Raw genomic sequence first — 60,948 nt, 5'->3', positions numbered from 1 at the left:
AACCTGGGTGGTAAAGGATTTTGTAGTCGTAGTCCTTCACTACATCTAACCATCAATGTTATCTCATGTTCAGGTTGGGCTAATCCATTAGGTATCTTAAGCTTTTATGGTCTGTGTTGATGGTGCACCATACTCTGTACAGGTAATGCCTCCAAATATTAAGGGTAAAGACTATTTCTCCTAAGTCTAAATCGTGTGTTGGGTAATTAGCCTCGTGAGGCTTCAACTGTGTTGATGCATATGCGATTACCTGACCTCGCTACATGAGGACGACTCCAAAACCCATGATGGATGCATTGCAGTAAACTACCATGTCATCAACACCTTATGGGAGGGCTAACACTAGAGCTCCTCATAACTTTTTCCTTAGTGTTTCGAATGCTAAAATTTTCTCAGGGCCCCAATGAAAAGCAACTTCTTTCTTTGTTAAACAGGTCATCGGTACCACAATCTTGGAGAAGTCTTCAATGAATTTTCTCTAATATCCTGCGAATCGTAGAAAGCATCAAATATTTAAAGGTGTAATAGGACAATCCATTATAGTAATACCTCTATCTTGGCTGGATCTACTAAAATACCATCATGGTTAACAAGATGCCCAAGGAACTGGACCCTCGTAACAAAAACTGGCATTTGGAGAACTTTGCATACAACTTGTCTTTCCTTAAAACCTCGAGTACCTCTATTAGGTTCTTTTTATGTTGTTCTTGAGTCTTTGAAAATACCAAGATATCATCGATAAACATGATTACTGATCAATCAAGCATATGTCTAAATAATCAGTTCATTAAGTCCATGAAAGTGACGGGTGTATTTGTGATCCCGAAAAGCATCATCTCGAACTCATAATGACCATACCAGGTTCTAAAGGAAGACTTTGGTATATCTTCTTCTCTTACATGCATCTGGTGGTATCTTGAATGCAAATCAATTTTGAAAACCATGACGCTCCTTAAAGTGGATTGGAGAGGTCGTATATCCTAGGTAATGGATAACGGTTCTTCACCGTGAGTTTGTTAAGCTCTCTATAGTCTATGCACATCCTGTGCAACCCATCATTTTTCTTAACAACACTTCATACTAATAATTCTATCAAATAAGGGTCCTAATGAATACCAATAGTAGTGGAATGCACTAGTTTTAATCCTAACAAACTCAAATGAAAACAAACACACTTAGGCAGTGTACCTATTGATAGCAGTTTAGTTCAAGCAAACAGGGTATCGAACACATGGAATGGTAATAGATAAAATTAATACTAATATTATCTACATAAAACAATTAATAAAAGAGGGGGGGGGGGGGTTCTCTAGTTGTGCAAGACTAGAAACTTAAACAATCAACTTAACACTCAAACAAAGATAATTAACAACTAAGAAGAACAAGAAAGAACAACTAGATTCAAAAATAAAAGAGAGTTATGTTCAGATTTGATTCAATTATTCCTATGGTTGATTTTGTGGCAAGTGCAATGGATCAATATGTCAATAGTTACCGATTCCTAATGTGATTAGATTCATGTTCACTATTACTAATCCTTTAGTAGATAGATTAATTTAAACAATGATCAAGTGATTAAACTAATAAGTTTCCTAGTGTTTAGTTCGTATCAAGTAAGACTTGTAATTAAAGCTAATCAAATTTGTTCAATTCAATCAACTCATATGTGGTTGTTCATCACACATGCTCACACATTGATTTACATATTTTCTAGTTAACCCTAGTTTCATGTTCACTATTCCTAAGCATACAATCTTGTGTTCACAAAACTATATGATTCAAGTAATCAAGAAGATGTTCATGCAACTCAATAACTTACTTATTAACAGAAAATATTTATCAATAATACATAAGGATCTTTAACAAGCTTAACAAGATGAATAACCAAATCAATATTAATCCAAACACTCAATCAAACCATTTTCATAAGATTATCTCATCCAAGCAGAATTATAAAGCTTTTAGCTCATATTTACTGCAAGTAATAACCTAAACTCAAAATCTAATGACTCAAACATGGTTCAAAACAAAGATTAAGAAAATAAGAATAATTAATTGCCTTTGATCTCTTCTAAATTGCCTATTAGGTTGAAATCTCGAAAACTGAAGCTTCAAGAACCCTTTTGATCTTCACTAATCGCAGATAGCCTCCAGAAAGTGTTAGGTTTCGGGCATATATGTTCTATATTTATAGTTACCAAAAACCAACCCAACTCGTCGAGTTTTTAAGACAAACTCAATGCATTTTTTCGATAATCCGTGTAGACAACGTGTACGGCAAGGCATCTCCGAATTGGAAATATTACCAACTCGACAAGTTGAGGGTCAACTCGTTGAGTTTCTTTGTAATTCAACCTTCTTTCTTTAGTCTTCAGTCTCCAAGCTTCCAATCACTCAGTCCTCTTCCCTTTTCACCCAAGCATGTCTTCTATTGCTAAAATTGAAATATTAAACTAATAAAGTACCTTTTTTTTTTCATAACACGGTGTAAAAACGACACAAAGTATTAAGATAATGCATAAAATTTATAACTAAATATGCCCATATCAAAATACCCTACACTTGACTTTTGCTTGCCCCCAAGCAAAACTGAATTTTATCACATCAACATCACATAAGACAATCCCAATGGAACCCAACCATTATGCCAAGACAGCAACACATGCATTTGTGTCTAATTTTTTTTCCTAAGGACCCCCCTAATCCTAAATACTTACAATCCTCATAAACACACGCTCACTTCTTTTGAGCAACGCTTATTTTATGCATCCCTCCGAATCCATCCCTAGAAAACTTTCTTCACCTCAAGTCATTTTTGGTTAAATCCCCAAGCACACATACGATAAAATAACCTAGAAACGAAAATTACAATAGAAATACTTGATACTTTGTATCTTCAATACTTTGTAGCTTTTCTTCTTGATATTTCTTCTTTGTCTTCATAGCTTTGTAGATTCTTTTAAACATTTCATCCTTTTTTTTTCAACAAACTAAAAACCTAGAAAAAACATATGCTTACACAAGGTAATTTAACTTCATCCTTTATTGGTTAAAGGCATTAGTCTTAGTGTGCAATGACTACTTAAGCTTTCCTGGATACATTTCTAGTACACGATGCTAAACATGTTGCGTCCATCAAACTAAGCGAGGTTGTGTTTTTGTCCCATGATTTCACTAGAATAAAGGGGGTCACAAATGCACTATAACATATGTTGGCTCAACCAAACATTTGGGTCTTCATGCAATCATCAAACATAACACTAGTATGGAATCCTAATTGCTTTACCAAAATTTTCTAAATTAAGCCCTAGCAATTTTTTTCAAAATAAGGATTCTAATTTTGACTAAATGTAATCAACCCCCTACCCCACACTTAAGTTATGCAATGTCCCCATTTCATGTTAAAATAATTAAAGAACATAAAATAAAGAGAGAATCGGAACAGACTCCCTTGGGATAGAAATTGTGAGGTTGATATTCTTCAAATTAAGCTCCATCTTCAGATAACGTTAAACATAGGAACAAATCATCCATGCCTTGGGTGTCATTCATCCCATGTGGTTATGCTCCAAATTATAGAGGAAAAAGGTATTGCAAAATGCTCAGAAAATAATCCTTAATAGTATAGCCAATTGCCCTCGCCAAATGCAGTCTAATCACTAACTTGAAGATAAGAGAAAGAGTAACTCGTCGAGTCCAGAGGGAACTCACCGAGTTGAGTCGTTAAAGCTGGCAACAGTCGAGTTTTTCCATAAGGACTCATCGAGTTTATAGAGGGAAATCGACGAGTTTTCTTTATCGAGTGAATAAAAATGGCCCCAACTTCAGACTCGTTTCTGAATTTTGAGGAGATTATTGCAACAATATCCCCCCTCATTTTTCTTCAATAAAAGCACATCCTTTCAGTTGTTTAATCACCGAACACGTAAATAGACTCAATTCTATCATTCTTTTCGTTTTAGACTCGATCTCACGTTTTATCCCTCACCCTAAATTCTGAAAAGAACAAAAACAAACATCAAGTAATAAAAAGGAAAGTAAAAATCCTAACTTACTAACCGTTCAAACATCAACCACACAAATAAAAAGAAAAACACTCCAAACAAATAAAAAGTGTTTAAAACAAGCCACACAAAATAAAAGATAAATGAAAGGATAGCTAATCTTCATCTTCTCTCTCTTCTCCTCCTAGCCTACTACCTCCAACTCCACCTTGTCTTGCATTCAATCTCTCGCTCCATCTTCTCACATATGGGTAGTCGGGCTCATCATCCATCTTTGGGATGTTCAAATGAATCATCATATGGGTAATATTTCTATGACTATAATTCATGCTTTGCCCCAATTCATCTTGGTATGCCCTTATTTCAACACTATAAGGGTCCATGGGAAGTTCATCATGTATTGGGATGACGGGAGGATCTTCATGCATGTATCATTTTCTTGGATGAACCCGCCTTCCCAGTTGTTTGGGTGTTACTGTTGTCACACCACGAAACCGATGGCGGAAACGTTCCGGGGTGGAGGACGTCATGTAGTATCGCAACCAATGTACATAGTAAGCATAGTGAACACGAAACATTACATTACATTACATAGAAATATTTACATCGTTTGAAAACAAAGTGTTACAAAAGCTATACATGTATATCATATGAACAAAAGTTAAGACGAGTCTTCTATACGCTCCGTCTTCTCCAAAAGATTGCGGGTACCTGTCTAATGCGGACCTGTCACACCCCAAAATCAAGAACGGCGGAAACGTTCTGGGGTGGAGGACGTCATGTAAGTATCACAACACAGTAAATGTAAATAAGCAAACAACATCATCCATTGCATTAAATATATAATTTTAATACAAGCGTGTTCTGTACATTATAGACATCAAAAATAACGTATATCAAAATAATAAGATGAGTCTTGAATGCGCTCCATCTTCTCAAAAGCTGGCCTCGGTACCTGTCTACTGATGACCTGAGAATACAAGTTATTTTGAAAGAGTTTATCAGCATTAAGCTGGTGAGTTCATAAGTATTTTAGTGTCGGTATTTGTCATCCAAAAATGTTTGGACATGTATAAAGTATAAGTTTGTAAAATGTATGTAAAGATTTGCAATTGTTTGTAAAAGTTTGAATCTCTCAGAAAAACCTATATTTTCTATTAAAGTAGCCTTCTACCAAGGCTTAACTGTTTTGTATGCTCGTTTGATGTAAAAGTGTGTAATTTCCCAAATGTAACTATCATTTAACAAAATATAGTTTGTACATAAACGTTTAAGTGAGGTTATCAGTAAAAATATGTAATGGGTAAATTATTGTAGTACTGTAGCCTTGTATTATAAGAACTACTGTTGTACTAACTACCACCGGATTTATATTAAGGCATTACGTGATAAATTGCACCATACTATCGACAAGTAACAACGACATAATGAATGGTCGTAATAACGGAATGACGTTTGGCACCCGCAGACCTGCAGGTCCGGCTGTAGCTAGCAGCAAGGTGTAGGATTGTCAATCCAGTATAGATCTATACGCAAACTCACGCTCTCCCTTCAAGAGAATTCTGGCTACAACTCGAGCCATGACAGTTAAGTCATGCTCCGATTTAAATCACAATAATAAAGTATTCATGTATATGTACTGTTTCTCGTTCTAGTATAGTTGTATATGTATTGTTTCTAGCATCATTGTATATGTATTGTTTCTAGCAGCATAGTATATGTATTGTTTCTAGTATATGTATATGTATTGTTTCTAGCAGCATTGTATATGTATTGTTTCTAGTATATGTATATGTATTGTGTTACCCCGATGGTAACTAACTATTGATGTACTGATAAATATGAATATGGAAGTACTTTTATGTCTATACATGTATATATGATATATAACTAATGTTGAAACGACCTTCGGATGGTCACCGAAATCCCACCAGACCACATCCAAATCGAGGAAAAGGAAATAGGACGAATGGCTTTCCTAAGCCCTTTAAACATTACTTATATATATATATATACATATATGGGCATGCAATTTATAAGAAGTAAAAACAAGGTTTAATATAAGCATTTGATAAGTAAAAAGAGTTTGTAAAACATTTGAAGTGAAACAGTTTGATAAACAGTTGAACAATGATAAAATCATTGGTTTTCTAGTTATTAATCACATGTGATTAATGCAATCACATGTGATTGATGTAATAACTATAAGTATTTGACTTGTATCCCCCCCATAAAGTATTTAAAACATTTAAAAGTGTTTCAAAGGTTGATTAAAGGGGTATAAACTCACTTGTGGTGAGTAGATTGAATTGATGTATCGGGTACCGTGCTAAGTGTCAAATGGAGACTTGTTCACACGTTCGAGCCTAGTTATCATATAATAAGCATATATATAACTAATTAGCCACATAATAACTTAACAAAGTAAGTTAACACAATTAGGAACATGTATACACTTTGTATAAGTGTTATAGGTCCTAATGGTTGCATCTAAGTTGATACGGGACAAGGCAAAAGGGTTTGAAACATCAAATGGCCTTGCATAAAAGTTCACCACCCAACAAACCCCACCCTTTGGAGTTTACGGCCGTAAACTCATGGGTTTATGGCTGTGAACTCCTCACATGGTGGTTTTGGGTGTTTTAAAGTGTTATCTTGATCCAAGAACACTTCTAGCTTTGTTGGAATAATACATGAAGTAGTTTAAGGCCCTAGAATGCTCCATAGGGGAGTTTACGGCCTATAGTCCATATACCCTAGAGTTTACGGCCGTAAACTCCTATGGGTGATGGCTTTTAATTCATTTGAGGTACTTGCACATAAAGGATGGCTTCCATGATTTTATCTAAGGCTAATGGGGACAACATGCACACATTTAGGTCATCACTTGGAGTTTACGGCCCAAGATATGTTCCTTGGCCATAAACTCCTTTTAAGGAGTGATTATGAAGTCCTTTGATCCCCATTCAAGTCCCATGTGCTCAAGGTAAATTGTCTTAAGGCCTTAGGGGTGTTTGTGGTGCATTTCACCATTAGAAAAGGGGTTTACGGCCCAAGATCCTTCCTTGGCCGTAAACTCCTATAATTCTATCAGTTTGAAGTGTTTTGAAGTTCAAAATAAGCACAAGTATTAGTGGTTAAAGTCCTTAGGCTCAAGGAGGCAAGTTAGGGCATTTATGTCCCTTAAAAAGGGGTTTACGGCCCAAGAAGTTCCTTGGCCGTAAACTCCTCTAACTTGTTCATTTTGGATGCTTTCTAGTCTCTAAAGATCATACACAAGGTCCTTTACACGTTGTTTATCGAGGGAACGGGACTAGGAAGCCTTAAAGTTCCATTTTGGAGTTTACTCCCCAAGAACGTTCTTGGGCGGTAAACTCACGGATCTTGTATTTTGGACATGTAATTGATGTTATAAAGCATATAACAAGTATTAAAACACGTTTAGGAAAGTAGACTCACAATCCGGGATGAAAACCCGAAAATCCATCAGAGAGAATTGGCTTTTCTCTAGTTGGAATTGTGAATAATGAATTAATTAAATTCAGAAATCTATTTATAGTCCTGGAATATTTTGACAGAAAATATTTTTATTCCGAAAGTCAGACTATAACATTGTGAAACTTAAAATGTTCAAGTTTCACAATTACATGAGCATCCACTCTCCTGATACGTCCAGAAACATAAACCCTAATGTACACAAACTTGTTCGGACAAGTCTGAAATTTACAGAAACTGGACTAGCTTCTATTGAATAGATAATGTTCGTACAATGGAAATTTCGGGTTGTCACATCATCCCCCCGTTAGAAGGAATTTCGTCCCGAAATTAGAATTTAAGCAAATAAGAAGTTACAAACAACTAAGCGAAAAGATAAGGATATTTCAGTTTCATCTGATCCTCGCGTTCCCAAGTGAATTCTGGTCCTCGCTTGGCGTTCCAGCGAACCTTCACGATAGGGATACGGCTTTGCTTCGTCTGCTTGACCTCATGGTCCATGATCTCTACAGGTTCTTCCACGAAGTTGAGGCTCTCGTTGATCTGGATCTCGTCAAGTGGGATTACGAGAGTCTCGTCGGACAGACACTTTTTCAAGTTAGATACGTGGAATGTAGAATGTACGTTACGAAGTGTGTCGGGTAAGTCAAGTTTGTAAGCTACGGGGCCGACTCTTGCGAGAATCTCGAAAGGCCGTATGTACCTAGGATTAAGCTTCCCACGCTTACTGAAGCGTATCAAGCCCTTCCAGGGTGAGACTTTGAGAAGGACTCGGTCTCCCACCTGAAATTCCAAAGGTTTTATGCGTTTATCAGCGTAGCTCTTTTGTCGGTCTCTAGAGGCTTTCAATCGTTCACGGATCTGAACGATCTTCTCTGTTGTTTCCCGAATGATTTCCGGACCAGTGAGAGTACTGTCGGAAGCTTGCTCTCTAGCTAATTGGGTATCACCCACCTCAGCCCAGCACAGAGGGGATCTGCACTTTCGGCCGTAGAGAGCTTCAAATGGTGCTACTTTTATGCTCGTGTGATAACTGTTGTTGTAGGAAAATTTGACGAGGGGTAAATGAGTATCCCACGCTTTTCCAAAGTCAATTACACAAGCACGTAACATATCTTCTAAATTCTGGATCGTCCTCTCACTCTGTCCGTCAGTCTGTGGATGGTAGGCTGTGCTCATGTCCAGCCTTGTTCCTAGGGAATGTTGCAGTGATTGCCGGAATCTTGAGGTGAACCTACTATCTCGATCGGAGATAATGGATATAGGCACACCATGTAGTCGTACGATTTCTCTAATGTATGTTCTCGTAAGTTTCTCCATCTTGTCGGTTTCTTTGATAGGCAGGAAGTGTGCAGACTTGGTCAATCTATCAACGATGACCCATATGGTATCAAGTCCACCCGTTGTATTGGGCAACTTGGTTATGAAATCCATAGTGATTCGCTCCCACTTCCATTCTGGAATCTCTGGTTGTTGCAGTAAACCAGAGGGCTTCTGGTACTCGACCTTTACCTTTGCGCAGGTAAGGCATTTACTCACAAAGGTAGCAATCCCTGCTTTCATATTAGGCCACCAGTATAGCTTTTTAAGATCCATATACATCTTATCTGAACCTGGGTGGACGGAATACCGAGTGTTGTGCGCCTTGGTCATGACTAAGTCTCGGAAACCACCATGTTTCGGTGTCCAGATCCAATCCATGAAGTATAAGGCTCCATCACCCTTGGCTTCTAAATTCTTGTCCATTCCTCTAAGGGATTCACTCATCACATTTTCAGGTTTCATGGATTCAAGTTGGGCCGCCTGAATTTGGTTAGACAAGTGTGAATGGATGGTTATTGATAATGACTTGACCTTGCGACCAGAATATTCTTTCCGACTCAGGGCGTCTACTACTACGTTGGCTTTACCCGGATGATAACGAATATCGCATTCGTAATCACTGAGTAGCTCGACCCACCGTCGTTGTCTCATGTTGAGCTCCTTCTGATCGAATATGTGTTGTAAACTCTTGTGGTCGGTAAAGATAGTGCTCTTCGTTCCATACAAGTAATGTCTCCAGATCTTCAGAGCAAACACCACTGCTCCCAGTTCAAGATCGTGTGTCGTATAGTTAACTTCGTGTGTCTTCAACTGTTGGGAGGCGTAGGCAATGACCTTACCTCATTGCATCAGAACACACCCGAGCCCTTGGTTCGATGCATCGCAATAGACTACGAAGTCTTCTATCCCTTCCGGGAGAGATAGTATTGGCGCAGTGCACAAGGCTCGTTTGAGCGTTTGGAATGCTCTCTCTTGTTTCTCTTCCCAGTCAAAGGCCACGCCTTTCTGGGTCAGGGTTGTAAGAGGTTTCGCTATTCGGGAGAAGTTCTGAATGAATCTGCGGTAGTAGCCAGCAAGACCTAGAAATTGACGAATTTCTGTCGGCGTCTTGGGTGCTGACCAGTTCTCAATGGCTTTAATTTTGGATGGGTCCACGTGGATTCCCTCTTCGCTTACCACGTGTCCTAAGAATTCGACTCTTCGGATCCAAAATTCACATTTCGAGAACTTCGCATAAAGTTTCTCCGTTCATAAAGTTCCTAAAACTAGTCGGAGGTGATCGCCATGCTCTTCCTTACTTCGGGAGTAGATCAGGATGTCGTCAATGAAAACGATGACGAACTGATCCAAGTAAGGTCGGCATACTCTGTTCATCAGGTCCATGAAGACTGCTGGCGCATTGGTCAATCCGAATGGCATCACCACGAACTCGTAGTGTCTGTAACGAGTTCGGAAGGCTGTCTTTGGAACATCCTCCTCTAGCACTCGTAACTGGTGATATCCGGATCTTAGATCAATTTTGGAGAAATAGTTCGCCCCTTGTAGTTGGTCAAATAGATCGTCTATGCGAGGTAGAGGGTAACGATTTTTGACCGTCAGTTTGTTGAGTTCTCTGTAGTCGATACACATATAGAATGATCCGTCTTTCTTCTTAACGAACAAGACCGGTGCTCCCCAAGGTGAGAAGCTTGGTCTTATGAAGCCCTTGCTGAGCAGTTCGTTAAGTTGACCAGATAATTCCTGCATCTCCGCTGGTGCTAATCGGTAGGGCGACTTGGCTACTGGGGTAGCTCCTGGGACTAAGTCGATACGGAACTTGACCTGTCGTTGCAGAGGTAATCCAGGTAGTTCTTCTGGGAAAATGTCGGGAAAGTCGCTCACTATTGGAATGTTCTTGAGTTCTTTCGTTTCGAGGTTCGTGTCGACGACGTGAGCAAGGAATGCGTGGTATTCTTTGCGCAGATATTTCTGTGCTTGAATACTTGATATAATGCGAAGACTCGCACCAGGTTTGTCGCCGTAGACTATAAGAGTTTCGTTAGATGGAAGGTTTAGTTGGACTGCTTTCTCGAAGCACATGATGTCGGCGCGATGAAGACTCAACCAATCCATGCCGATGATAACGTCGAAGCTTTTTATTGAGATCGACATGAGGTCGATTGGGAATGAATGGTTATCTAGGGTTAGGATACATCCTAAGTATATGCTACTGGTGTTTTCTGTTTTTCCGTTAGCCATTTCTACTGTGAATTGTTCTTTAAGTGCGTGTGGTTGTGGTTTAAGCATGCGAGCAAATTTGTGGTTTACGAAGCTTCGCTCCGCTCCACTATCGAACAGAATGCATGCATAGGAGTTATCGAGGAGGAACGTACCAGTCACCACTGTCGGGTCAGCGACTACTTCCCTGTAGCCTATAGCTAGTACCCTCCCTGCTCCTCCAACATTTCTCGCTTTGGGGCAGTCCGTCTTATAGTGGCCTGTTTCGCCACATCCATAGCAAGTTGGGCTCGCGCCAGATCCAGGGACTTGCGTGATCGGTTGCGCCGGGAATTTACAGAAACGGACGGTGTGTCCTTTCCTGTTGCAGTTAGAGCACTGCATTTCACGGTAGGGGCCGTTGTGGTGGAAGTTGCATTTGTTGCACTTCGGCAAACTTCCAGCATACTGCTTCGTCGGAGCAGTAGCAGCAGGGGTTACCGCGGCATGTACTGCCACAATTTGCTGTTTCTTGGCAGCTCGCTGCCTCTTCTTGTCATCCCAGAACTTCCGCTTGGTGTCAGCGGGTTTGGATGGTTCTGAGATGGCTAGGGTTGTTGTGGTTGCAGGGGTTTTGACACCATGGTCAATGAGTCGTTGTGCCAGTCGCTTGGCACTGTCGAAGGTAGCGGGGTTCGATGATAGGACATTCCCCTGATACGGAGGAACTAGCCCCCATATGTACCTTTCAATCTTCTTCCCTTCAGTGGGAACCATATTAGGGCAGAGGGCCACCAGTTCGCTAAATCTGGCGGTGTAAGCAATGATGTTGGTGCCCTTCATGGTCAGGCTCCAAAGCTCCTGTTCCAGTTTCTGGATCTCGCCCCTCGGGCAGTATTCCTCAATCATGAGGTCTTTCATCGTATCCTAGCCCATGTCGTTGGCCACGACGAGAGTTAGAGATTTAACGTGGCTGTTCCACCACGTCAGTGCCTTCCCTTCGAAGGTGCATGCGGCATATTTGACTTTGCTCGCAGCAGGGCAAGAACAAATCTCGAAGACTGATTCAGTCTTCTCGAACCATTGCGAGAGAGCAATGACTCCGCCAGTCCCATGGAAGGGTTTCGACTTGCAGTTGGTGAAATCCTTGTAAGAGCACTCTCTCGAGCGCACAGGAGTTTCAACCGGAATGGAGTTAACCGGGGTTCCACCTCTGCTGGCATCAGTAGAGTGATACTGTGCCATGGCAGTTGCCACTGCTGCAGCTACATCAGCATTTAGGGCTTCTGTATCGATGACCGGAGGTGGTGGAGGTGTCGGGTTATTCCGGGTAGATTTGCGAGGAGGCATCTTTCAACTATAAGTTTATAAAGATGAGAAAAGTGGTAAGAATCAATTTGTAAGTAATGTGCGAATGACACATGGACTAACTAACCATAGCCCAACAATTGAATGAGTGTTTGTGTTCAAAACCAGAAGGATGTGTAGGAAAACCCAAATGTAAAGATTCTTCCCACAGTGTAAGGAGTTGTCAATAATACTGGTATTACTGATGTAATGAGTTCAATGAAAATTGACCTAACAGTAGGTCTTACATCATACCATACAGAAAGTTTGACAGTTCTTAGATTCCTAATTAGAGTACTGAAAGTTAGGAATAATTTACAGATAAGTGCTACTTAGAGCACAGATGTTAAAGGCTAATCCTTAACCCAAAAGATAATGATGTACTAGACATCATATAACGGCGATGAGTATTCCTCGGGAGAACCCTGAGGTCTCTCATTTGACGTACCACCTCTTGAAGGTGTCGTTCATGAGCCCTTTGACGAGCTCGAAGTTCCATGACTTCTGCTTGAGAGGCAACCAGACGTTGCTGTAGGGTTTCATTGGTTCTCCGGGTCCGTTCCATATCTTCTTTGAGACGGCGAATGCGGACTGTGTTGACACCAGAGTTGGCATCAATCTCCACGACCCGGTCGATGGCTGCTCGACCTTGCTCGACATTACGAGCTATTCTACGGATAAGGACAGGTAGAGCTCGGTCAGCAGAGCCGCCATCGCTGACGTTGTAAAAGGTTCGGTCCCCAAAGTATGGTAAGGGTTGACCCTGTTCGTCACTCCAGCGATTCAAGTTACCTACCCACAAGGGAGTGGGACCTAGAAAAGCTGGTCGAGGGTTGTTGTTCGGGGCTTGACCTACTGGAGGTAGGTTGTTGACTTCAGGCTCAGAGTCTGATCCATCTGAGAAGCCTTCAGCTTGATGATCATCCAACGGGATTGGGTGTTCATCGTCAGACTCTGCTTCGAGCCATCCTGCGTTGCCTTCATTTTGAAAGTACGGGTCGCCGTGATGGAATCCAACCATTTAAATCTACGCGAGAAGAGAGGTATAAAGATATAGTATACAAGTAGTTGGTAGTACAAAATACACCTATAGTATTTTAAGTTTAGCTTCTATTGAATCTTCTTGTGGTATTGTTGGTAAGTTTTTAGACTTGTTAACACATCACAACCATTCTAGGGCATATGCTAATCACTCCTCGGACCAGCATAGTTGATCAGGCTATGCCATTCCCAGGACTGACCATATATCCCCGAGCTTACCTGTGATATTTAACAATCGTAATACTTTTGTTCTTGTCGTTGTGACACTGGTTTTAGTATGAATGTAGACTAGTATACTTAATTAAATATTTTAGTATTTTAAGTATAGACTCTTGGTCAGAGTGTTGTAATCCCAAATGGGTTTATAGTTTAGTATATCTTTTATGGGTTGATACACTTGATTCACTATAAACAATGCTCTGATACCAATCTGTCACACCCCAAAACCAAGAACGGCGGAAACATTCTAAGGCGGAGGACGTCATGTAAGTATCACAACACAGTAAATGTAAATAAGCAAACAACATCATCCATTGCATTAAATATATAATTTTAATACAAGCGTGTTCTGTACATTATAGACACCAAAAATAACGTATATCAAAATAATAAGATGAGTCTTGAATGCGCTCCATCTTCTCAAAAGCTGGCCTCGGTACCTGTCTACTGATGACCTGAGAATACAAGTTATTTTGAAAGAGTTTATCAGCATTAAGTTGGTGAGTTCATAAGTATTTTAGTGTCGGTATTTGTCATCCAAAAATGTTTGGACATGTATAAAGTATAAGTTTGTAAAATGTATGTAAAGATTTGCAATTGTTTGTAAAAGTTTGAATCTCTCAGAAAAACCTATATTTTCTATTAAAGTAGCCTTCTACCAAGGCTTAACTGTTTTGTATGCTCGTTTGATGTAAAAGTGTGTAATTTCCCAAATGTAACTATCATTTAACAAAATATAGTTTGTACATAAATGTTTAAGTGAGGTTATCACTAAAAATATGTAATGGGTAAATTATTGTAGTACTGTAGCCTTGTATTATAAGAACTACTGTTGTACTAACTACCTTAAACCGGATTTATATTAAGGCATTACGTGATAAATTGCACCATACTATCGACAAGTAACAACGACATAATGAATGGTCGTAATAACGGAATGACGTTTGGCACCCGCAGACCTGCAGGTCCGGCTGTAGCTAGCAGCAAGGTGTAGGATTGTCAATCCAATATAGATCTATACGCAAACTCACGCTCTCCCTTCAAGAGAATTCTGGCTACAACTCGAGCCATGACAGTTAAGTCATGCTCCGATTTAAATCACAATAATAAAGTATTCATGTATATGTACTGTTTCTCGTTCTAGTATAGTTGTATATGTATTGTTTTTAGCATCATTGTATATGTATTGTTTCTAGCATCATTGTATATGTATTGTTTCTAGTATATGTATATGTATTGTTTCTAGCATCATTGTATATGTATTGTTTCTAGTATATGTATATGTATTGTTTCTAGCAGCACTGTATATGTATTGTTTCTAGTATATGTATATGTATTGTGTTACCCCGATGGTAACTAACTATTGATGTACTGATAAATATGAATATAGAAGTACTTTTATGTCTATACATGTATATATGATATATAACTAATGTTGAAACGACCTTCGGATGGTCACCCGAAATCCCACCAGACTACATCCAAATCGAGGAAAAGGAAATAGGGCGGATGGCTTTCCTAAGCCCTTTAAACATTACTTATATATATATATATATATATATATATATATATATATATATATATATATATATATATATATATACATATATGGGCACGCAATTTATAAGAAGTAAAAACAAGGTTTAATATAAGCATTTGATAAGTAAAAAGAGTTTGTAAAACATTTGAAGTGAAACAGTTTGATAAACAGTTGAACAGTGATAAAATCATTGGTTTTCTAGTTATTAATCACAAGTGATTAATGCAATCACATGTGATTGATGTAATAACTATAAGTATTTGACTTGTATCCCCCCCATAAAGTATTTAAAACATTTAAAAGTGTTTCAAAGGTTGATTAAAGGGGTATAAACTCACTTGTGGTGAGTAGATTGAATTGATGTATCGGGTACCGTGCTAAGTGTCAAATGGAGACTTGTTCACACGTTCGAGCCTAATTATCATATAATAAGCATATATATAACTAATTAGCCACATAATAACTTAACAAAGTAAGTTAACACAATTAGGAACATGTATACACTTTGTATAAGTGTTATAGGTCCTAATGGTTGCATCTAAGTTGATACGGGACAAGGCAAAAGGGTTTGAAACATCAAATGGCCTTGCATAAGAGTTCACCACCCAACAAACCCCACCCTTTGGAGTTTACGGCCGTAAACTCATGGGTTTATGGCCGTGAACTCCTCACATGGTGGTTTTGGGTGTTTTAAAGTGTTATCTTGATCCAAGAACACTTCTAGCTTTGTTGGAATAATACATGAAGTAGTTTAAGGCCCTAGAATGCTCCATAGGGGAGTTTACAGCCTATAGTCCATATACCCTAGAGTTTACGGCCGTAAACTCCTATGGGTGATGGCTTTTAATTCATTTGAGGTACTTGCACATCAAGGATGGCTTCCATGATTTTATCTAAGGCTAATGGGGACAAGATGCACACATTTAGGTCATCACTTGGAGTTTACGGCCCAAGATATGTTCCTTGGCCGTAAAATCCTTTTAAGGAGTGATTATGAAGTCCTTTGATCCCCATTCAAGTCCCATGTGCTCAAGGTAAATTGTCTTAAGGCCTTAGGGGTGTTTGTGGTGCATTTCACCCTTAGAAAAGGGGTTTACGGCCCAAGATCCTTCCTTGGCCGTAAACTCCTATAATTCTATTATTTTGAAGTGTTTTGAAGTCCAAAATAAGCACAAGTATTAGTGGTTAAAGTCCTTAGGCTCAAGGAGGCAAGTTAGGGCATTTATGTCCCTTAAAAAGGGGTTTACGGCCCAAGAAGTTCCTTGGCCGTAAACTCCTCTAACTTGTTGATTTTGGATGCTTTCTAGTCTCTAAAGATCATACACAAGGTCCTTTACATGTTGTCTATCGAGGGAACGGGACTAGGAAGCCTTAAAGTTCCATTTTGGAGTTTACTCCCCAAGAACGTTCTTGGGCGGTAAACTCACGGATCTTGTATTTTGGACATGTAATTGATGTTATAAAGCATATAACAAGTATTAAAACACGTTTAGGAAAGTAGACTCACAATCCGAAATGAAAACCCGAAAATCCGTCAGAGAGAATTGGCTTTTCTCTAGTTGGAATTGTGAATAATGAATTAATTAAATTCAGAAATCTATTTATAGTCCTGGAATATTTTGACAGAAAATATTTTTATTCCGGAAGTCGGACTATAACATTGTGAAACTTAAAATGTTCAAGTTTCACAATTACAAGAGCATCCACTCTCCTGATACGTCCAGAAACGTAAACCCTAATGTACACAAACTTGTTCGGACAAGTCTGAAATTTACAGAAACTGGACTAGCTTCTATTGAATAGATAATGTTCGTACAATGGAAATTTCGGGTTGTCACAGGAATTGAGAATACAAGCAGTTTGAAAATCAGCATAAAGCTGGTGAGTTCATAAGTGTTTTGTTTTCTGAAAATGAACATGTTTCCTTAGTTTTCAGAAAAAGTTGTTATCCGAGAAAATCCCATATTTTCTTAGTAAGACAGTTTAATACGTATAACTCTAGATTGAAAATCATGGGAATACCACCTCATATCACAGTAAGTAGTTTTAATACATAAAACTATAGATTGAAAACCATGGGAATACCATCCCGTACTAGATATAAGAACCATGGGAATCCCATCCCGTACTAGATATAGAATCTATCGATTGAAAACCATGGGAATACCATCCCGTACTAGATATAAATGCTATAGATCAAGATAGATATGAAAGTCCGTGAATAAACTTATATTTTTATATTAGTACATATTGTGAGTCGGGTAACCATGCTAATATGACCAAGAGACCTCCTTTACGTTCTTCAGGCGTCGGACGATATCCAGAATTTGTCACCCCAGGCGTGCCCGCCTAACTGTAGCTAGCAGTTTAGGTGTGGGATTGTCAGTCTCGAATAGATGTATTCACAAATTTCACGCTTTCCTTCCAGGAGACTCTGGTTACACTTCCGGGGAGGATTTACTGATAACCCGAAGGGTTTAATGAAGATACATCTCACAAGCTAGTATTAAATTATTCACGGTATACTCGGTAGTTATCATACATCATACAGTAAAACAGTTTAACACAATGAAATTATCTGGCATGATATTCTAGATTAAACGGAGATAAACTGAATCAGACATAGTTTATCTATTAACTTTGCATGAAATCTGTGTCCGTAAAACAAGAACCGAAGATCCCAAATTATTCCCATAATAATTTGATTAGTTTGATTGTTTCCTTTACCGTAGTTGAAATCCATGTCATTCGATTTGATAAAACATCCCTTATGCTCCGCATAATACATAAGGGGTAAAGATATCTAAAAGTTTGCCAGATATTTATAGAATTTCATTAGTTTTAGGTTTTGAAAACATTTATAGTTTGCTTGTATTCCCCCTGAAAACATTGAAAACACGGAAAAAGGTGTAGGGGTATGAACTCACCAGACGAGAAAACATGTCAGTTTGGATGCTGTGTGTCGGGTCGGGGATTGATAACACGTGAGGTTCCTATGTAATATGGAATGATACACAAATGTATCTAATTAGACTCTAATGCACTAATCAGATGTGATTATACACTCCAAGACGCGAAAACACTTCAAATCAAGTGTTTGGAGTGACCCGGGTAGCACTTATGGATGAATAGGGCTTAGATAATGAGTTTTCTCTTCAAGAGTAAACTCCTTAGGGAGTTTTCAGCCCTAAGACCATGTCCACATGAGCTCATAGCCCTCATGGATGATGGGTTTTAAGGTGCTCAAAGGTCAAATATCATTTGGGGAATATTGCTAGGATATAATCTAAGGCATTGGAAGGAATTAAACCACCAAAGGAACCATCAAAGGGAGTTTATGGCTGTAAACTAGGATTTTACAGCCGTAAGCTCCTAATTACCCTTTCTTTTTATGTTTTGGTTGTCTTAGGTCAATCACATGTGATTCAAACTTATTTTACAAGCCATGGAATGGATTTAAGGCGTCATTTGTCTAAGGTATAGGAGTTTACGGCCCAAGAACCTATCCTTGGAGGGTTTATGGCTGTAAGCTCCTATGGGGGTGGTTTTCATCATGTTTTAGGCCCCTAAATCGATTGTGGTTGCTTCTAGACTTTAATCCAAGGCTTATGATGTGTTTAATTGGCATCTTAAAACTTTAAATTGAGATTACTGCCCATGATATGGAGTTTACGGCCCAAGCATGTTCTTGGGCAGAAAACTCATGTTTACTACCCAAATGTTGAGTTACAAGGTGTTCCAAGTTCATTCCAATAAGTCCTTAGGTCGATTCCAAGCTTCAAGAGTGATTTGGGAGGGTTTTTGGGCTCCAAAACCCATCTTATATGTTTTCACGGCCCAAGAGTGTTCCAGGGCCGTAAACACATGTTTATGGTCCATTTTCATAGTTTGAACATGGATTTGGAAGCTGAAAAGGTTATACTACAAGTTAGGATGGTTACCTTGATGATTTGAAGCTTGAAATTGATGATTTTAGACCAAGATTTGAGTTAAAGAGAGAGAGAGAGAGAGAGAGTAGTGAGAGAGGGTGCAAAAGCTTCAAAAGAAGTCAATTGAGCTTTATATATGGTTCAAGTTTGGGACACGGTGGAATTCTACCCGATACTGACGTTATACGATGCTTTTGGTCGCACCCGATAAAGTTCTCGTAACCCGATGTGGTCGAAATTAAAATTTTTCTAATTGTTAATTTGGAATATTTTGTTGTGATAATAATCTGTTTGAACACCCATTAAGTCATAATAAACGACTTAAATTTAATGACTTAATTTAATAACGAAACGGAAACAATTCGAAAACGACGAATTTTATTGACGGAACAGGTTACAATGACAGAAAGAATTTCGGGTTGTCACATTATCCCCCCGTTAGATGGAATTTTGTCCCGAAATTCAAGATTAAGATACAAATCATGGATTTGAAAAGAGATGCAAATACTTCTGTTTCATTGAGTCTTCGCGCTCCCAAGTGAATTTTGGTCCCTGCTTGGTGTTCCAACGAACCTTCACTATCGGGATGCAGCTTTGCTTCGTACATTTGATCTCTCGATCCATGATTTCGATTGGTTCCTCCACAAAGTTTAGGTTTTTGTTGAACTCGATCTCGTCTAGAGGGATCACAAGGGTTTCATTGGATAAACACTTTTTAAGGTTCGAGACGTGAAAGACTGGGTGGATGTTACTAAGGTTGTGTTTGTTTTTTAAAAAAAAAAAAACTCTTCTAACCTCTTAGTGCTGCGTGGCACAGCACACACACAACACTTTTAGGTTCGCAGCAGTTTGTTTTTCTGCAGACTTCGGGCTCAAAAACCTCTTCCCGTCCTCTTCCCCACATAGCAGTGGACTTACCTCTTCTAACTACTTCTAACCTCATCTAAAAAAACACTCTATGCCCTAAAAAAAAAAACGCCGTTGCCTTCTCGTTCTTTCTCCTTCTTCTTCTCGGCAGCCAACTATCGATCCAGTGGTGGTCCGACTCTGCCACCCCATCGCCGCTCGCCTTCGCCGTTCCCCTCTGCAACGTCGGTTGCCTTCGCTGCTTGCTGCTGCCATCGTGCTACCCTCGATCTTCATCAGGTAACATTTTTTTTTCTGATTTCTTATTGATTTGAGTACCGATTGTATGAAATTGAGTACAAATTCTGTGATTTCTTATGCATTTGAGTACCGATTCTTTGAATTTGAGGACCAATTTTATGATTTCTTGTTGCCCTCGGTTTCAAGATCAGTTAATTTTTTTGTTTTTTTTTTTCTGATTTCTTATTGATTTGAGTAACGATTGTATGAAATTGAGTACAATTTCTGTGATTTCTTATGCATTTGAGTACCGATTCTTTGAATTTGAGGACCAATTTTCTGATTTCTTGCTGCCCTCGGTTTCAGATTAGTTATTTTTTTTTGTTTTTTTTCTTCTGATTTCTTATGTATTTGAGTACCTATTGTATGAATTTGAGTACCAATTTTCTGATTTGTTATGCATTTGAGTACCAATTGTATGAATTTGAGTACCAATTTTTTGATTTGAGTTAGGATTTTGTTGCTAGGATGTTACAACCTTTGTTAAAATCTTTGTTGAATGTAAACTTTATGATATATTGTTCTTTAAATAGATTTTCTGCTAAAATTTATATTTGTTGAATGTTGATTGTTGATTTATGCTGATATCATAAACTTATATGTAAGTTTCCATGCTGAAATCATAATCTTTGCTTATATGGTTTTTTTGTTCATTCGTGATGTATTTTTGTTGAATATGCTAAACTTATTTGTTGATTATGTTGGAATATGATTAATCTTTGTAGCTAAAGTATGTATTCTATATTTTTTTTGTTATTAGCAATGGGAGATAAACATACATGGACCAATGAGCAAACAAAATGCTTATTGCAAACTTGTATTGAAGAAGTGCAAACCGTGGGTAGAAAAGGCTTGAGTTTGCACAAACAATCATGGCACAAGTTAACTATTAAGGAAAAGTATGGCGTGGATTTGAATCAACGACAATTAAAAAACGCCTATGATAACCTTAAAGCCAAATACACAGGATGGTTATACTTAAAAAACAAAATTGGAAACCTTTACAACCCACAAACAAATACTTTTAACTTAACAAATGAGGAGTGGGAGGACTTTAAAAAGGTATATATATATATATATATGTATACACACACACACACACATATTTATATGTATTTTGTTTATATAGTTTTCATTTATTCTTATATTACTTTTGTTACATTGATTGCGTTTAGGGACATCCGAAAGCCACTTCTTTGAAAAACGTCCCATTATTGTTTCCAGAGCTTTGTGCAGAACTCTTTGATGGAAGCAGTGCATTTGGTAATCTCAGCTATGCCACATCCCAAACACCATCGGTATCATCTTCTTTCCATGGCACACCATTACAGCTTTTGGACGCCCCTTCCATTAACATAGATGAAGATGATTTTTTTTTCCAATCATACAAGTGAACATTTTACTCAGAATCCACCTTCTGCTGATTCACCTTATGCTGCTTCACCTTCTGGTAACCCCAACAAAAGGGCTAAACCCTCAACTCCTAGACCTTGAGCTCCTAGTGCCTCACCTGATCCACCTTCTTGTGCCTCGCCTAAAGCTTCTATTACTGCTGATGATTTAGCACTGGAGATGCAAAAAGCTCTATGCCATTTGACTCAAGGGCCAACAATTCCCTAGTGTTTAGAGAAGCTTGAGTTGCTCGAGTTAGACCCAATAGACCCTATACGATTTGCTGCGTATCACATTTTTGGAGGGACCATGAATATTAGAGAGATGTGGGTAAATTTGCCTAATGATCCACAAATATTAAGAGGATGGATCGAGATGACAGCTACAAGTTTAAGAGTTTTAAAGAATGGAAAGATTGTTCGTTAAGCTAATATGTTATTTGGTTATTTTCTACTTGGGATTTATGATATGTTTTGGTACTTGAATGTAATTTGGTTATTTGGTACTTGAATGTTATTTGGTTATTTGCTACTTGGGATTTATGATATGTTTTTTGGTACTTGAAATTTATGTTATATTTTTTTGGTACTTGAGATTTATGTTATTATCTTATGTTATATTATTATCTTATGTTATTATTATTATCTTATGTTATTATCTTATGTTATATTATTATCTTATGTTATTATATGTTTTCTTGATTAATAGGTTTGTAATGGATCACGACAAAAAGATACTACTCATAATTCTTATGTACTTGTACGTCCGCTACTTTTGGAAGAGGGGTGTCAAATGAGTGCGGGACAACGATTCGGAAATGACAGGACATGAATTTACGTTAGAGTTACTTTACCGTAATCCTCTACAATGTCTTGAAGTGCTACGCATGTCTTGTGAATCATTTGTCCGACTATGTGCTCATTTGAGAGTAAACTACGCGTTAAAGGATAGCAAACATGTGTCGGTTGAGGAGAAGATGGCTATGTTTTTTATGATGATCGGTCATAACCAACGTTATGTGATTATCAAGCGGAGATTTCAACACTCAAAGCAAATAATTCATAAGTTTTTTCATGAAGTGTTGGACAAAATGTTGCTTTTCGCACATGACATTATAGTACCAACATCTTTTAATCCGAATCCAAACATTCCGGGACATAATAGGAGGCTACAGCGGGTGTTCAAGGGAGCAGTTGGTGCACTTGATGGCACTTTGATACATGCTGTTGTCCCTGTAAACAAACAGGATTTATATAGAAGTAGGGGAAAAGGCGATTGTTACCAAAACGTATTGGCAATATGTGACTTTAACATGATGTTTACGTTTGTTGTTGCCGGTTGGGAAGGGATAGCACACGATTCTAGAATTTTATCAGAAGCATTAGCAAATCCACATGCACCATTCCCGCTTCCACCTCCAGGTAAATTTATGGTTATTTAAATAGTTTTATCTTTATTTGAAAATAAATGACTTTTTTTTATAGATAAATATTATCTTTGTGATGCCACCTATGCAAACATTCGAGGTTTTATGGCACCGTACCGTAATGTTAGGTATTGGCTTGGAGATTTCCGTCGAAAACGTGCATTAACGAATAAAGAAAAATTTAACCATGGACACGTAAAACTTCGGAATGTCATTGAGCGTGCTTTTGGTGTCTTGAAAGCACGATTCCCTATACTGAAGAGGATGGCACCATTCTCGTTGGTTACACAACGAAACATTACCCTAGCATGTTTTGCGCTTCATAATTTTATAAGAAGAGAGGGACTACGTGATGAGTTTTTTGCATGATATGATGAACCAAATGTCTCGGTTCGGAATAACAATGCGGTCGTTGATAATGATGAAGATGAGATTCCAACACATGGTACTGCTGCGGACCATGAATATATGAGCCAGTTACGGGATGAAATTGCCGAACAATTGATGCAAAATATGGAATGAAAATTATTAAAGTTTGGTTGTATGAATTTTATTTAAAAATGTTATTGTAAGACTAATTTCGTTGTTTGAATTTTATTTCAATGGTTTAAGACTACAATTATTAAATTTTTGGTATTAACAAACTATTTTCGGTTTATTAAATTACTTTATTTTAAATTTTTTAATATCTGCAGCAGTCTGCAGACGTTAAAAAAACAAACATGATTCTCATTACAGTCTGCAGCACTTTGGTCCACCTCTTCTGCTGCAGAGGTCTGCAAAGGTGGTCCGCAGACTTCAAACAGATTCACTTCGGAAAAACAAACAACACCTAAGCTCTTGAGGTAATTGGAGTTTATAGGCTACAAGACCGATTATGGCGAGGATCTCAAAAGGTCCAATGTACTGCGGGTTAAGTTTCCCCCGCTTTCCGAAGCATATCATGCCTTTCCAGGGTGAGACTTTAAACAAGACATGGTCTCCAACCTGGAACTCCATAGGTTTCTGTTGTACATCAGCGTAACTTTTTTGTCGGTCTCATGAAGCTTTCATTTGTTCTCGGATCTGGATGATTTTCTCTATGGTTTCGCGGATGAGTTCAGGACTAGTGAGAGTACTGTCAGGGACTTGACTCTTGATTAGTGGCGTGTCCCCTATCTCGGCCCAACACAGTGGGGATCTGCACTTACGACTGTAGAGGGCTTCAAACGGGGCAGCCTTGATACTGGTGTGGTAACTATTGTTATATGAGAACTCGATTAAAGGCAAATGTGTGTCCCACGACTTTCCGAAATCAATGACACATGCTCTCAGCATGTCTTCCAGGGTTTAGATAGTTCTCTCACTCTGTCCGTCGGTCTGAGGATGATAAGTTGTACTCATATCCAGCTTAGTTCCAAGATCTTTCTGAAGGGACTGCCAAAACCTTGAGGTAAACCCGCTATCTCAGTCGGAGATAATGGATGTAGGTACACCGTGCAGTCGGACTACTTCTTGGTTGTAGATTCGCGTGAGTCTTTCCATCTTGAATGATTCTTTAATTGGAATGAAGTGAGCGGATTTTTTCAAATGATCGACAATTACCTAAATGGTATTGTACCCACTCATACATTTGGGTAACTTGGTGATGAAATCCATGGTAATCATCTCCCATTTCCACTCAGGTATCTCGGGCTGCTGGAGCAGACCCGAGTGCTTCTCATACTCGACTTTTACCTTGGCGCAAGTCAAACACTTTCCCACGAAGGTTGCGATTTCGGATTTCATGTTCGGCCACCAGTATTGTTTCTTGAGATCCAGGTACGTCTTGTCCGAACCCGGGTGAACATAGTACTTTGTCTTGTGAGCTTCGGTCATGACGACGTCTTTGAAACCTCCGAACTTTGGGGTCCAGATTCTATCCATGAAATAGTAGACCCCGTCACCTCTGATCTCAAGTTTCTTATCCATTCCCTTTAAGGCTTCGTTCAACACATTTTCTGGCTTTAGGGCTTCCCACTGAGCTTCTCGGATCTGTGCGGATAAGTGAGAATGGATGGTCATCGTCAGTGTCTTCATTTTGCAGCTTGAACTCTCCTTTCAGCTAAGGGCATCTGCTACCACATTGGCCTTACCGGGATGGTAGCGGATTTCGCATTCGTAATCACTGAGTAGTTCTACCTATCGCCGTTGCTCATGTTTAAGTGTTTCTGATTGAAGATGTGTTGCAGGCTTTTATGGCCAGTGAAGATCGTGCACTTAGTTTCATAGAGATAATGTCTCCAAATCTTCAATGCGATGACCAATGCTCCTAACTCCAAGCCATGAGTCGTATAGTTGACTTCGTGTGCTTTTAACTGCCTTGAGGCATAAGCAATAACTTTTCCTCTCTGCATAAGCACACAACCTAATCCCTGATTGGATGCATCACAATAAACCACGAAGTCTTCTGTCCCTTCGGGTAGGGACAGGATAGGTGCGCTGCACAAGGCTTGCTTAAACGATTTGAATGCAGTTTATTGCTTTTCACTCCAACAAAAGGGTATGCCTTTCTGTGTCAGAGTGGTTAGGGGTTTGGCGATTCTGGAAAAATTCTGGATGAACCTGCGATAGTAGCCAGCGAGACCCAAGAATTGACAGATTTCTGTGGGTGTCTTCGGTGCTAACCAATTCTCTATCGCCTTAATCTTGGACGGGTCCACGTGTATACCCTCCTCGCTTACCATGTGACCAAGGAAAGCTACCTTCCGAATCCAGAACTCGCACGTAGAGAACTTCGCATACAGCTTCTCCGTTCTGAGTGTTTCCAACATTAACCTCAAGTGTTGTTTGTGATCTTCTTCGCTTCGGGAATAGACAAGTATGTCATCAATGAACACAATGACGAACTTGTCCAGAAAAGGATGACACACCCGGTTCATCAGGTCCATGAACATTACTGGTCCATTGGTTAGACCGAAGGGCATCACTACGAACTCGTAGTGTCCATACCGAGTCATGAAAGCTGTCTTGGAATCATCATTCTCGTGGACTCGAAGCTGATGGTACCCTGATCTGAGGTCTATCTTCGAGAAGTAACTAGCTCCCTGAAGTTGATCGAAGAGGTCATCTATACGAGGAAGAGGATAGCGGTTTTTGACTGGCAATTTATTCAAGTCACGGTAGTCGATACACATCTGGAAGGATCCCTCTTTCTTCTTTACAAACAATACCGGAGCTCCCTAGGGTGAGGAACCCGGTCTGATGAATCCTTTGTTGAGTAGTTCATTAAGCTGACTAGATAACTCCTGCATTTCTGCTGGAGCTAAATGATACGGAGATTTTGCTACGGGGGTAGCTCTAGGAATTAGGTCGATGCGAAACTCAACCTGTCATTCGGGAGGAATTCCCGAGAGTTCTTTGGGAAAGACATCAGGAAAGTTGCAGACTTCAGGGATGCTCTCGAGGTCCTTAACTTCCTGGTTCTCGTTAATGACATGGGCTAGGAATGCTTGTCACTCCTTCCGCAGAAGCTTTTGAGCTTTGATGCAGGAAATGATACGAAGATTGGAGCTAAGTTTATCGCCATAGATCATGAGAGTCTGGCCAGAGGGGAGATTGAGACGGATGGCTTTTTCATAGCAAAGGATATCAGCATGATTGGGACTCAACCAATTCATCCCAATAATAACATCAAAGCTCTTAATGGAAACTGGCATTAGGTCAATGGGGAAGGAATGATCGTTTAGGGTAAGGGTACAACCCATGAATATGTCGCTAGTGCTTTCTTTCTCATCGTTAGCCATCTCGACGGTAAATGTTTTGGTTAATGGTTGGGGATTATTTTTAAGAAGACGTTTCAATGAATGGCTAACAAAACTACGTTCAGCACCAGAATCGAAAAGGATACTATCATAAGAGTTGTCGAGGAGGAACGTACCCGAGACAACGGTGGGATCGGTGACTGCCTCTTCTCGTCCCATAGCTAGGACTCTCCTAGTGTTACCCGATGTAGCTGCCTTGGGGCAGTTTCTCTTGAAATGACCTACTTCCCCACATTTGTATCAGGCCTGACCGACATCCACTCCGGAAGATTGATCTGCTGATTGAGCTGGTTTCCTGCAATTTTGAGCAAAATGGCCCTTCTTGTCACAGCTGTTGCAGAGTCTTTCACGATAGGGTCCGGGAGTACGATGATGATAGCTGCACTTACTGCACCATGGAAGAGTACCAATATATCCACTGGTAGGAGTCTGAGCTGTGGATCCGATGGCAGAAACAGAAGCAGGGGCAGTAGCAGCGTGGACTGCTACCGTTTGCTGTTTCTTAGAGGATCCTTGTGAACTTTGGGCCTTCCGTTTGTTCCAGAATTTCTTTTTACTACCACCACTACCTTCAACCGGCTTAGGAGTGGTGGTCTTCTCGTCGGGATTGTCTTCGTGATCAATCAAGGTTTGCGCCAAACATTTAGCGCTGTCAATTGTGTCTGGCTTTGAAGCCAAAACATTCCCTTTGGTTGGCTGGGTCAACCCCAGATAAATCTTTCAATCTTTTTACTTTCTGGGGTAACCATTCCCCGACAGAGAAGCGCTAGGTCTTCAAATCTGGAGGTGTAAGCGATGATTTCGGAACCCTTCATATTTAGATTCCAAAGTTCATGCTCCAATTTCTGCAACTCGCCCCGCGGGCAGTACTCGGTAAGCAGAAGATCCTTCATGGCCTCCCAACCCAGAGCATTGGCTACAGGTAGGGTTAGGGATTTGACTCGGCCGTTCCACCAAGTCAGGGCTTTATCGGTGAAGGTGCAGGCGGCAAACTTCACCTTATCTGATTCAGAGCAGGCACAAATCTCGAAAATAAATTCGATTTTCTCGAACCATCGAGTTAAGGAAATGACACCTCTAGTGCCATCGAAGGATGTAGGCTTCGCGTTCATGAAGTCCTTATAAGAACACTCCTTCCAGTGTCCCTGGCTACCTTCTTGATTTTAAGGTTGGGTACCACCTCCTGGACCACCGAAGCCACTGGGGTTCATTTGAGACATGGCGGTTGCCACTGCGGCAGTAACAGCTACTTGGAACATCACATGATCAAATTCAGGAGGAGGTGGTGGCGGAGGAGGATTGTTTTTCTTTGAGCTGGGTCTTTTCTTGGGAGGAACCTTGATCTATAATAGCCATGAAAGAGAGGATCAAAAGTCCTCTGAATTGAATCAAGAGATATGGAACAAGAATTATCTCTTTATGACAAATAATAAGTTCTAGTAAGCGATAAAATAGAAAAGAGTTATCAAAGCAGATAAATTATTGCTAAGGAAGGATGGAGTAGCATTACTTTGAATGGATTTCTAACAAGTACTCGGTTCTGACTAAGATACTCCCATAGTATCTTATTCTTTGCTGCAATGATGAATCATTGTTTGGATCTTAGGTAAGTTTTAGGCATGCTGCACGCCACAGTCACTCCCAAGCACATGTTGGCCGTGTCTTGAATGAATATAGTTGATCATGCTATATTGACCCTAGACACGACTACATAACTTCCCAGGTTTAACCGCAGCACACAACACCCATTTACTTATGTTTTGTTCTACTCGTAGTTACGGATTCCAACGGCTAGGTATACTTGTATACTTTTGAAAATACTTATATTTTAAACTATACTTTTAGTTTAGAGAACTTACGCCCCTTAGTGTCTATAGTCTTATACCATGTAAGGTTTGGTATACTAGTTCACTATAAACAAGGGCTCTAATACCAATGTGTCACACCCCGAAACCTATGGCGGAAACGTTCCGGAGCGGAGGACGTCATGTAGTATCGCAACCAATGTACATAGTAAGCAGAGTAAACACGAAACATTACATTACATTACATAGAAATATATACATAGTTTGAAAACAAAGTGTTACAAAATTTATACATGTAAATCATATGAACAAAAGTTAAGACAAGTATTCTATACGCTCCGTCTTCTCCAAAAGATTGCGGGTACCTGTCTAATGCGGAGCTGAGAATACAAGCAGTTTGAAAATCAACATAAAGCTGGTGAGTTCATAAGTGTTTTGTTTTCTGAAAATGAACATGTTTCCTTAGTTTTCTAAAAAAGTTGTTATCCGAGAAAATTCCATATTTTCTTATTATGACAGTTTAATACGTATAACTCTAGATTGAAACCATGGGAATACCATCCTGTATCACAGTAAGTAGTTTTAATACATAAAACTATAGATTGAAATCCATGGGAATACCATCCCGTACTAGATATAAGAACCATGGGAATCCCATCCCGTACTAGATATAGAATCTCTAGATTGAAAACCATGGGAATACCATCCCGTACTAGATATAAATTCAATAGATCAAGATAGATATTAAAATCCGTGAATAAACTTATATTTTTATATTACTACGTATTGTGATTCGGGTAACCATGCTAATATGACCACGAGACCTCCTTGACGCTCTTCAGGCATCGAACAATATCCAGAATTTGTCACCCCAGGCGTACCCGCCTAACTGTAGCTAGCAGTTTAGGTGTGGGATTGTCAGTCCCGAATAGATCTATTCACAAACTTCACGCTCTCCCTCCAGGAGACTCTAGTTACACTTCTAGGGAGGATTTACTGATAACCCGAAGGGTTTAATGAAGATACATCTCACAAGCTAGTATTAAATTATTCACGGTATACTCGGTAGTTATCGTACATCATACAGTAAAACAGTATAACACAATGAAATTATATGGCATGATATTCTAGATTAAACGGAGATAAACTAAATCGTACATAGTTTATCTATTAACTTTGCATGAAATCTGTGTTCGTAAAACAAGAACTGAAGATCCCAAATTATTCCCATAATAGTTTTGATTAGTTTGATTGTTTCCTTTACCGTAGTTGAAATCCATGTCATTCGATTTGATAAAACATCCCTTATGCTCTGAATAATACATAAGGGGTAAAGATATCTAAAAGTTTGCCAGATATTTATATAATTTCATTAGTTTTAGGTTTTGAAAACATTTATAGTCTGCTTGTATTCCCCCCTGAAAACATTGAAAACATGGAGAAAGGCCTAGGGGTATGAATTCACCAGACGAGAAACGGATTTGGAAGCTGAAAAGGTTATACTACAAGTTAGATGGTTACCTTGATGATTTGAAGCTTGAAATTGATGATTTTGGACCAAGATTTGAGTTAAAGAGAGAGAGTAGTGAGAAAGGGTGCAAAAGCTTCAAATGAAGTCAATTGAGCTTTATATATGGTTCAAGTTTGGGACACAGTGGAATTCTACCCGATACTGACGTTATACGATGCTTTTGATCGCTCCCGATAAAGTTGTCGTAACCCGATGTTGTCGAAATTAAATTTTTTCTAATTGTTAATTTGGAATATTTTGTTGTGATAATAACGTATTTGAACACCCATTAAGTCATAATAAATGACTCAAATTTAACGACTTAATTTAATAACGAAACAGAAACAATTCGAAAACGACGAATTTTATTGACGGAATAGGTTACAATGATGGAAAGAATTTTGGGTTGTCACAACTGTCTCGTTTACCCCGGGAACACCAATATTGCCCCCGCCAAAATCTTCAACAATTCTGCCCTCCTATAAAGAAGAGGACTAAAAGTGGGTTGTGGCACCATTGTCATTTGACTCCCAATTCTCCCATAAAAGAGTCCATACCACCTTACCAATGTAGTCACAAACATTCCACCACATATCCTCGAAGTTTGTCTATCCTTTACCTTGCTCTCCACCAAGTAATTTGCTAAGCAATATGGAATGTTGCAAAAGGTGTTGGGTGTAAGAATGCACCATAGGAAGAATACGTCTCGGCTTGGTACTTTGTCGTCATCCCTTCACATATTTATTGAACTATAAATAAATCGGTGGATAAGGTGGTGGATAGGTGACCGGATGCTCGTCTCTTGAGCGGTTGATGGAATATAAACCCCATTAGCAATCATGTTCCACCATCTTCACCATTTGGAAAATCCTTATGACAATTTTCCAAAAATACCCCAAAAGCTTCTGTCATCGCTACATTTCGCTCGTATAAGCCAATTCACCATGCTAATTCTACCATACTACACTCTCTAAACTCGTACCCAAGCATAAAAGTAAGCACACTAGTGTCAAAGTAATCATCGCCCCCACGAAATGTGATGGTAGAGTAAAAATCCGAACACAATTCTTGATATACCGGCTCTTGGAGTTGGAAAATTCTCCTCCAAGCATCATATGTAATTCTCAATCCATCTTGAATAAAGACCTTAGTAAGGTATGGATTCATTTCTCCCACTAATCTCCATTGTTCCAAACATGGACAATTTAACTCATTTGGCAAATAAAAATCCTTCTTTTTCAGCTTCTCCAACTTTTTCCTCCATGCCACCAATGTTGCCTTTGAGCCAATTTGAGGGAAATCAAGCCAAGGAAAGCCCCTTTGGCTTCCTTGATATCCTTGGTTTATGCTTCTGGACATGATTATGCAAAACCAAAGTCACAAAAAACCAAACAAAACACATAAAATATTAGAAAGGACGAAACTTCAACACAGGGTTATGAACTCGTCGAGTTCATACATAACTTGGCGAGTTCTTCAACAGGTGTGAATTTTTTTTTCTGATTCATTACATAGGCCACTTAACACAAAAGTTTACTTGGGGGTTTGTCTGGATAGCAGAATAAGCAAGAATCCACGGAAAAAACTAGCAGAAACATCTTAATTGAGTCAAAATCTAAACCCTAATGTTCATATGAAAACTCAAAATCGGGTTATTTAAACAAATCGGAGCCATCTAACTACTAAAAATCGAAACATACACAAGAGTGGTCATAAAAAATATTACCTTTCGAAGTGATTTGAAGAAGAAATAAAAAAGGGATGAACTTGCTTGGGAGACTTCTCTTGGCCGGATGGAATAGGGGTGACAATTGCTGAATGTGGGTTTACTTTTTTAGCTAACCCAACTTTATTCCACAACTCAATTACCCCATATGGAAAAACATGCTAAATTGTGAAAGGCCCGGTCCAACGAGTGCGTAGCTTGCCTGGAAAAAGTTTAAGTCTTGAATTATATAAAAGAACCTTTTGCCCTTCTTCAAAATCCTTATTACCCTTCAATCTTGCATCATGCCATCTTTTGTTCATCTCCTTATAAATCAACAAGTTAGTGTAAGACTCGTTTCTTAATTCTCCAAGACATTCATTTGTAAGAGTCGATTGGCACGCAACCCATTTGGTTCGAAATCGGATGTTTTCAAAGCCCAATAGGCCTTATGCTCAAGTTCTAATTGCAAATGAATTTTTTTTCCGTAAACTAATCTATAAGGTGTGGTTCCGATGGGTGCTTTGAATGTAGTCCTGAATGCCCAAAGTGCATCATCTAATTTATTTGCCCAATCCTTCCGATGACTGCCCACCGATCTTTCTAGAATTCTTTTGAGTGCTCTATTCGTGATCTCGGTTTGCCCATTCGTTTGTGGATATAAGGTGTTGAAATCTATGGAATACACCATATCTTTGCAATACCTTTGCTAGTTTTTCATTAGCAAAGTGTGTTCCCCTGTCGCTTATTAAAGCTTTTGGCACTCAAAACCTAGAAAACAATTTCTTCAAAAACTTTACCACGACCCTTGCATCAGTTTTTGGTAATGCTTGTGCTTCTGCCCACTTTGATACATAGTCCACTGCCAGAATTATGTATTTGTGCCCCTTTGATGATGGAAATGGTCCCATGAAATCTATACCCCACACATGAAAGACTTCACACACTTGGATGTTTCTTTGAGGCATTTCATTCCTTGTAGAAATATTTCCTAATCTTTGGTAAGAATCACACTCTCTCACATAGGTAGCAGTATCTTTGAAAATTGTGGACCTATAAAATCCTACATCAAACACCTTTTTAGCAGTATATTGTTCCCCATGATGTCCTCCTACAGGCCTATTGTGGAAATGCTCTAGAATGTCATGAATTTCCTTGCCAAACACACACCTTCTAATGATCCCGCCTACAACTCCTAAAAAGATAGGACTCATCCAAGAAATAATATTTAATTTCTGAAAAGAGTTTCTTTTTCTGCTGATGAGTTAGCCCTTTTGGAAGAAAGTCTCCAGCCAAAAAGTTAGCAATCTATGCATACCATGGTTCTTCCCCCATGATTACCATTAAGTACTCTTTTGGAAAGATGGCCAGCCGCTACATTCTCCATCCTTTCTTGTCCTTGATCTCGATGTCCAATTCTTGAAGTAACAACACCCACCAGATCAACCTAGGCTTCACATCCCGCTTAGCAAACAAATATTTAATTGCAGAATGGTCAGTAAAAATAATGGTTTTAGATAATATAAGATAACGACGAAATTTATCAAAAGCATAGACCATGGGCAATAATTCCTTTTCAGTTGTGGTATAGTTTCCTTGGGCAGGATTTAAACTCTTGCTTGCATAAACCATGAGTTTTTTCGATAATCCACGTATACAACGTGTATGGAAAGGCATCTTCGAATTGGGAATATTCTGACGACGAGTTGAGGTTCAACTCATCAAGTTTCTTCGTATTTCAGCCTTCTTTCTTTAGTCTTCAATCTCCAAGCTTCCAATCACTCAATCCTCTTCCCTTTTCACCTGAGCATATCTTTTATTGCTGAAATTGAAATAATAAACTAATTAAGTACCTTTGGTTCATAAAATGATATAAAAACAATATAAAGTATTAAGATAATGTATAAATTTTATAATCAAATATGACCATATCACAAGACCATTTCGGCATATAGCCTTTCTGAAATCCAACAACCAAGCCAACATAACCATTCTAGACACCTCTCGCGTAAGTAGATCAACCAATAATTTGAATCAGAATTATGATAAGTATTATTTATAGGTTAATAATAATGACTTATGACTATAAATATAAGTTACATTCAAAGTGATAGAGTATAGCTTACCATACAAAGCTTTTGGCGAAACCAGGAGATCATGTGGGCATAATTATGAAACCGAATAATTCTAATAGTCAGGCTCCTAGATACCTAACAAGTCTTGCAAAGATCCCTAAACACTACAAGAAAATTGGGCTAGGGTAGTAAAAGAGAAAGAGAGAGAGAGAGAGAGAGAGAGAGAGAGAGATAAAAGAAGTGTGGGAAAAGAATGAGCTCATGAAAGCTATTTATAGGCGCTTCTGGGCACTTATGTGCTGCGCACATGGAAGCTACGTGTGTCACGCGCACGGGCTGATTTTCAGATTTTCAAAATTACATAACTTTCATTTAGACCCCTTCGGCTAATTTGACTTTTTTGTTTTCACACATGCTTAAACTGTTAAAACGCATATAAAATGCATAACTTTCTTTTCCGGAGTCCTTTTTCGACTGTTTTTATATCGTTGAACTCCTATTAATGAGATCTTCAATTCTCATATAGATTGTTTTGGATAAAAATCGACTTATCCAAAATTCAATTTTTGAGTAGTACACAACTTTGCAGAATCTGAGAAAAATCGTAACTTCCACTAATTAAGTCAGATTTAGACGTTATCTATATGCACGCTCTCAGTTTGGCGACTACTACGACTTTCGTTTGGATCACCTAGGCTAAAAAGCATTTATCAAACTTTGAAGGATGTTCAAAGAAATGTACTTCGATTATGAAGACTTAGTTTCCATTGAATTGATCTCCATTGGAATACTCTATAATGTCTGTTGACCGACACATCGATTACGTGATAAATATTAAGGGTACCAAGTATATTGGCATGGTTATTCACACCTTGTTTGTGATCCTCGGCATCCCAGTCACAAACTTGAGAGGGCACAATCGAGATTTAAACATTCCATTGAAAAGCTGAATGAATCTCAAAAGAACTGGGTGTTTCAAACCAATTAAAACCTAATTTCTAATTCGTTTTTCATGGTGGAAATTGGTGAATCGTCATTTGCCTACCTTCAAATAATTTATAGCTTGGATTACGACATCCCTCTTCAAAGTTATAAAATATTGTGTTGGGTCCTAGTCTTAATATTTCATATTGGGTGTTATATTAAGGATTTAAATCATCTAACTTGAAATTCTCCCTTTGTAGATGTCTGGTTTACACAACTATGATCTTCTCAAATGTTTTGGAACAAGCTTTCCTAATAAATATGCTATCCTAAAAAGTATACTTCACTTCCTCCACCTCCTCCAATTATTCTCCCTAACCCACAAGCTCTTGAAAAGTTCAAGGTCACTCAAGGACTATTGGCAAGCAAAGTCTATGTGTGCTCACATCCTGGAGATGAAGTCACATATTGACAAGCCGAGTGAGTTGGGTGTCAAAGTCTTGAGGAAGTTGGTTGTTGACTAGGTTCTTCAATCACTTTCTAAGTCACATAGTGAGTTTCTTTGGGACTACTATGTAGCAAACTATGACATGATCCTTAATGATCTTACCTATTTTCTGGATGTGGATGAGTTAGCAATGATTTGGAGCACTGGAAAAGCAAATTTTACTAGAAGATAAACATCCCAAACTTCAATGGACATTGGCAATGGTAACATTGGAAATCTAGAAAAGCTTTCTCATCCCAATGAATAGGGATCTGTAGCACCTAGTTCTTGGTACGTATTCTGTTATTAAATCTTTATTTCTTTTGCATTTTTGGTCTTGGACTCGTCGAGTTGAAGGACCAACTCACCGAGTAGAAGCGGGGTGAGGAGCGGAATTTAAGTCATGGACTCGCCGAGTTGGGTACCGGACTCGGCGAGTAGCTGCTGTTTGGACTAAAACCCTAATCCAGGGGTTTGCACCCTATTTAAGCAGCCTTATGTAGCCTCCATTCCCCCTTTATGCTCCCAAACACTTCTCATAGCAAACCCTAGCCGTTCTTGAGAAAATCTAAGGCTTTTGAGTGATTCTTGTGAGTTTTGACCTCAAGGAAGAAGGAAGATCATATAAGGATCAAGAGGAGACTGAAGGATTTGAATTTGATTCATCATTTGCAGTCTACAGAAGGTATAAAGTCTGAACCTTGCTCATTCACTTGTTAGATCCCTCTTTGAGGTGATTTAGGGCTTTTATAAGCCATTTTTGGTGGCCAACCATGTTTGCAAACATAGTTGGGGGTTTGAGCTTCTGGATCATGTCATTATTGGAGTCACAAGATGGATTTGGGTTGCTTTTGCACCCAAGGAAGGCCCCACGAAATAAAAGGACCATTTTAGAGCCTTTTAAGCTCAAAAGTTCCATGCATGCACGTAAAGTTTGTAACTTTACGTGGTAGATCGAGTTTAGGGGCTTGGATCTATCTTTTAGACAAGTGTTGTACATCAGAAATCGAAGTTTAAAGAGGGGACGTGACCAACTCAACGAGTCCAAGGGTTCTGTCCCATATCAGTGAGGATTAAAAGGACCAGTTGAGTGTGGAAAGGTTTTAGGGAGTACCGGGGAGTGACCCAACGTTCTATACTAAGAAAATTGTTCCGAAAATTCATGGTACTTGGCGAGTACATGAACGGACTCGGCGCGTCCAAGGCAATCTCCTTAGAACTCGGCGAGTTATGCATCAACTCAACGAGTTGAGGACAGATCTGGTTCATCAGATGAAGCCCAACTCGACGAGTTGTTCATCAACTTAGTGAGTCGGATGAGTTTTCATGGAGCATTCGGATGAGAGAAGAACTCGTTGAGTTGATGACCCAACTCGACGAGTTGGGTCGTGGATGAGGATGAGTAGAGAGTGAGGGACTCGGTGAGTTATTGTCCCAACTCGGCGATTCGGGTCAACTGGAAGTTGACTTTGACTTTGACTTTGACTTGGTTGGGGGTAAAATGGTAATTTTACCCTAAGAGTATAGAAATCAGTTTCTACTAGAGTATTTGTGGGGTTTGTAGCTGGAGGATTTCCAGAGCAGCAGCGGATGGAGGTTTCTCCCTCTGATTATCAGCCGCTACCTGTATAAGGTGAGTTACCTTCCAGTAGGGGTGGCTCTAAGGCCACAATGCCGGCCCACCAATGAGGAGTATTTAGAAGATGATTGTCTTTGTGATAATTATCTTGGTCTGGTATGTGCTTGGTTATGAGTTATATTTGTATGATATGTTACGTGCATGATAGGGATAGTGGTCTTTAGGACCAAGGGGTAGATCGGTACCCGGATATGCTTGACTGTATGCTTATATCTTGTTATTGTATGCTAGTGGTAAGGGGTGGAATAGTCCCCAGTTATCGGTTGAAAGATAACGATGATGATTACCGGTTGAATGATACCAATGGTATTATATTGTATGTGGTATGATGGGGGAACTCACTAAGCTTTGTGCTTACGGTTTCAGTTTTTGGTTTCAGGTACCTCTTTGTCTAAGGGGAAAGAGCCGACGGCATAGCATGGCATCACACACATATTTGATTTTCCGCACGGTGTTTTCTGGGATTGTACTCTGATATGATATTTGTTTATGTTGTGGGTTTTCAAACATGATACTTGATTTTATGAGATGACGTGTTTATATAATATTTTCTAGTGAATGTTTTATGAGTTAATTAATTAAAAATGAATTTTTTGGACTTGAATTTTGGGACGTTACAACTTGGTATCAGAGCCCTGGTTTGAGGGATTCAGACACACCCTTGGAGGTGTCTGGACTCAAAATGAGGGGCTAAAATATTTTTACAATAAAATGGTTTCTAAAAAATCTAAACAGAAGGATTTTAAGAAAGGCAAGGTGTGTGATGCATGAAACTGGACAGGCTCAAGTAAGTTTTCCCCAAGATACCCATACTTGTTATGTTATGCTATATGGCTTTGATTCAGAATTGCATGCTAGAATAGGACTAAGGATCTAGGAGGGTGCCTTGTGTGCCTGATATTTGATTCTGTGAATTGCATGCTAGTTAGAGATAAGGATCTAGGAGGATGCCTGATATGCCATTGTATGAGCTGTATGCTAGGGCTGTTTAGTCAGCAGTAGGATGGCCTGTATAGGTTATGCCTGATTTGGTTACTCGATGCACGATGCTGCTTGCTTTGTGCTATGGGGGTTCTGGCCATCTTCGACTAACTAATGAATGGATATGTTACGGTATCTGTAAGCTAGTTAGCGGATGGCAGAGGGTAGGTTGGAGAGTTCCCTAGGGAAGCCTAAGATGAGGTCAGTGGAAAGGGTATCGGTAAAAGGGACTTGGTGAACTTGAAGCAATACTTGTGGAAAGTACGGGTAGATGTGGAAGGTAGTATGGGCCCGTACTACTGAAAGCAGAGGACCCATACTCGAATCAAGGAGGGCCTGGATGAAACCGGGAACCTTGGAGAGTGTGTTAGATCTCTCGAGTATATGTATGACCCTGAAATTTATGCGTGTATTTTCAGCATGGTGACCACACGACATGCAGCAGGAGGTTCCGGATCAGGATCAGGATCAGGCTCGGGTGCAGGATCGGTGCAGGTTGATGGCGGGCTGCGCGAGTTCATCGCGTATGAGATCACGAGATGCATCCTTGAGTCGACCCCTATCATTTTTGGGTCGATCAAGGAAAGGATTATTGAGCTGATGGAGGATCGCCTCCGAGCATTCGGGAGTGATATGGAGTCTAGCCAGGTGGGTACGTGCACACTATCCTTTAAGGACTTTCGAGGGAGTGGTGTGTCAGATTTCCATGGGGTGAAAGTCCCCATTGCCACTAGGATATGGCTCACAGACATTGAGTCTGCGCAGCTGACGAGCTTCTGCCCAGAGGGGTCGAAGGTGAGATATCCAACAGGATGCTTGCGAGATAGGGCCAGAGATTGGTGGGAGTTTGTTGGTGACTCATTGGGAGCCTCGGCTGTTGAGGCTATGACATGGTCAGATTTTGTGACCAAATTCAAGGCAGAGTTTGTTCCAGCTGTGGAGCTTCAGCGGCTGGCCAGGGAGTTATTGGATATGAGGCAGATTATGGAGACTGTGGCGGATATCACCGCCAAGTTCCGGGAGAGGGCATTGCTGGTGCCCTAATATGCGGGAGATGAGGATATGAGGAGGACCAGCTACCACGACAAGCTACGATATGACATTCGGAATCATGTTAGTTTTTCAGCTTGCCTTACCTTTCATCTTTCCAAATCTTAGGTAGTTTCTTTATGCAATTAGATTATTGTCCTTGTTACTTTGTTGCCATGAGTGGATAATACTCTTATTTGGTTGACTTTGGCTGAAAACCAATGAATGTTTATGGGTTTTGAAGGATTTATCTTGATTATCAATTTATTCCATGTTTATGATTCTAGTTTGCAATTCTTATGCTTATTTGATACTTTGATCATGAGCTTAGTATTTGATTGAGCAATAGTTGATCTATTTCATTGATTTTGCATTGGATCATTGAATTTATCCAGAACAAAGGCTTTGTGATGGTAGAAATCATCTCTAGCTTATGAATCATATCTCCTTTATGGATGTGTAAGCATTTGACATCCTCTAGGAATTGGGGATTCCTTCATTCTTAAAGCTAATTGATTTCTTGGGATTAATTACTTCAATTGACCCTTGATCTTAATTAAGAAGGTGTGTTGTGGGCTTCCCGAACCTCCATACTACCTATGGGGAATCTTGGCATATCATGCTTCATGATTGCTATAACCAATTTGGGATGAAGGATAAGCTTTGTATTAGATCCTAATGATAAACACACAAATGTTCATTGTCTTGAATTGCCTTAGTTAACCAATTATTCCCAACCTTTGAGCATCTCATCAACTTGCTTAATTGCAAGGTTTTTAGTTATTCAAGTATTTTAGTTATCAAGTAATCAAACACCCCACTTTTATTTTAATTGTAGTTAGTTAGTTTAATTTCACTAGTTTTATTGAATTGCATTGGTGATTGAATACAACCATTTCCCCGAGGATCGATACCCCTTTTTACCATTATATTACGTTTATTTAGCAATCAAAGGGTGTAATTTGCTTGGTGGGCTTGACATCCCCAATCAAGTTTTGGCGCCGTTGCCGGGGAAATTGGTTTTTTGTTATTTGATTGTTTATGCCTAGGTCTACAAGAACCGGTGAACTACTCTACAATCCGGAAATTGAAAGAGAAGCAAAAAGCTTGAAAAAGTTAGCCAAACAAGCAAAGCAACAACAACTAGTTCAAGCTTCTTCCTCTTCTCCACTAATCAACATAGAAGATCAAGTTCATACTTCAAGTGATACCGACACCGAACCAAGTTCTCCAATTGTTGGTCATTCCTTTGAAGACATTCCATTTGAAAACCACATAGCCATGAATCACACTCCACCTCATAATCCCAACCCAAACCCAATCAATCAAGATGCCAATACCCCACCCCATCAACCAAGGCAACAACCACAAGAACCTCTCATTGATATGCCACCTTGGAATCAAACCTCTCCTCAAAACCAACCCAATTATCAACCACCACCGCAACTACAAAACCAACACTTACACCAAAATAACCAACCTCAAAACAATGCTTTTCAAGTTCAACAACAAGTACATTACCCAAATCAACCTAATTACCAACCCCCTCCAATGTACCAAAACCCAATGTACCCACAACGACAACCTCCTTACAACCAATACCCTAACTACCAACCTTATCCACCACCAATATACAATACCCAACAATACCCATATCCACCTTACCAACAACCACCCAATTACTTGCAACAATATCCCAATAACCCCAATCCACCTAATCCTCCTCAAGAGTTGACACTTAGACAAATGATGGAAACGGATGTTACTCATACACCTCTTGCTATTGTTTATCCCGCAAACCGCCGAGGGATTGAATTGAAGTCAAGTTTCATCCATCAACTTACCAAGTTCCATGGTTTGGATAGAGAAGATCCTCAAAAGCATTTGAAGTCCTTCCATATGATATGTGTTAGCATGTTGCCCGACAATGTGACATTGGATGATTTCAAGTTAACCGCATTCCCGCTCACCTTGGAAGACAAAGCTAGAGAGTGGTTATTCAACTTACCACTGGGATCTATTCACACATGGGAAGAGTTACTCAAGGCCTTCAATAGCAAATTCTATCCCACCTCCCGCATTTCAAGTCAAAGAAGTGACATTTTGGGGATTCATCAAGGGGAAAATGAAATATTTCATGATTTTTAGGAGCGCTTCAACAATTTGTGTACAAGTTGTCCTCAACACAATATACCCGAACAACTACTTCTTCAACAATTTTATGAGGGTATGAATGAAAAAGATCGGAGGATGATTGATGCTTCAAGTGGTGGTGACATCTTCAACAAAACCCCTCATGAGATCCGATTACTTTTTGGTACCATTTCTCAAAATCAAAGGAATTTTGGGACTCGAAATGACATGAAGAGAAATTCTACACAAGTGGTTGGTGAAGTTAGCAACACTCAACATTTGGAATCAAATCTCTTGGATTTGACTAATGTGTTAAGTCAAATGGTGGTGGGAAGTGGTCAACAATTGATGGTATGTGGTATTTGTGCAATGACAGGTCATTATACAGATAAGTGTCCCACACTTGGAAGTGAACCGGAAGATGTGAATGCAATGGGGGGATATCAAAGTCAACCAAGACCCATGGGATTTCAAAACAATTTCAACCCAAATTGGAGGAATACCCGAAACAACCCTTATCCACCAAAGCAAAATCCACCAAATCTTTTGATGAGACCCCAACATCCGCAATACCAATCCCAAAAACCTCCATATCCACAAAATTCTTATAACCCTCCAAATTACCAACACCCTCCACAACAAGGTCAATCAAGTGGTAACCATCAAATGAGCCTTCAAGAACTTGTTACTTCTCTTGCTCAAAGTCAAACCCAATTTCAACAAGAAACCAATAATACTTTCTCCAACATTCAAGCACAAATTGAAGACTTGGCAACCGCTCTCAACAAGATAGAACAAAGGGGTAAACATCCATCACAAACCGAGAAGAACCCCAATGTGAGCGCCATAACCTTGCGAAGTGGGAAAACACTTGGAGAAAGTCAACCTGAAAGAGTTTCAAGAGAAGACGAAGATGAAGTGATCATTGTGGAATCTCCAAAAGTTGTAGTTCCTCTAAAGGAACCGGTTGTGCCAAACGTTGATAAACCCGACTCTTCCAACAAACCCGTCAAACCATTGGTCATACCACCTCCATTCCCTTCCCGGTTAGCCTTTTCCAAGAAGATAGAGGAAGAAAATGAATTATTTGAAACTTTCCGCAAGGTCCAAATCAACATTCCACTAGTGAATGCTATTAAGCAAATTCCAAGTTATGCAAAATTCCTCAAGGATTTATGCACCAAGAAGAGAAAATTCAAGGCAAATAAAAAGATTCAAGTCAATGCAAATGTGTCTGCGATTATCCAAAAGAAGTTACCTCCCAAATGCAAGGATCCGGGAATATTTGCTATCCCTTGTACCATTGGTGATTTGCATGTCGAAAGTGCTATGTTAGATCTTGGAGCCTCGATCAATGTGATGCCATATTCGGTTTTTCAATCTCTCAATGTTGGACCTTTGGAAGAAACTGGAGTAATCATTCAATTAGCGGACAAGTCAAGTGTGTCTTCAAGAGGAGTGTTGGAGGATGTGTTAGTACAAGTTAATCAACTTGTTTTTCCAGCGGATTTTTATGTCATTGATCTTGAAGAGAAGACTCCTTCTAAATCATCTATGATCCTCCTTGGAAGACCTTTCATGCATACCGCTCACACAATCATTGATGTCCATAAAGGAAAGATAACTATGGAGTTTGATGGAGAAACCATTCACTTCAACATCTTTGAAGGAATGAGGTACCCTAGTAACATTTTTCCATTGTATCGGGTTGATGTGATTGAGCCAATAAACAGGATAAGCCCTAATGTATGCACAGACAAGATAATCATGGAAGATGATTGTAATCCTAAGAGGGAACCTCAAAGAAGATTAGATCCTCCAATGATGGAAATGGTCAAGAAGAAGATAATTAAAAGGTTCAAAAGGTGCAAAGAGAAGAAAAAGGCATTTCATGACAAGCATATAACCCAAAAACACTTTATTCCGGGTCAAAAAGTTCTTCTTTATCATTCACGCTTAAAGTTATTTCCGGGAAAATTGCGATCTCGATGGCATGGACCTTTTATTGTTATAAAAGTGTTTGATCCTAGTTTGGTTGAAATCAAGAGTTTGGAAACAAACCAAATCTTCAAAGTGAATGGGCACCATTTGAAACTATTTTATGAAGGCTTTGACATGGGAGAATTCGACAACGTAACAATGGAAACACCGATTTACGAAGGTTGACGGAAGCGGGGCTATGTCTTGGCAAAGACGTTAAATAAATGCATTGTGAATAAATAATCTCCACTTGAAGTTTTGGGTGTTTCTAAACTTGAAGTTGGCCTAAAAATAAGCATATAGAAGTCTTCCAGTGATTTTGGTGAAGTTTGAAAAATTCCAAAAATTTGACTTTCGCGCGGGTGCCCGAGCACACTTTGCGCGACCGACCCCCAGCCGCGCGGATTCCGAGTTCCAAATTACCCCAACATGGGATGTATTATGACATGTGCGCGCGGCTGCCCCCCACCCGCGCAAAGTTTGCGAGGGTACCCGCGCAAATATATCATTTCATAAGAAAATTTCGAGCCATTTTATATACATCCTTTGCGCGACCAAGATTTCATCCATGTGTATTTAGGTGGCCAAGAACTCCATCCAAGCATCATTATGCGATCCATGTGTTGCTTCCATACCATCCTCTCGGGCCTCCTCCATCTTGATCCCGGTATGATCCTTCCTTACTCTCATCCTAAGCATTGAGGACAATGCTTAATTTTAAGCTTGGGGTGAGGTAATCTAATCTTTTCTTTGTATTGCATTTAGGTTGTATATAGTTGCATTTAGAGTTAGTCATTTAGGGCATTCATAAAAATTGCATAAAAAATTCAAAAATATTGCATATTTTCTTTCTTTCTTTTCTAATTTTCATACTTTTTAGATGCATTCTAGTTTAAGTTCATGCATTTTTGTTCTCTCTTGTCTTCTCATCCCTACAGGTACCATAGCGCCAAGTCATAAGTATTGAATTATCGATTGGTCCTGGGTCTTGATATGGAATTCCTTGTATTTGATGAATGAGACACGTTTTGAGCCTCACAGACCACTTTGAGACTGCTCGTGTGGGGGTCAGATGCAGGTAGCTTGATTGGGTCTAGGTGCGGAGGGATGTGGTTGGTCATGCCAATGTGTGCGAGCAAAGACTAGCCCGGTAAGGTATTTTGAAGACATTGAAGATATTGAAGACTCGCATCTTGGTTTTGGAGGGAGTACCCCTTAGTACTCCCGAATCTCATCCGAGCCTTGTTTAGTTAGATTCTCACCGCCTTTTTAGGATAGGTTATCATTTTTCTAGGAGTCTAGAGTAGATAGTTAGATAGATTTTGTTTATCACACCTTGCATTGAGGTGCTTGATGAACTTTGAAGTGGGTCCCCCAATTCACATCTTTTGGGACCAAGTCTTTTCGGTAACACCCATTTTTGAGTCATTCCCCACCCTTTTTAGTTGATCTTGGAACATTGTCAATGATCATTAGGTGTTCATATTAGCCTCCATCTATCACTCAGTTTTCACTATTGGAGTCCTATGTTACTTGGTGAAAATCCTTAGACTTTCCAAGAAGCAACACAAAGAATGAAGAAATTTGAAAAAGTGAAGAAAATAAGAGCCTATTAAAGATGATTCAAGAAAAGCAACAAAAACAAAGAAGAAAAAGAGCAACACAAAAAGAAGAACAAGATTCCAAGTTCAAGACTTATGTTATATATCCATGTTTATGAAAAAAAAAAGATGAAAAAAAAATGGATGTCAAGCAGAAAATGTGATTGAAGACCCAATAACAGAAGTTCAAGATTGAAGATTTAGGTTGTTAGTTTTTATGAGACGGTAGACTGTAAAGGATAGTACAAGGGAGAAGCCACTGAAACCGGATGTTTTCTCGTAGGCCGTGCTACAAAACCCTATTTTGTTATTATACACTTTGGCCTGAAAAATGTAGGAATCATAGTGTCTGAAGAGGCGCCTTTCCTTCGTGCACTATGGTCTACATTGGTGATTTAAAGTGCCCCCACTGGGCGCATCTCTGTTTCCTTTGTCTTGCACACCGCGACTGCATCCAGCCGTGATCTATTCGTTCATCAAGTGGTTGAAAATGTGGTTTATGGCTCTAAAGCGGGGAACATTTTGAAGATGTGTAGGGTCCATGAAGGACTAATTCTGACCATGTTGACTGATGTTGACCAAGTTCTATGGTATCTTTCTTTTTCCTTTTTAGATAGTTCATCCTGAGCTCATTTTTAGTTTTGTTCTAACTTGAGGACAAGTTAGGTTTAAGCTTGGGGTGATTAGATAGCTTATTTTATTTCCTTATTTTTATTAGTTTATTTTAGATTTTTAGATCTTTTTATCATTAATGCATTGTATTTTATTTATTTTTCTTTAGTATGGATCGTACCGGGTGCTTGTTATGTTGCATAAGATATTTTGTAGGTTTTTCGGTGCTTGTTGCGGTTGCGGGTTGATTGGAGACGGGCTTAGTGGGTTCCTGAGGCATTATTGGGCTTGGCGGAATCAAAGAGGAAGAATTGGGCTTTGAAAGTTATTGACTTGGATTATTTGGGCTTGTGAAGATGGATCATAAAATTCAAATTTTGGGCTTGGAGCATCCATTTGGTGGCTAAATGATGATTGGTGCATTTCAAATTACATGGACAAGGAGGGGGGGACCAAAGGAATCTTTGGTAGTGGAAGGGTGGAGTGGCTTGGTGGACCAATAGCATTACAGCAACATTTGCGCGGGTGGAATTTCCGTCGCGCGGGTACCCGTGCAACTGCCCAGTTTGGGCATTTTGGTCATTTGGCTTGCCATAACCCTTGGGGATCAGATCTAGAAGCTCATTCACGATTTTCCACCATTGGAGACCTGCAAGAGGCGATTTTGGGAGCTAGAGATCAATTCCTTTCATCTTTCCAAATCTTAGGTAGTTTCTTTATGCAATTAGATTATTGTTCTTGTTACTTTGTTGCCATGAGTGGCTAATACTCTTATTTGGTTGACTTTGGCTGAAAACCAATGAATGTTTGTGGGTTTTGAAGGATTTATGTTGATTATCAATTTATTCCATGTTTATGATTCTAGTTTGCAATTCTTATGCTTATTTGATACTTTGATCATGAGCTTAGTATTTGATTGAGCAATAGTTGATTTATTTCATTGATTTTGCATTGGATCATTGAATTTATCTAGAACAAAGGCTTTATGATGGTAGAAATCATCTCTAGCTTATGAATCATATCTCCTTTATGGATGTGTAAGCATTTGACATCCTCTAGGAATTGGGGATTCCTTCATTCTTAAAGCTAATTGATTTCTTGGGATTAATTGCTTCAATTGACCCTTGATCTTAATTAAGAAGGTGTGTTGTGGGCTTCCCGAACCTCCATACTACCTATGGGGAATCTTGGCATATCATGCTTCATGATTGCTATAACCAATTTGGGATGAAGGATAAGCTTTGTATTAGATCCTAATGATAAACACGCAAATGTTCATTGTGTTGAATTGCCTTAGTTAACCAATTATTCCCAACCTTTGAGCATCTCATCAACTTGCTTAATTGCAAGGTTTTTAGTTATTCAAGTATTTTAGTTATCAAGTAATCAAACACCCCCTTTTTATTTTAATTGTAGTTAGTTAGTTTAATTTCACTAGTTCTATTGAATTGCATTGGTGATTGAATACAACCATTTCCCCGAGGATCGATACCCCTTTTTACCATTATATTACATTTATTTAGCAATCAAAGGGTGTAATTTGCTTGGTGGGCTTGACATCCCCATCAATGGGTATGATTCTTTCCCTCTGATTTATTTTTTATGACGTTTATGTTGTTGATATGTGCTCTGTTTAGGATCGTTCCATGTGAACGGTATCCCAGTTCAGGTGTTGTTTAATTCGGGCGCTACCAGATCATTTGTTTTTCTTGCGCTCAACAAGATATTTTCCGAGTCTTCGGGCATGTTGGATTGCCCTCTAGAGGTAGAGATTGCAGATAATCGATCGGTGTGAGCATCGATGGTATTCCAAGATTGTGTACTGAGATTATTCGGGGAGTGCTACCTGGTGGATCTAGTTCCCATACCTTTGCGAGGGAACAAGGTTATTTTTGGTACGGATTGGCTAAGCCCAATGGGGCAGTGATTGACTGCGCGCAGCAGTTGGTGCAAATCAGGACCCCAAGTGGAAGAGAGCTGGTTATTCAGGGTGAGAGGCCGCAGCGAGGACCAACTTTTTGTTCGGCAGCAAAGAGCTAGACGTTACCTGCAACAGGGTTGTACAGGTTATGTTGCGTATGTTATGGATACCCGGGAAACAGGTAGAGCGACGATGGACGATGTGACCGTAGTACGAGAGATCGCGGATGTATTCCCCGAGGAGTTGCCTGGGATACCTCCAGAGCGATAGGTGGAGTTCAGGATCAACCTAGTCCCTGGTGCGTCTCCGATAGCCAAGGCACCGTATCGGTTGGCTCCTCCCGAGATGCAGGAGTTCTCTACACACCTGCAGGAGCTGTTAGACAAGGGTTTCATTAGACCGAGCAGTTCACCCTGGGGAGCCCCAATTCTATTTGTGAAGAAGAAGGACGGGTCGCATCGGATGTGTATAGATTATCGGGAGCTGAATAAGGTAATGGTGAAGAACCGCTACCCACTCTCGCGGATTGATGACCTCTTTGACCAGCTACAGGGAGCATCTTGGTTCTCCAAGATTGATTTGCGTTCAGGGTATCATCAGATGAGGGTCAGAGAGGAGGATATTCAAAAGACTGCGTTTCAGATGCGTTATGGCCACTATGAGTTTGTGGTGATGCCTTTCAGGCTCACCATTGGTCCTGCCGCATTCATGGACCTCATGAACTACGTGTGTATACCGATGTTAGACATGTCTGTGATAGTATTTATTGATGATATCTTGGTTTATTCCAAGACGTGAGAGTAGCATGAGGAGCATCGACGGGAGGTTCTGGATACTTTAAGGAGGGAGAACTTGTATGCTAAGTTCTCCAAGTGTGAGTTTTGGTTGCGCGAGGTGCAGTTTTTTGGGCACCTTGTCAACCAAAATGGGATTTCGGTAGATCCGGCCAAAGTGGAGGCCATGATGAGTGGGTAGGTTCCGAGGTCTCTATCTGAGATTCAGAGCTTTCTGGGATTGGCAGGGAACTATCGGAGATTCATTTAGGACTTCTCCAAGATAGCAGTTCCGCTCACCCGACTAACTAAGAAGTCGGTGGTGTACCACTGGGGGCCTGAGCAGCAGGCCGCGTTCGAGGCACTGAGACAGAGATTGTGCGAGGTGCCAATCTTAGCCCTGCTAGAGGGCATGGAGGGTTTTGTTGTGTATTGCGATGCATCCATCGCATGTTTGGGCGCGATATTGATGCAGAGAGGGCATGTCATCACCTGAGCATCGAGGCAGCTGAAGCCTCATGAGGAGAACTATCCGATGCATGATTTGGAGTTGGGGGCTGTTGTATTCTCCCTCCAGATTTGGCGTCATTATCTCTATGGGGTTCATTGTATGATTTACACGGACCACAAGAGTTTGAGGTATCTCATGGACCAGCCAAATCTGAATACGAGGCAGCGTCGGTGGCTTGATGTGGTAAAGGATTATGATTGTGAGATCCTCTACCATTTGGGGAAGGCCAATGTCATGGCCGATGCGCTTAACCACAAGGCAACGCTGATCAGGGAGATCTGTTTGAGGATGACAGCGGTGACTTTGTTTCTGGAGCGGATCCGGGAGGCTCAACAGGAGGATATGAAGGAGGAACATCGGAAGAGAGAGCGGATTGTGGGGCAGGTTTCCTCCTTCGACTATGATACCCGAGGGTTGTTGTCTCTTCACCGTAGGGTGTGGGCCCCTTATCATGGAGGCGTGCACCAGGTCCTGTTGGAGGAGACGCACAAATCCTGGTTCTCCATTCATCCCAGAGCGACGAAGATGTATAGGGATCTTCATCTGGACTATTGGTGACCCTGTATGAAGTGGGATGTGGCATGGTTCGTGGAGCGGTGTTTGACCTGCGGGAAGGTCCATACCGAACATCAGAGACCACACGACAAGATGCAGTCGTTGGATATTCCGTTGTGGAAATGGGAAGACATCATAATGGATTTTATCACCAAGCTTCCCAGGATCGCGCGAGGAGTAGATTCGATCTGGGTCATCATCGATCGATTGACCAAGAGCGCCCACTTTATCCTGATTCAGGAGAGCATTTCGGCCGAGAAATTGGCCGAAATCTATATCAGGGAGGTGGTGCCGCAACATGGAGTGCCAGTCTCGGTGATATCGGATAGGGATGTGTGGTTCACTTCTAGGTTTTAGAAGAAATTCCACGATGACTTAGGTACTCGTCTGCATTTCAGCACCGCCTTTCACCCGCAGACGGATGGCCAGAGCGAGCGGACCATCCAGACACTGGAGGACATGTTGTGGGCATGTGATTTAGACTTCGGAGGTAGCTGGGATACCTACCTTCCGTTGGCGGAGTTCTTGTATAATAATAGCTATCATGCGAGTATCTACCATCCTCCCTTCGAGATGTTGTACGGGAGGAGGTGCAGGAGCCCAATACGTTGGGGCGAGGTTGGCTAGAGGGTCACGGGGAGCACCGAAGTAGTGCTCATGATGACAGAGAAAATTTAACAGGTCCGGAGCAGACTTCAGACTGCTCAAAGTCGCCAGAAAAGTTATGCTGATAGACGTCGATCAGACATGGAGTTCCAGGTCGGGGATATGGTTCTCCAAAAGGTGTCGCCTTGGAAAGGCGTCATCCGATTCAGGAAACGCGGCAAGTTGGGTCCCAGGTATATTGGACCGTTTAGGGGTGTAGCCCGGGTGGGCAAGGTGGCATATCGGCTGGATCTGCCAGCCGAACTCACTCAGATCCACAACACTTTCCACATCTCCCAGCTGCGGAAGTGCCTGGTGGACGACTCAACGGTGGTACCCTTGGAGGATATTCAGGTTGATTACAACCTTAATTACATCGAGCGGCCTGTAGAGATCCTTGACTGGAAGTCGAAGCATCTAAAGAACAAGAGGGTTGAGTTGGTAAAGGTGGAATGGCAACACCGGAAGGGCTCTGAATGGACATGGGAGCTGATGGAGGAGATGATGGAGCATTACCCAGAACTGTTCCAGGATCGAGCAGAAGACTTCGAGGACGAAGTCTAAAATAAGTAGGGGAGATTTGTAGCACCTGGTTCTTGGTACGTATTTTGTTATTAAATCTTTATTTCTTTTGCATTTTTGGTCTTGGACTCGGCAAGTTGAATGACCAACTCGTCGAGTAGAAGCGGGATGAGGCATGAAATTTAAGTCATGGACTCACCGAGTCGGGTCCCGGACTCAGCAAGTAGCTGCTGTTTGGACTAAAACCCTAATCCAGGGGTTTGCACCCTATTTAAGCAGCCTTATGCAACCTCCATTCCCCTTTTATGCTCCCAAACACTTCTCATAGCAAACCCTAGCCGTTCTAGAGAAAATCTAAGGCTTTTGAGTGATTTTTGTGAGTTTTGACCTCAAGGAAGAAGGAAGAGCATAGAAGGATCAAGAGGAGACTGAAGGATTCGAGTTTGGTTCATCATTTGTAGTCTACAGAAGGTATAAAGTCTGAACCTTGCTCATTCATTTGTTAGATCCCTCTTTGAGGTGATTTAGGGCTTTTATAAGCCATTTTTGGTGGCCAACCATGTTTGCAAACATAGTTGGGGGTTTGAGCTTCTGGATCATGTCATTATTGGAGTCACAAGACGGATTTGGGTTGCTTTTTCACCGAAGGAAGGCCCCATGCAACAAAAGGACCATTTTAGAGCCTTTTAAGCTCAAAAGTTCCACGCATGCACGTAAAGTTTGTAACAATACGTGGTAGATCGAGTTTAGGGGCTTGGATCTATCTTTTAGACAAGTGTTGTACATCAGAAATCAAAGTTTTAAAGAGGGGACGTGACCAACTCGACGAGTCGATTCTTGGACTCGGTGAGTCCAAGGGTTCTTTCCTATATCACCGAGGATTAAAAGGACCAGTTGAGTGTGGAAAGGTTTTAGGGAGTACCGGGGAGTGACCCAACATTCTGGACTAAGGAAATTGTTCCGAAAATTCATGGTACTCGGGGAGTACATGAACGGACTCGGAGAGTCCAAGGCAATCTCCTTAGAACTTGACGAGTTGTTCATCAACTCGGCGAGTTGAGGACGGATGTGGTTCATAAGATGAAGGCCAACTCGATGAGTTGTTCATCAACTTAGCGAGTCGGATGAGTTTTCATGGGCATTCAAATGAGAGAAGAACTCGTTGAGTTGACGACCCAACTCGACGAGTAGGGTCGCGGATGAGGACGAGTAGATAGTGAGGGACTTGGTGAGTTATTGTCCCAACTCGGTGGAAGTTGACTTTGACTTGACTTTGTTGGGGGTAAAATGGTCATTTTACCCCAAGAGTATATAAATCATTTTCTAACCAAGTATTTGTGGGGTTTGTAGCCAGAGGATTTCCGGAGCAGCAGCGGACGGAGGTTTCCCGCACTGATTATCAGCCGCTACCTGTATAAGGTGAGTTACCTTCCAGTAGGGGTGGCTCTAAGGCCACAATACCGGCCCACCAATAAGGAGTATTTAGAAGATGATTGTCTTTGTGATAATTATCTTGGTCTTGTATGTGATTGGTTATGAGTTATATCTATATGATATGTTACGTGCATGATACGGATAGTGGTCTTTAGAACTAAGGGGTAGATCAGTACCCGGATATGCCTGACTGTATGCTTATATCTTGTTATTGTATGCTAGTGGTAAGGGGTGGAATAGTCCCCAGTTACCGGTTGAAAGATACCGATGATGATTACCGGTTGAAAGATACCGATGACGATTACCGGTTGAAAGATACCGATGATGATTACCAGTTGAAAGATACCGATGGTATTATATGGTATGTGGTATGATAGGGGAACTCACTAATCTTTGTGCTTACGGTTTCAGTTTTTGGTTTCAGGTACCGCTTCGTCTAAGGGGAATGAGCCAGCGGCGTAGCATGGCATCACACACACATCTGATTTTCCGCACGGTGTTTTTTGGGATTGTACTCTGATATGATATTTGTTTATGTTGTGGTTTTTCAAACATGATACTTGATTTTATTAGATGATGTGTTTATACAATATTTCCTAGTCAATGTTTTATGAGTAAATTAATTAAAAATGAAATTTTTGGACTTGAATTTTGGGACGTGACACGACCGACCTTGGTCAACCCGGTTGACCAGAAAGTAAAGGGAGAGGCTAAGTCTGAGGTTGTCCCATGTACCCTTCCCAAAGAGTCCATATGTTTCTATTTCCAAAGGAAGGGGCATTGGTTGCAACGCTTCCCTAACTACCTGAAAGATCTGAGAGATGGTAAGAATAAAAAAGTTTGACTCTGCTTTAGGTAAGTCCACTATCTAACTCTGTTAATTTCCTAATTGATGATTCTTAATACATGATGTGACTAGGTTGCATTTTGTGTGGCAGGATCAAGCAAAGGGAAGGAAGCTTAAAAGAAGAGTATGTTGAATCTGATCACGAAGATGGATTTCAATCGCATGGTTCGAAGATCGGATTCTTGAGCTGCTAGTTAGGAGTTATGATAAATTGCAAGGAAATATGCAATACCATAGTTTTCATTCAAAGTTGCACTGTAAGGAAAAAGTTTTTTCCGCATTTTATAAATAAATAAAATTTTGTTTTACTTTATGTTATATCTCCTTGCAATGGCATTTATGGAAAATTGATGTTTGTATGTTTCTAGCAATATTGGTAATATGAATTTGATTCTTTCATTTGTGGTAGTGTCTAAATTAACCAAATAAGGAAAGATTTTCATCACCCAAGTTTTAATTGGACGAAACTTTGAATCATGCAAGTTATATTGTATGATGAATGAGAATTTTCATCTTTGGAAAATTAAGACTAATTCCTTGTTCACATGTATATGTGAGTCAAGTGAAGGACTAAGGGATCGAGTACACATTCTTGTCCACTAAAAAGATCGGTAAGAGTATTCGTCATGATTTACAAAAGTTTGGTAAATATGGTTATACTTACAAGTTTAAGTATAATTCTAAAACATTGGAAATGTTACAATGTATGGTAGAACGAATGAGAAGAATCAAATTAGGCAGAAAGATAAAAGTTTTTCAAATCGGAAAAGATGGGAGAGTACTTTAGTATCATGTTTTATGATGATCTTAATGATTAAGAAACCATATCACAATTAGTCCTCTAAGGACATCTTAGTTCATTCTTATGGCTAAGAAGAGGAGTCTTGAATTGTTGAAGTGGTTAAATCAAGAAGATGAATCATACTTCGTTCAAAAGCAATTCTTAGAGTCATACTCCAAGATTGTAACTTGAGTGACACATCTTAAAGAAGGTTTATAACACTTGTTAAATGTAAGAATAAAATGTGTTCTACTCTTGTACATTTGAAATTGGTAAGCTGTGATGTTTTGGATAAAACAATGACAACCTAAGGACAATTGTGTGAAGTGTTTGTCTTGATAAGAATCCACACTATCTCTTGAATATTTGTTTATCAAGGAATGGTACTTGACAAGAGAATATTATAGGTCAAGAGGTCAGTGGGAGACTTAAAGATCTTGAAAGAGTTTTAAGAACTAATCAATAATAAAACCTGTATTTCATCACTAGCACACGACTCGAGGTTTATAACCTAGCGTGTTGACATATTCTTATTTATGTGCCCATTCTAGTTAAAAGTTGGCTTTTCATATGAGTATTGAGAGTTCTCAATTGGTTGTATAACAACTTAGAAGCAATGGAAGGCCCTTGTGCTGCCAGGTGGCAAGAAGTTAAGATTGCACAAGTTCAGTCCATATGAATTTGGATCTGTAACTAACCCTGTCTTGTGATTATGGTTTTTACGAATTCACATGGATAGGAACACATACACCATAAAATATAAGTGTCATAAGGTTTTCTATTTGATTCATGAAAATGATGGTGATGAAACGCTTTCACTAAGTGGTTTCAAGTAGATAGCAATTGTGATATTTGCATTCTCAAAGTCGTTAGTGGAGCGTGTGTGGTTAACCAACACACTAACATGGACATGTGAAGATTGGAGAAGTTCTCAACAATTGGGACCATGATTATGGAATTCCTTTTCATAGTTTTGAAATTGTTTAGACACATGTGTGCTATCTAAGGATAGGTTTATGATTTTGATAAAGTTTTATCAAAGAATCTCATATCAGAAGTCTGAACTTTGGTAAGAAAGTCAATAAAGTATTGATTTCAAGAAGTCCAACTAATTTCTAGGTACATGTCACAGCTAGTAGGAGCATAAGTGTTATGCTGATAATTCTCATGTTAGTGGAAGCATGATAATTATGATAAGTGTTGCAAGTTAGTAATATTAGTTTTAGAAAACAAAAGTTTCAATTGGGAAAAGTTGTTTGCTATAATTAAAGGAGAGGAACTTATACTTAATTTCGATTCTAAAAGCTTATATTGAAATTTTAATCATCTTTAGTATATATATATATATATATATATATATATATATGTATATATATATATATATATATATATATATATATGAATTTTATGTTGGAATGTCTCAACTTATGGAAATTCTATATATATATATATATATATATATATATATATATATATATATATATATATATATATATATATATATATTGTGTGTGTGTGTTCCTAAAATTTGATTATGATTACGACATCCCTCTTCATACTAGAATTATGAAAACATGGCAAATAAAAAATATTGTAGCAAAAGACTGGTTTAGAATCATGTCTTTATGTGAGACATCGTGAATTGTGAAGCATATGCTTCAGGTATAGGATCAATTGCATGGGCTATAATATTTATCCTTTTAAATATTCCTAATGCACGGGGGCATTAACAGGGGAAAAGGTCTAGAATTGGAAATGACTAAAATGATTAAGCAATTGTTGAGGAGAATCCGAGGTTTACCAAAGATTGGTTGCTCAGGGATAGTTGGGAGTATAGTGTTAATTGTGGAAGTACGATATTGACATATTCTGAAAGGAGGTTACTCTTGTTCAGAAGTGATAGTAAAAATGGGAATATGGAGATGTGTCCATAGGTGGAAGTTATTCAATCTGCATAAGATTAGAAAACTTAATGTAAGAAGGATGTTCAAAGCAATGTACTTCGAATATAAAGACTTAGTTTCCATGGAATTGATCTCCATTGGAATACTCTGTAATATCTGTTGACAAGTCTTTGTGTCTTTGTGCACAATCATTTCAAGAGGATTAGTGAATATAAGTTTAAAATCTAATAGATTTCGGTCAATGGTAGTTTGGAATTCTTACCTTTACGATAAGGATTTGGGAATGTGAAATGAGAATCATTAGAATTATGTTCAATCGATCTATTCCACAAAGTAAAGATCACAGACAAATATAGTGTGCATACTTGGTGTGTGGCATGACTCTTTTTTGGGCAAACATAGTGTGCATACTTGGTTTATGGCATGACTATTGTTTGGATAAACATAGTGTGCGTGCTTTGAGCATGGCATGACTGTTGTTTTGATTCAAGAATAAAGTTGATTAATTGAAAAATTATACAATGAATAATGTGTAATCAATATGGTGATAAATAAAAGGTGTTCTATTTGTATTCATAAGTTCTGAGACGATATTGGATTTGATTATTCTTGTGTTTCACTTTGGATGTTTTGACTTCCAGAATAAGTAGGTCATTCTTACCGAATGACTAATTTATTCAAACCATCCACAATCAATAATACGTTGGAAGTAGGTATTAAGGAAAGATTGTCATGAAGTTGGCTTGTAGATGTCTAAGGTGTTGAACATAGGAAAAGTTGCTACAACATTCATGAGTGCTCATAAGTTCTGAGTATTAGATTTAACCCACACTTATTTGAATCACGTCATGGATTTTATCACGAGTGATCATGAGACGATAATATCTTATATTCATCAAACCTAGAGATATGAGTTGTTGACTATGAGTTGGTTATACATTGATTGCATGAAAACGCATTGGTAACTCAATGTGATAAATTGTGCCTTTGTGTATGATTCAACAAGTAGTTGAACAAGCATATGAGTCGAAGTTTATCCATTCCTTTTACTCTTGTAGGGATAAAAGTGATATCTGTGGGCCCCTCGATGATTTAACGATGGCACCCAGAAAGTGCTTGGTCAAACTTGGACTGATTTGATTTGTTCAATTAGTCGGTCGTTATAAATCGAAAATCGGGAAACAACAAATGGATAGAGAGAATGATTATAGTCCATGTCTCTGTCCATATGATATATAGAATGGAGGAATATATGATCCCTTATGAAATGGACAAGTCATTGACTAGATCAGAGTTCGATAGTGGCTTTAAGAGCTACAATTGCTAGTAGGGTTTTGTAGTCATACTCAATAAAAGTTTTCGACTTATCCAAGTGGGAGACTATTTGATTAGTGTCTAAGTCCATAACTATAATTGGTATGTACTTGACCCGATGTGGGATGGTCCATTTGGGTTACATGGCATCAAAATAATTGGATAGACAAAAAGAGAAAAAAGATACTTGTAACAACCCGAAATTGTTCGTCGCCAAAACCCGTTCTACCCGAAAGGTCGCCGTTAGCAAATTCGTTCTGTTTTCTATTTGGGATAATTATTTGAACTTATATGATTATTTTATTTTAATGAGTGTCTAAATCACTCAGGAACTTATGTTATTAACCCAAAATCATTATTTTCATAAGTTTTAAAAATGTCCCCGTCGGGTGACGGAAACTTAATCGGGTACGACCCAAAGCCGCGTTTGACGTCGGTATCGGGTAGAATTCCACCGCATACAAGTTTTAGGACATATATAAACGTGTTTTAGCATCCATTTGAAGATTTTTCCTTCTCTCTCTACTCTCTCACTAACCTCTCTCCTAAATCCAAGTTTAAGGGTCCAAAACTCAAATTTAGGGCTTCAAATCTCTAAGGTACCTTCCTAGCCTTAATCTATAGCATAATTGGCTTCCAAATTCGACATTTAATCATGAAATGGGACAATATATATGAGTTTACAGCCCACGAGGCTGCCTAGGCCGTAAACACCAATTTGAAGGGTTTTAAGCCCTTAAACTCCTTCCTAAAGTCATTTGGACTTTAGATATGGCTAAGGGACTTCAAGATATGAGCTTAGAACATTTAAAACATGAATTTTGAAGGCTTTGAAGGAGTTTACGGCCAAGGCACAAGCTTGGGCCGTAAACTCATATTTAAGGGGTTTTCTTGACCTTAAACCCTTCCAAATCACTAGTATGACTTAGATATGAATTATAGAACATTGGTTTTAGCATTTGGACACTTGAAACATGATTTTTGAAGGACTTATGTGAGTTTACGGCCAAAGCATGTTCTTGGGCCGTAAACTCCTCAAAACATGGCATAAATTCAATTCTAAGGTGTTAGAAAGCCATCCAACACCACCAAAAGCCTTGGAATAAATCATAGGACCAACCAAAAATAGTTTAAGGGCCTTCAACACATTATTTGTGGGATTTCTAAGAGTATACTGCCAAGGCTTGTGCTTGGGCCGTAAACTCCTTGATTCATGATGTTAGAATGCTAACTAAACACCCCTAAAGCTTTTAGATGAATTTTAGAAGCCCTTCCATGCAAGTTTTAAGCCTTAAAACACTTTGTATCACCCTATAGAAGAGTTTACAGTCATGAGGGGGTCTCATAGGCCGTAAACTCCATAAACCCCTCAAATGTCCCATGCAAACTCATGTTAGGCCTTGGAATAATTCTACCAATCACATGTGATTTGTTCTAGCACCATTTAACACTATTTTCATGAGAAAATAGGAGTTTATGGCCATGAAGCCATGCTAGGCCGTAAACTCCCATAAGTGGGTCTATTTGATGTTTTAAAATCATTTCAAGTCCTTAAACCAAGCCTAGAAAAATTCCACTAAGTGTTTGAAGTCATTTTTGCCCATATTTGACCCCACCATGAGTTTACGGCCGTAAACTCATGGGGAATGGGTCTTGTGGCCGTAAACTCCCTAAAGGGGGTGTTCCTTTGAAGTCCCAACTCATTTCCTAGGTCCCTTGCATCATTCATGTCCCTAAACGCCACCCGGTTCCCTCCAAACACTTGTATCGGAGTGTTTTCACGACTTGAAGCAATTGTCCCTATGCAACAATCAATCTAAGTCCTAATTAGATACAAATGTGTATCTTTACATCATAATTAGGAACCTCGTGTGTTTACAAGTTCTGGATCAACTCTTAGCATCCAAACCGTCTCATATCTCGTCCGGTGAGTTCATACCCCTACGGCTTTTTCACTGTTTTCACTGTTTTCAGGGGAATACAAGCAAACTATAACTGTTTTCAAATCATAACATTGATATGTTTTAAAATATATCTAACGACCTTATAAACTCTTTTACTCCTTATGTATTATGCTGAGCATAAGGAATGACTTATCAATTACAACTAAATGAATTTTAGTTAAGGAAACAATCAAACTAATCAAATTATTATGGGAATAATTTGGGGGTCTTTACTGTTCTTTCTATCATATGTTGATATCTATATCAAGTTATTAGATAAACTATGTCTGATTCAGTTTATCTCCGTATCATTCGAATGTATTGTCGGATAATTTCATTGTATGTCGATATCTTATGAAAAACCTTAGAATAGTTTAGTACTGGTTTGTGAGATAGTTACTACCCTTTATGGATGATCAGTAAATCCTCCTCGGAAGTGTAACCAGAGTCTCCTGGAGGGAGAGCGCGGAATTTGTGAATAGATCTATTCGGGACTGACAATCCCACACCATAACTGCTAGTTACAGTTAGGCGGGCACGCCTGGGGTGACAAATTTCTGGATATCGTTTTGACGTCTGACAAACGTCAAGGAGGTCACGTTGTCGTATTAGCATGGTTACCCGACTCACAACATGTATTAATATTATCTTATTCACAGTTTGGGTTTTATATCTATATCTTTCGGGATAATGATCCCATGGTTTCATATCTATGTCTTATTCGGGATAGTGATCCCATGGTTTGTTTCTATATCTCTTTCGGGATAGTGATCCCATGGTTTTTATCAAACTATTTTACATCTAGTTCGGGATAGTGATCCCATGGTTTTGTATCTATATTTTATACGGGCTAGTAATCCCATGGTTTTGTATATATATCTTATACGAGATAGTGATCCCATGGTTTGTATCTATATCTTATGCGGGCTAGTGATCCTATGGTTTTGTAACTATATCTTATACGGGATAGTGATCCCATGGTTTTGCATATATAACTTGTACGGGATGTCTTTCCCCATGGTCTTTAACTATAACTTATGCGGGATAGTGATCCCATGGTTTTCAATCTATATTTCTATATATATCAAATTATCTCGTGTCTAGTCCGGGACGGTAGTCCTATGATCTTAAATCCGTACTTTCATATGTGTCAAACTATCTTATACCTCTTTCGGGATAGTGATCCCAAGATTTTCATCATATAGTTTTGTGTATTAAACTATACTTTGTGATATATAACCGGTCTTACAATTAGGAAAATATGGGATTTTCCTGGGATAAAACACAACACGTAATCGAATTGGTAACAAAATGATAACTAAACCAACTTCACATAAGAAAATATGGGATTTTCTTGGACAACAAATCTTTTCGGAAACTAAAGGAAATCGATACATTTTTATAAAACAAAACCGCTTATGAACTCACCAGATTTATGCTGATTTTCAAATCGCTTGTATTCTCAGGTCCAAGTTAGACAGGTACCCGGTGATCTCTTTTGATGAAGACGGAGTGCGTGGAAGACTCGTCTCAACTTTTGTTAATATGATGCATATGTATATTTTGTATAATTTTACTTTTGAAACAAATGTAAACTTTCATATATATGTAATGTAATGTTTGTTTACTGTGATTACCATGTACATTGGATTTGATACACAACGTGGTAGTCCACCCCGGAAATGTTTCCGCCTTTGATTTTTGGGGTGTGACAGATTGGTATCAGAGCCCTTGTTTATAGTGAACGGAGTATACGAAACCTTACATGGTATAAAACTATAAACACTAAAGGGCCTCAGTGCTCTGAATTAAAAGTATCTTCAAAACTATAAGTATTTTCGAAAGTATACAAGTATACCGAATCGCCGAAATCCGTAACTACAAGTAGAACAAAACATAAGTAAATGGGTGTTGTACACTACGGTTAAACCTGGGCAGTTATGTAGTCGTGTCTAGGGTCAATATAGCCTGGCCAACTATATTCATTCGAGACACGACCAACATGTGCTTGGGAGTGACTGTGGTACGCAGCATGCCTAAAACTTACCTAATATCTCAAACAACGAGTCGTCGCTGCAGCTAACCATGAAATACTATGGGAGTGTTTCTCGAGCCAATCCTTCGTAGAAAATCCTTGTATACGCGATGTTACTTGATCATTCCACTAGCGATAAAATGTTAGTCTTGATAACTCTTTCCTGCTTTATCGCTTAGTATGATGCTATATCTGTCTTGATGAGATATCCCTTGTTCCATATCTCTTGATTCAATTCAGAGGACTTATAATCCTCTCTTTCCTGATCTTTTTAGATCAAGATGCCTCCAAGAAAGAGACCCAGCTCGAAGAACAACGATAATCCTCCTCTGCCACCACCTTCTCCTCAATTTGATCTTGCATCACTTCAGACAGTTCTGACTGCTGCAATGGTGGCAGCTATGTCTCAAATGAATCCCGGTGGCTTCGGAGGTGGTCCCCA

At 39.4% G+C, this 60,948-nt stretch overlaps 3 protein-coding genes across 3 annotated transcripts; all 3 read left to right on the top strand.

The window, feature by feature from the left end:
• Window positions 1–21,002: 21,002 nt before the first annotated feature.
• LOC145040495 (L10-interacting MYB domain-containing protein-like) lies at window positions 21,003–21,734 on the top strand. Its single transcript, XM_078988411.1, has 3 exons — window positions 21,003–21,302; window positions 21,416–21,538; window positions 21,648–21,734. The coding sequence occupies exons 1-3, from the start codon at window positions 21,003–21,005 to the stop codon at window positions 21,732–21,734; spliced, it is 510 nt and encodes a 169-aa protein (XP_078844537.1).
• Window positions 21,735–22,449: 715 nt separating this feature from the next.
• On the top strand, window positions 22,450–23,427 carry LOC145040494 (uncharacterized). The gene is made up of 2 exons (XM_078988410.1): window positions 22,450–23,053; window positions 23,117–23,427. Exons 1-2 carry the CDS (start codon window positions 22,450–22,452, stop codon window positions 23,425–23,427), a joined length of 915 nt encoding a protein of 304 aa, XP_078844536.1.
• A 17,797-nt stretch (window positions 23,428–41,224) lies between these two features.
• Window positions 41,225–43,294, top strand: LOC145040493 (uncharacterized). Its single transcript, XM_078988409.1, has one exon. The coding sequence runs from the start codon at window positions 41,225–41,227 to the stop codon at window positions 43,292–43,294; it is 2,070 nt and encodes a 689-aa protein (XP_078844535.1).
• The last annotated feature ends 17,654 nt before the right edge of the window (window positions 43,295–60,948 follow it).

The sequence above is a fragment of the Lactuca saligna genome, chromosome 4 (assembly GCF_052625555.1).
Source record: "Lactuca saligna cultivar CGN05327 chromosome 4, ASM5262555v1, whole genome shotgun sequence".
Lineage (NCBI taxonomy): Eukaryota > Viridiplantae > Streptophyta > Magnoliopsida > Asterales > Asteraceae > Lactuca > Lactuca saligna.
This window is presented reverse-complemented; position numbering and strand designations above follow the sequence as displayed.

Bases quoted from the DNA above. Each gene is read 5' to 3' on its own strand.
- LOC145040494 (XM_078988410.1), top strand. From the start codon at position 22,450: ATGACAGGACATGAATTTACGTTAGAGTTACTTTACCGTAATCCTCTA. The intron at 23,054-23,116 runs GTAAATTTATGG...TTTTTTTTATAG, and splicing joins ATTCCCGCTTCCACCTCCAG to ATAAATATTATCTTTGTGAT.
- LOC145040495 (XM_078988411.1), top strand. From the start codon at position 21,003: ATGGGAGATAAACATACATGGACCAATGAGCAAACAAAATGCTTATTG. The intron at 21,303-21,415 runs GTATATATATAT...GATTGCGTTTAG, and splicing joins AGTGGGAGGACTTTAAAAAG to GGACATCCGAAAGCCACTTC. The intron at 21,539-21,647 runs GTATCATCTTCT...CATTTTACTCAG, and splicing joins CCACATCCCAAACACCATCG to AATCCACCTTCTGCTGATTC.
- LOC145040493 (XM_078988409.1), top strand. From the start codon at position 41,225: ATGAATGAAAAAGATCGGAGGATGATTGATGCTTCAAGTGGTGGTGAC.